The sequence below is a fragment of the Typopeltis vanoorti genome, chromosome 7 (genome assembly GCF_054136105.1).
Source record: "Typopeltis vanoorti isolate ZY-2024b chromosome 7, IOZ_Tvanoo_1.0, whole genome shotgun sequence".
Taxonomy (NCBI): Eukaryota; Metazoa; Arthropoda; class Arachnida; order Uropygi; family Thelyphonidae; genus Typopeltis; species Typopeltis vanoorti.
Genome location: NC_143555.1, coordinates 124,157,501 through 124,229,561, shown reverse-complemented (window position 1 = coordinate 124,229,561; position 72,061 = coordinate 124,157,501). Strand labels below are relative to the sequence as shown.

The window sequence follows — 72,061 nt, the reverse complement described above, 5'->3', positions numbered from 1 at the left end:
CGTTTTGACTTTTTGTAAGATTTTTGGTGTGTATTAAGAGGGGCGGCAAACTCAGGGACTGCCCCGGGTGACAACAGCTCTAGCTACGCCACTGTATATATATATATTGCTTTTTTTTTCCCTTTAAGTTTATAAAATATAGGCTGTCCTATCAAAATTCATAGGACAGGGGCAAGTATAAATAAAACATCTTTATTGACAGAAATTAGTAGACAGAAATGTGTTGCTTTTGCCTTTGTTATACTTAACCATGCCCTATTTCTATATGGAATGGAATGGAATGCAAAATCTCTTAGGTTCAGATTGAGAACTCTGTAAGCAGTTGCAATACTTGGATGCTTTGCAATTCTTGTCAAATTGTCAAACTATATGTTTACAATCACTGCTTTGGGAAAAACTGCTACAATACAGGATATGCATTTTTTTTTATATATATGAATTCCGCTTACAAAAGGTGTAAACCTATAATATATTATTAGCCATGGGTGTGATAAGAATTTAGACAGTTGTCTAGAAGATCATCATCATGGGCTTAATAGTCATGATTCTATACACATGATCAGTACACCTGATCCATTCCAAAAAAATGAATCTATAACATTACACTGCTACCTCCAAATTTCATAAGTGGGGCAATACACTCAGATAATGGCATTTGCTATGCTATATATATATGCATCAGACTAGACAATTCATCCAGCATGACTCTTCCGTTGCTGCACAGAACCAATTTTCATTGCTCTCCCACAATCCTGATTCTGTATGCCTCGGCCTATGCCAATTGACGATGTGTATTCATTATTAATTAAGCCTTGTGTGGAGCTGTAGCTCTTCCATGAAATTCATGATATGCAGCTCTTTAGGTATTGCAGAACTTATGGGATTGCTCATGGCTATTCACATGTCCAAACACGGATTCTCCTTGGATCTGTTGGTGCAATAAGGTCTAAAAGTGTTGGTTCCTATTGATCTATATGTAAACCCATGTATCTAGGGCTCATTATCACATGTGATTTTATACATGTATACATTATGCAGCATTTCTTGATGCATAATAGCACATAATTTTTTTTCTCATATGATATCCACCTGTCATTCTCCTCTAAAGCACTGTTAATTATATATTCAGCTTACAAAATCAGAATTATTTCTAAGCAAACCAGTGATCTTCTTTTCAGGTCACAAATGTCATCCTGGTTTGCTAAGTGAGTAGATCATCTCTAACCTTGCAAATAGTGAATTCAAATTACATGGTAGATGATTTTCATCATCATGCTTATGAGAGATCTAAAGCAGCTTGAAAAAGTTACATTTGGTTTCCAAAGCAAGGTTTTGAATTTTACATTCCTTAGTCCACTCATGGTACTAATATGCCACAGGTTAATGATCTGTTGTAGGTAGGTTTGATTTGGCGTATAATAAGAAGGAGAGGTGATATGATTGAGACTTTTAAACTGTTGAGAGGTGGTTACAGGGTTGACACTGGGGAGTTCTTTTGCTTGGTTGAACAGCAGGAAGGAGTGTTGACAAGAGGCCATCCCTGGAAGTTTCGAAAGGAAACTGTGAGAAAGAGGGCGAGGAGTGGTTTCTTTGCGTGGAGGGTGGTTGAACCGTGGAATGCATTGCCTGATGGAGTGGTGAGAGCGAGAACGGTCAATGAGTTTAAGGAGTGGTATGATAGACTTTGTGTTTCTTAAGAAGGACCTCCCACAATGAGTCATGACAGACTTTATGTTCTTAGGAAGGACCTCCCATGATGAGTCTTTTGACTCCATGGAGGCCTGAATAATAATAATAATAAATAAAAATTAAATTAAAAAAAAAAGCATATATTGCCTCCATATGACTTTTGGAAGCATTGTGTGTATGTGTGCTTGAGTGATACATTTATTATATAGATAATATAGATACTGATTTCCCAAGTAATAATCAGAAAGTCAACTAAGGACCAAAAGTTTTCATTCAGTCAAACGTTCATTGATTATTATGAATGTTGACTGCTATTTGATATAATTTCCCCATTTTCACTGTCAGTTAGTTACTATTAAAATTGATTATTAAGAGCAGAGACAACAATTAGCTCAGTATTCATCATTAGAAAAAAATGCAACTAGGTAGTCTTTATTGTATTATTATTTATTTTATTTTTGTAGATTAGTGGGAATTTGAGCTTATTTTAATTATTATTATTATTATTCTCGTAGATAGGCTTATACGTTGGTTATGCATTTCTAAATAACTTAGGGAATTGAAACAACGTAGATACGAATATAAATTAAATAATACTTTAATAGATATTTCCGATATTTCGGCAATGTCTCATTGCCATTTTCTAAAGGAACTTACAGAAAGGCAGGAGCACACAGGCCCTAACAATACAGTAACTGGAAATGAAGATATGAAGCTATCTTTCTCCTAGAAGTCCTGATGGTGCCCTCTGGTGGGCTAAGTAGGCATTCTTGGCCGTTGGGCTGAAGGTCTGCTGATGTATGCCTCCCAAATTTGGGGCAGTCGCATACAACCAAATTTGTTGAGGTTTGGAGAGTTTCTTAGGGCAGAGGCTGATTCCATAAATAATCTTTCAAATTTATATTTGCTCCGGTGTATTATTGGAGAGTTTCTTAGGGCAGAGGCTGATTCCATAAATAATCTTTCAAATTTATATTTGCTGTTATAATATATGTTATAATACACCGGAGCAAATATAAATTTGAAAGATTATTTATGGAATCAGCCTCTGCCCTAAGAAACTCTCCAAACCTCAACAAATTTGGTTGTATGCGACTGCCCCAAATTTGGGAGGCATACATCAGCAGACCTTCAGCCCAACGGCCAAGAATGCCTACTTAGCCCACCAGAGGGCACCATCAGGACTTCTAGGAGAAAGATAGCTTCATATCTTCATTTCCAGTTACTGTATTGTTAGGGCCTGTGTGCTCCTGCCTTTCTGTAAGTTCCTTTAGAAAATGGCAATGAGACATTGCCGAAATATCGGAAATATCTATTAAAGTATTATTTAATTTATATTCGTATCTACGTTGTTTCAATTCCCTAAGTTATTTAGAAATATTATTATTATTACTTGACATCTCCAGGGAGTACAAAGACTCATCGAGGGAGGGCATCTACTCTACAGCTCTCTATCTCCACCACCACCCACAAACTACACCAATGCCATCTACCGCCCACCACTACCACTAGTATTTTCACAGACAATCACAAACATCCAAGTCCACGACAAGATTCAAACCCGCAGCCTTTTGGCTGGAGAGCAGATACGCTAACCACTCACCCAACCAGGCCAGCAATATAATTATTCCAAAATAATTCCAGAACAAAACTAATAATATGAAACCATTAATGGTACACTAGTTAATAAAAGTATTAAATGTAGTGATAACTTGATTTAATGTGCATAACTGATTTAATTTTTATCATTTATGTATATTTATAAATTAGATGGAAGAAATGCTACTTTACATTTTCTGGAAATATAATGTAAAGTATATAAATATTTGACTGATTCTTTACAGGAATAACCTTGTACATAAGTGTACTTATTTTTTTATTGTAATTTTAAGGTATTTTTTATTCAGTTCTCATTGATATCAATTTTAATAAATAATGTGGCAAGTTTGAAATTTAATTTGATTTTTTAAACATTTATAGGATAATGGTTCAGTAATATTTATTGTTAAAATTAGTTTCTTAAAGTGAACTCATCTTGAAAAAACATATTAGATGATAAACTATTATTAATGTTAGTTGTTAAGGGGGGGAAAAACATTGTATACAGAAAACTGCTCTTTTTATGAAATGACTTTTAATAATAAAATCCTGTAGTTATTCAAATAAAAACATTTACCAGTTGTAGATATTTAAAAAAAAAAAAAAAAAGTTTTTCTCTGAATGACTACTTAAGTGTAACGTTTTTACCTAAACCATTGTTTCTCCTTGGGTATAATTTATAGCATAACTTACTTATTTATGCAAATAGTAATTATATTGCAGTTATTCTAAATATTGTCAATACAGCTATTATTATTATTATTATTATTCAGGCCTCCAAGGAGTCAAAAGACTCATCGAGGGAGGTCCTTTCTAAGACATAAAGTCTGTCAAGACTCATCGAGGGGAGGTCCCCCCCTGAGAAACACAAAGTTTATCATACCACTCCTTAAACCCACTGACCGTTCTCGCTCCCACCACTCCATCAGGCAATGCATTCCACGGCTCAACCACCCTCCACACAAAGAAACCACTCCTTACCCTCTTGCTCACAGTTTCCTTTCGTAACTTCCAGGGATGGCCTCTTGTCATCACTCCTTCCCGCTGATCAACCAAGCGAAAGAACTCCCCAGTGTCAACCCTGTAACCACCTCTCAAAAGTTTAAAAGTCTCAATCATATCACCTCTCCTTCTTCTATCCACCAAACTCTGCAGTCCACATTCTCTCAGCCGATCCTCATAACTATCCTTGTACAGTCCTGAAACCATCTTTGTCATCCGTCTTTGTATCCTTTCCACAGTTAATTTATCCCCTTCAAATCCTGGGGACCAAATCTGAGAACAATAGTCCAAGTGTGGTCTGATCAGAGACTTATACAACGGAATGATAACCCTCTTATCTCTGCAGGTCAGTGTCCTTCTCATAATAGCAGCAATCCTCTGTGTTACCTTCACCACCTTTGCAATATGTCCCCTAAACTTCAGGTTTCTATCAATCATCAACCCCAGATCTCTTGTCTCCCCTACTTCCTCCAGTATAACTCCTCCCATAGAGTATGCAGCATCCCATCGATGTTTCCCAAACCTCAAGACCTTACATTTTGCTGCATTAAACTGACACCCCCATTCATTTGCCCATCTATCTAGCTTATTTAAATCCTCTTGCAGGGCTACCACATCTGCACTATTACTAATAATCCTTCCAAAATCCTTCGCATCATCCGCAAACAACTGAATATCCCCCTGCAATCCACTGGCTATGTCATTGATATAAAGGTTAAACAATATAGGTCCTAGTACTGAGCCCTGTGGGACCCCACTTGTAACCCTCTGCCTCCTGGAAACTGCTCCACCATACACAACTCTCTGATACCTATCAGACAGCCAATCCTGAATCCAGTTGACCAATCTGACATCCAGACCCATGTGCTGCAACTTAAATATCAGCTTATCATGTGGCACCCTGTGAAATGCCTTCGCCAAGTCTAAGAAAATTGCAGTATATGCCTTTCCCTCATCTAATGCTCTTGTAACTTTATTATAAAAGGCTAGCATATTGCTAAAACAAGAGCGTCCTTTCACAAATCCATGTTGATTCTCACAGATAACATTACCCTCATCTGCCCAATGCTGTACACGGTCCCTCACTACTTTCTCCAAGATCTTAACAACTACTGATGACACACAGACTGGCCTATAATTAGACACTTCCAGTCTGTTACCACCCTTATGCAATGGCACTATCTTACCTTCCTTCCATTCCCTGGGCACCTTTGCCAAAGCCAGACTTTCATTGAAAAACCACGTTAAAGGTATTGTCAATTCCCTAGCACAGTCTCTCAAAACTCGTGGCGAAATACCATCCAGTCCCACAGCTTTACTGACATCCAGAGTACTCAGTATCTGAAACACACTCTCTTCCTGTACCTCCAGACCTCGTACCAGTCCTATCCCTCTAGCATTAAAACTGACTCCTCTAGGATGAAATACTCCAATAAAGTGTTCATTGAACAATTCCACTATGTCCTCTGCATCAGTCACTCTATTCCTATTTTTATCCCACAATATCATTCTTCCACAGTCATTTCTCCTCCTACTGGCCACATAGCTAAAAAATTCCCTAGGATTTTCTTTGGATCTTAGGGCCAATCTCCTCTCATATTCCAGTTTCGCTTTCCTTACCACACGAGTCACTCTTCTGGCCTGTGTCTTATATTCCTCATGCATCTCTTCACCTGCCTCCTTATATCTCTTCCATAGCCTCTTTTTCGCATGCAATTCCTGTTTAATATTGTTTGTCATCCACTTTACTCCAAATTGCGCCCTCTCTTCACTCGTGGTATACAACTTACCATTGCTGATAACAAATATTCTTTCACAATTTCCCACGCACTGGTGATATCCCGGCCTTCCAATTCCTCCCTCCATGAAACTTCCCGAAGTTGACGTCTAAGACTATTATAATCACCTGCCTTATAATTCCACATAAGTTCCCGTCTCTTTGATACTCCTGCATGTCTATTCATTTTCCAAGTCAAAACCATATGGTCACTCTCTCCAACTGGTGGGAGAGACGTCAACTCAGTTATTATCAACTCTTCTGATGCTATAACCAAATCCAAAATTTTTGAACCTCTTGTTCCCTCTGTTACATGTTGCCTAAGACATTTGTCCCTCAAGAATTCTAGAAATTCCATTCCCCTATTGTTACATGCATCTTCCTCTCTCCAATTTATACTACTGAAGTTAAAATCTCCCATAACAATCATTCTTCTTGCACTTGCCAAACTTAGCTGTCTAAACATCTCCTAGTCCTCATCCTCTGTGCTCCTGGGTCTGTAGCAACACCCCACTAAATATCCTGTCTTGCCTACCTCTACCTCACACCATACGCTCTCAAAATCATTTGTCTCACTTCCTTCCAAATTCTCCACTCTTAGAGGACATAGGTCATCACTTATCATAAGCAGCACCCCACCACCACGCTTTCCCCTCCTATCCTGGCGAAAAATGCTATACCCAGCGACTTCTGTTCCTGTTGTTATATCCCTTTCTGTCAACCACGTCTCAGTGATCACAATAATTTTTGGCCAGGCTGATGCTATCTGCGCCACCAATTCCTCTCCCTTATTCCGGATACTCCTGGCATTAGTATACAGCATATAAATGCCATTGTTTCTATACCCAGCATTATCCCTTCTAGACTCCACTGGGCTCAGTCTTACCTGACATTGTCTCCCTTCTCCCAAGTATCCATTCCCACAAGAGGCCACCCCTGCTATCATCCTCCCTGGGACACACTGACTCGTTCAGAACAGCAATCTCTCCAGATGCCTACGTCCTTCCTCATTCAAATGTAAACGGTCTCTCGCAAACAACTCCTCTCTTTCCTCAAACGCACTCCAAGCATCCACATATACCAGTTCTCTCTTGTCACACATTCTCGCTATTATGCCATTCAATATCACCGCTCTTCTGCTCAGCTCATCATTATCATACCTAAGCAACACGCACACTATTTTTCCTCTCTCTGTCTTCTTCCGTACAGTCTCAAGCAAAAATCTTATATCTCTCGCTGCCCGACTTACATTACCACTCAAGTCATTCGTTCCTACCATCACAATCATCTCATCCACCCTTTCACTTCTCTTAATTGCCATAGCCACCCTTTCTATTGTTCCTCCTGGAAAAATTCACAGCAATTGGAGGCGCCAGGCATCGATCCCGGTACCTCTCGCATGCTAAGCGAGCGCTCTACTATCTGAGCTACGCAATTATTTTTTAATAGTGTGCCATCTGCAAATAGTTTTCAGCTAATGCTGATTTAAAAACTTTTTAATCTGAAGTTCTTTAACTTCCTTATTTTCAAAAATTTTATACATATGAAAGTTTGTTTGTGCATGTGTGCACACATGCATGCAATACTAATGTGTTACAAATTCTGCAGTGTCTTGTGTGTGGGGACTGATATAAAAAAAATAGGCATATAACAGAGTAGCAATCCTGGCTGTATAGTTTTGAATATAAGTAATTGAAAATGGAGAGGATCTCAAAAGGATTCATTCTTGCCACTGTAATATGTATCTAATCAAAACTGGTTAGTTATCCCTTTGTCTTATCAAACTAAGGCAAACTAACTTTGCTCTAGCTTGATAAGACATAAGGATACATAACCTTATGCATAGGCAGAACAGAACAACACGATGTTTGCCTTTTGATAGAAAAGACCTGAGTTCAAATCTTAAGTAGGAATTTTCAAATGTAAGTGAATTACCTGAATAGTGTCGATTGTTTTTCTTCCAGAAACTTTTTTTTTTTTTTTTTTAAAATCATGCAAACAGACAAACCATCCTAAGAATACATGTAATAAACAGTTATGATATTGGAGTGAACTGACCCGCATTTGTGTGATCTGAGGATTTTTGAATCTGGATCTATGGATTTGCTAAAGTTAGGCCCTGGATTTAGGAGCTGAAAATTTAGGGCTTTATCGTGAATAACTAGAGTGCTTGGACTGGAAACTGGAAGCTAACATAAGAACTGTGCATATAGACTAGTTCCCATTCAGTCAACCAACTAAAACACATGGACCATTCTATCAGTGGTTCATTCCATTCTAAATGTCATTTCACATTAAATATTAACGAATCACATTTGTTAGCATTTCATTTGCAATTGGCACATGATTTCATGCTTAACACTGCAGTACATATAATTATAAGATATACATCTTTATTTCTTATTACACCAAGGAAATGAAAATTTCCTTAGATTGAAACTAAAGTTTCATGTGAAATGGTTGGCAAATATCATGGTGATCTGTAATTAGTATTCCAGTTACTTGACATATCTCCTGTTTAAAAAAAAAAAAAAACCTCTCACCATAGTATTTCAAGAACCTTATTAACAATAAATTTTGCACATAAAAACATGCTGAAGAAAAAGAATTAAAGTTTATGGGGGGGGGGGGGAAGCCTTTGCAGTTTATATTTCTGGAGAGTAACACCATCAAAAAAAACAAAAACAGAGTACAAGGTGGCAAGGTAAACATTTAATTTACAAATTTAAATTAATTATTCATGTTTAAAATTGAAACTTACATCTTTGTTAATTATAATAGTAGGATAAATAATGTTTACTTTTCAGATAACTGTTTTTTATATGGGAGAAATTCTAGAGTCATATAAGGAAACATTTAATGAATTTATTTAGAGAGGTGAAATGTTTTCCGTTTATTTCTATTCTTAAGCTTTGACAAGTATTTAGGTAATACTTCTACAGAATTATTACTTGGAAAAGTTCATCACCAGTTAAATGATTTTATAGATATACTGGATTATTCAAGTTTTACCAGAAATTTATTAAATTCAAAGAATTCCATAAGTTAGAAAGTGTGTATAATATATATATATATATATATATTCAGTTTTTAATAGTATAGATAAATCATTTTTAGCGACATTTTGAATCTCACTCTCTGAAACGATGGAATATTTAAGTGTAGATAATGTGTGGAATTAGTACTTATTGAAAGCCTTGTCTGATATCAGATTAGGTGTATGATGGGGAAAAATGACATTCACATTTTCTCTCTCTCTCTCTCTCTCCCATACAGTGAAAATTCTGTAGAAATGTGTATATTTTACTTTATTAGTAATAAGTAATAATGGTTTTAAAATTCTTTATTCTGTTAATATGCTTAATTAATTGGGACATATATAATCTTGTAAATATAAATTTTAGTCATGTACAGAATTTTTATTAATAAATACTGATAGACTATATTGTGATTTTAATAATATATAAACTTAATTTTTATATTATAAATTAGAAAAAAAAATTTCCTATCATGACTGAAATAATGTGTGTTAATCATGAGATAATAACATACATGCATGTATGTATAATTGTGGATCGTGATAAAAGTTTCCTTGTCCATTTGAGTCTTCCATATAAAATATAGATATATAAATCTTTAACTTAATCTATAGTTTGCAATGGAGCTTTTTTTTGAACAATTTTTTTGATAATTTTTTACTCGTTTTATTGCCTTTTTCATCACGCCTTGGAAAGAAACTTCCATTAAATAAATTTATTATTCAGAGTGGTGAAATTTATTCAGTTTATTCCTATTCTTAAGATTTTGAGTAGAATCGTATGGAAGTTTTGTTAGAAATAGGAGAAAGATAAGCATTATACTGCATTAATCATGAGTATAAATAATAATTGTATATAGATAAAGCACACCCACTTTAGCCTATGATGGTCACCTATGAATAAGCTTGAAAATCGTAAGAGGATTACAGAAATAAGTTATATAGCCTGATTCTGTGATAATTTAAATCACTCAAACATACTGAATTTTTCTCTTCTTTATAACAATATTTGTCAGTCATATACTTATGGAAAAAAAAGCGTGTACTAGAATCTATAGCAAATAGTAATCATTTGTTGAAATTGCAAAAAAAAAAAAAAAAAAAATTTTGACTTTTTCAATTTCTATAGTTAACAAGTGATTTCCAATTGCTATTTATGAACATTTAGGTTACAATATATTCTTATTATTCATATAACTAAATATAGTTATAATAAACAGATTAGGTACATTCTACCAGTTACCATGTGTAAGGCACATGGTAACTGGCTACATCTGTTGTCCATTATAGTTAATGCTAAGCAGAAGCAATTCATGCCAAAACAAAATTTTCTTAGCCTGGTAAACTAGTCAGTAATTAAGGACAGTTTTTGAAGGAAATTAACTGCACCATTCCAAAGTGCTAGTGATCTGTGCCAAAAAGCTTCAAGAACTTTATCTAATTTGCAATGAGTTGCCTTGATATACACAACTCTCAAGTAATGCATGTTTATGTAACTTGTTGCAAAAACAGCTTAAGCTTCTGTTTTTGGATCTTGACAATCTGTTATACCAAAAGCTACTTCCATACAAAATTTCAGGTTTCTAATCCCATTCAAGGGGTAAAAATTTTGATCTGTGGGGCAGTCTAACTTGTAATAATAAATAAATTGCAACATAGCAGTTGTTTGGTACACTGTACCTGCTGAAAAAAATTCTACAGATAACTGACTGTAAAGATATACAAGATTTGCACACAATCATGCTGAACTTGATTATCAAACTGAAGATATAATAGACAAGTGCCATAATTAAGAACAATGAATTGGTGGTGTGTATGTGTTTGTGTGTGTGTGTGTGGGGGGGAACAGCAAGAAATAAGTTTTAATGCTGCACAAATTCTAGTTATGTCCACAGTTATTCGTAGCTACATAAAGAACTGACCCAGTGATTTTTTTAAAAAAAAAACACGTTTTTTTCCTTCTGTTATAGAGTATGGACCAGATGTTGAAAATTTTTTCACTACACTTGGATAAAGGATGAAATCAAGAATGTAATTTCTTGGCATCTTTAATTTATAGTATGGAATAAATAAATGTATAATGCTCCCTGTTGAGAGTTTTTTCCCACTTGGTTAGACTATAATAAATTTAGTTTAATCCTATATCCAAGTGTAAGCAAACAAGTTTGCGCCTGAAGTATCTTCAGCACTGAAGCAACTCATGGTAAAGATGGACTAAGCTCACATCACTTGTCTTAGAATCTCCCATACTGCAAAGCATATCTTGCGGACATGTATAATGCAATGCATTAAGGGAAGGGCCACTACCAGACCGATTTCGACCTTTATTGAGGTCTCGTCAGTGGGAGCAAGAGGTGGTGATACTAAGGTGGAAGTAATGAAGTCACATTTACCTATATGAGTTGCCAAAAGGTGTCTCATTTTATTATTAAATTACTCTGGATTAGAGAAAGATTTTGGAATTTTTTTTCACTTGGTTAGACTATATGACTTCTCCATTATTTCCACCTTAGTATCACCACCTCTGGGTCTTGCTCCCATTGAAGAGACCTCAATAAAGGTTGAAGCCAGTCTGGGTAGTGGCCCTTCCCTTAATGCATAGCATTATACATGTTCACAAGGAGATGTGCTTTGCATTATGGGAGATAATGCAAATTATCTCCCATAATGCAAATACCAAGACAAGTGATGTGAGCTTAGTCCAACTTTACCACAAGTTGCCTCAGTCCTGAAGATACTTCGGGTGCAAACTTTGTTTGCTTACACTTGGATAAAGGATTAAACTAAATTTATTATATAACACTCCCTGTATAGCCATTTCATTATTTGATCTTCAGCACTAGCAGTCTGGATATCATGTTACTTACTGTAATACTTCATAACATATATGAATGCTGCAGTACTAATTGGGTAATTATTTTAGTTTGAAATTGAATAGAAGTTCATGTGAGTTATATTGTTCTAGTCATAAAGAACAATCAAATTAGTATCTTTGTAACCAGTGGTAAAGTCTCAAATCAATTTTATTTCATAATGACCAGCTAAACTATATGCCATCACACAGTCTGTCAAATATGAATTGTAAGCATAATATTTAAAGGAAAAAGAAATGTAGACATTGCACAGCTGTCTCAACTTGAAATTTTGCTTTGTTCACTTTTCTAATTGTGAACAGTCCTCATTAGTTTGATGAGAATAACACTGAATAAAACATTGTGTGTGTGTGGGGGGGACCTTCTTAGACATGCATGTAAAAAATGAAATAACATGTAACAGCTATAGTATTGTATTTTAATGAAATTTTTGTTTGAATTATATTCTATATTCTCCATGTTTTTTTCCTTGTCATTAGATGATCTTAAATTTATTACTGGACTCAAAATAATTTTTTTCTTGTAATTTTTTTATACATCCTTAACACACAAAATAAATCACTAATGTTGACTATTCCCATTTTTTTAATTATTTATATTTATTTTCTGCTTAGTATACTGCAATATATGATTTCTTCTTTAGCATAAACTTTGAAGTGTCACTACCAAAACAATGCACCGTTGTCATAACTAGTAATTTAGCGCGGTAGGTTAGGTTGTGTATTGTCAGTATTGCACTACAATTGTTCTCTTCTTTTTTTAGATGCGTATTTATGTTTAATGAATCCATATGATGCTTACTTTCTTTTCATGCATGTAGAAAATTACAATTTGAAATCAGATTGCTTTCAAATTATCTGAATATTATAAGTTTATAAATCTACAGAGAAACATTTTCCTGTTAAGGACAATATATAAAGTAAGGTTTATATTTTATGTATTAAACTGTTAGAATATCATTTGAGTAAAAAAGTTAAGAGCGACTATCAGCAGACAACTATTTTCATGCTAAGTTGGAAATAAGATTTCAGTTTCAACCATTAGTGCATTGATTTAGTAGATTATTGTTGTCAGGTGTTTCCTTCTGAGCAGAAAAAATAGTACCATCTGATCATGAAAGATTATAGCACTTGAAAACGCATAAAAAAAAAAGCTCATTGCTAAGGTTCATGGTGTTTGTAATTTAATTTGAACTTTCTTAATCATTGTAATATTAATCCCTTATTCTACAAAAAAAATAAATAAATAATAATTCACTGACAGTCAGCTGGAATGGCAGATAATTTGCAAATATGAAATGTTGACTCTGTATAGAGTCTTACACTACATGCTCATTACCATAAATACAAAAAAAAAAAAATAATAATTAAAAAAAAAAGCTTTTTGGGTGACAATCAGTGATGATTGTATCATCAAAATTATTAATTACCTGCAGAGGAACATGTTATTGGTCAACATTGGTCAGTAAGCGCACTGCCACATTACTGAATAGAGAGAGGTCATTAAAATATCAACACATGTTGTAAGAGAAGTCAACTGCTGCAAATCATTCTTAACTTCCACTTGTTTATGAAATTTAAATGCCACAACATATCAATAATGATTTATTTTTATATAATAGAGTTGGTCTTCATGTATGGAAAGTCTATTCCTCTTGTTGTACAAACTTTGTACAAATTTTTAAATCCTGTACCATGTAATATTTTCTAACTTTTTAAGAAGAGTTCCTTTTTTTGTGAACTGTACTTAAGAGTATTTGGATTTGTATAGGATAAGGAAGTATGTTACTAATTTTTATACAAATGAACTTTTCAAGAATTACCCAAGCACAGCTTTCAAATGATGACATTGATTTATATGAAATATTATCGAGAAAGATTTCATCACATTTCTTTTTTTCAAATGTTATTAGCTTTGTGCAGATCTTACTACAGCAAACACTATTATAATGAAATCAGTAAGTGTAAAAAAAAAAAAAAAACTCCAATGACGCTTATGGTGTTTTACCATAAGTGTCAATGCTGTACAAAGAAACTTTTGAAAACTATAGCAAATCTTTGCTATAATAACAAGCTGTTTCTACGGTCCCTGTGAGTTTTGCAGTAGTAAGAGTTAACTGGTTTTTTTTATTTTTTTTGCATAATTATTAGTATATATATATATTTAATTGAATTAATTAAAATTGTGGGATATATAGGTTTTGGTTATATTTTTCAAAACTTAATTACTGTTGTCACTTTTGCATTGTCATAAAGTTGCTTATGAATACAAGAATAAGAAATTTTTATTTTTATTTTTTTTAAGCTTAAAAAAAGTGCAGCTGAAATACAGATTGTCACATAAGTATGTGAAAATAATTATATCATTTACTAAATTTTAGTAATTTTTATATTGAATAAATATCAAATGCACTTTTCCAGTCTTCAGCTAACTTTTTTCCTTTTTTTGGTGGGTGTGTCCTTGCTGATGATATAGTTTAATTTGTTGTGTTAATATATGAATATTTTAATTTTGAAGTCATATTATTCATAATGTGACTTTTAAATTACAATTTAAGAATATGAAATTTAACTCTTTTTTTTTTCTTCAGTTCTTCCTTTCAGCAGTTTTTCTAAGTAGTTAGTGAAGCAAAAAAAATTTATGGCAATGCTTCAGAAATTCTTAAGTGACAGTAATGCTTGATTATTATTGTAAAATATTATGATTAAGATAATAAAATGATCCTATACTGTATAAACAGAGCATTTCAATCATGCTCTTGTGAAATGTATAGATCTCTTTATTATTATCCAGGCATCTCCATGGAGTCCTGAGACTTATTGCAAGAGGCTCAGACTAACCATTATTTTTCATTATCATTATTTACATTAACCATTATTTACTTGAACTTCTTGTAGCAACCCTTCTGCTCTTCAACCATGCTCTCCAATCAAAGAATATAGCACTTACATAATTTTGTTTTAATGTATATCTCACCCACAAACTGTTGTTAGTACCTCACACACATGTAATGAGCGAGGCTAAGGCTATCAATGCAACTTTAGTGAACAGGTTGGTGTTCTGACACTAGGCACTGGAATTCACTTTCCACCTAATGACATTATAAACATCCACACCATCAATTTAATCCTTTTATTTCCAACATCTGGACACAGTAGTTCAGATTCCGATGTGGTGGTATCAAGGCCTTATGAAGAACAGTTTCTTTATTCCTACTTGTCAGTGTGATTTCAGCATCTCAGTGATGTCTTACACTTTTTGCCTTTCTGCAGTGATTTGCTCAGAACTTCAATTCCCTGCCACTATTGCTTCCAGATCATCAGCCTCATAAATCTGTTGTAGTGGTGCAGTCTCCTCGGTGTAATAGATAACTTGCAACCTCCCCGGAGTCTAAATATGCATAATCTTGCAATTAGCAGCCATGACCTAGCAAAGGTTTCCAGGTCATCTCCCTTATGGGAAATGGCACTTCTTCAATCTATTAATCTTTCCTAGGTCTATTTTTTTTTTAACTCTAGGAATTTATTGGTCATTTGCTACCTTAGTAAATCTCTCCTGTTAATTAGTTGATTTTTTCCCCTGTTAAACTGTATGGTATTGTTCCATTTTTACATAGGCAAAATTACCTACTAATAAGGATTTAATTTTACATAAGTCATCCATCTTTTATTTTGTATATTTATGTTTCTATTTTAAAAAAGGATAAATCTACTCAGAGAACTACTTTTCATGATAACACAAGTTAAAGCCATAACAATTAGTCCTCCAACTCCATGGAGGCCTACACTAAAATAATATTTTTTCACTTGAAGGATAAAAAATTGACAACTATAGCATTACTGTCTGCAAAGAGAGTGAAGTCAATTCTAGAATGCAATAAGATAATGAAATATTATGAAAATATTTATGTTCACTTGTCACTGCTAAAATACATCTTATTTTTCTGTCAGATCTAATTTATTTTTATATGAATGATGTTTGTGACTATTGCTATTGTTTATCAGAACTGAAAAATGTTCTGATCAGTTTTCTGTACTGATAAGTATGCTCTGAGGTAATGTTAGTAAACTTTCATCAAGTTCTTTTTTTTTTTTCCTCTGAATAATTGGCCAATTTATGAAATTAATTTTTGGATTGTAAGATGGAATTTGACTTACTAAGAGATATTAAACAACTTAAAACCATCAGTGGAAGCATATTTCATATGCTTCCACTGATGGTTTATATCTAAAATTATATCTTACAACTGATCAGTTGTAAGATATAATTTTAGCACTAAATTTAATGAGAACTCATTTTGGCTATTATTATATCACAAGATTTTTTATCTAGTCAAAAATGATATATATATATATATATAAATTAACTGATTGTAAGTGTGGTGTCTCAATTTGTACATCCTTATACCATGTAGGCAGTAAGCTGATATCTTTCAAAAAGTTAGTTTAAAGCAAGTGAAGATAATACATAATTATAGTTAAAAAATCTTATAGGAGGTCTATTTTCTTAGAAGTCATTGTGTAGTTACTGTATGTGTATTTGAAATCTGTGTTATTTAAATGTATGCATGTGACTGACTTGTGATGTGTAAAAGAAAATCTTAAATTTTATACAAAAAAAAAAGGTTTGTGACTTGTTCAGAATGTGTTTATTGACTGGAGTAATTTTTAGGAATACTATAATATCTCTTTCAAGAAAGGATATTTGAAATTATGCAATTATATAATATATTGTAAATATGTATTTCATTCAAAACTTGGATGTTAGAAAATTAAATTTTGTTTTTCATTTATTTTTTTGGCCATATAATGACTTTATATTTTTGATAATATTATTGCTGGTTTTTAAAGTGACAAAATTCAAAATTTCAACTCAAAAACATTTCTAACTCATTAAAATATTCTTTTCTTTATGCAGTTTATTAAATTTAAGATTTATTAAATCTGATGGTGCTTTTGTTATTACTATGGTTGATTATGCATTTGCTCATTAATGTGCACATTTGTGTTCTACTCCCTTACAGTCATCATTTTTACATTTAAGTAATAAATTCTACTCTTATAAAATGGTTTACTTATATTATTCATTTGTCTACTTTTTCTATAATAAAAAATATTTCACACAGTAAAATAATTTAGCATATTTCTGCTTACAGAATAAAAAACCTTTTCTTCTCATCTTTTAGGATATGCTCTTTACTTTGTACAAAGGATCTTCAGTTTTTCTGTAGGTTCTGTATCCCTTCTGGATTCATTTTTTTTTTTTTTTTAAAAGATCCATATCTTAATTTCTAGTGTCATTTGATTTCAGAAGCATTTAGTTTTTTAATTTCATTTTTCTTTTAATATGCATTCTATTTTCTTCTGCTTAGTATTTAGTGATAATCAGTTTCTGCCCCCATTTAGGTAATAAAGCTTGACCATAGTTTGGTAGCCAAGGTATATATCTATTGAATGACAACAGAACTTGCAAAATTCTACTCCAAGCATTATACATTTTGACAAAGCATTTATTATGTGTATAATGCATAAAATGACTTAAAATTAGCCAAATTTATTAGAACATTCAGCATGCTTACAAAATAGGTGCTAATTCCATTGAGCTATATACAAATATTTAAAATTAATAAATAGAAATTGAGATTTATTACCTTTATTTGACTAGCTTATTTTGGCCTCAGATCATTTGTAAATGATATTTGTTTAATTCATGCAGCTATACCTTGCTTCTATTGGTGTGGTTTCTGTGCCAAAAGCATATTTTTGGGGTGAATCACACACACACACACACACACTTCAGTTGCTGACCTATTTAATTGGTTGTATGTGTATTGTTCATTGAAGTTCAGAACTAATCTGTCAGAATGGAAATTTTCCAGCTGGTCAACTAGTCAAAGATCAAAATCAATCTTTTTTTTTATGCTTTTTTTGTCCTCCAGAAAGTGCAGGATAATATTTTAATGTGTGCCAAAATGATATGTGGAGATTTAGCCACATTTGCCATGAGGTGAACATGTTAAGGTAACACATTACAAATCTAGCTCTAGCTCAAGCTCCAGATGTACTTAAGAAATTTTGAAGACTAATTACATTTAAAATTTTCTTACTTTTATTTTATTTATTTTTTTTTTCACTGATGCATAGAAGTCTACTTCCATGAAAAATTTCAACTTTATAGTCCATGAGAAGTAGGTACTTTATAAACATACTATAAAAGTACTGTATGCTGTCCTGGTTGGTCAAGTGGTCAGCAAATCCACTCTCAAACCAACATACTACAGATTCAAATCATGTTATGGGCATGGATGTAATTGTTTTTAGATGTGATACTACTGTCCTACTTATTGGAGGTGTGAAGTGACTCAAAACAGTTCTGTTTGTTCTCTTTCTCAGTAAGGTGTTTGGAGTGTGTAAAAAAATAAAATACAGAAAGATTAAGAAAAATAGAAAAAAAAATCCTTAGCATTTAGCAACTGCATATCACTATATGTAAAAGTTTTATAAACATCTTAAAAATGCCAAATATATATGCATGTAGTTCTTAAAGCTGGATAAAGTATCATACTTTTAAACTGAGAAAAGCCAAATAATTATTGACTCTTGTTATGCACTACTTAAATTAGCACTGTGTTGAGAAAATGAGACATCTTATGGCAAAGGTGACTAAACCTTGCATCATAATTAAAAATATAAAAAAATTATATGGCTTCCCACTCATGAAAGGTTTATTTGTAAACCTATAATACCTTTGTAACATGGATGGGCTAAGGATTTTTTTTTTTTATTATATACAGTATATGTATTTTTATTTTTTTTTTTATCTAGTCCAGAGACCAAACATGGAACTATTTCATGCCACTTCAGGTCTCTAGTAAGTAGGACAGTGGTGGTCTCTCACCAGGTGATGATATTCAACTCCCACATGGATGTTTGTGATTGATTATCTTCATTATTCACAAGCATCCATGCCCATGGTGGAAAGCCTAATGGTTGGAGAGCAGTTACACTAACCACTCGGCCAACCACCTTCTCAAAAATTTCCTTTTTCAGATTTTATCAGCTCATTGAGCATAGACCCCTTCAATCTGCTTTCTTACTTAATGAAACAATTGAAACATGGTACTTGCACTATGTTGTAAATCAACAAAGTACTCTATACATAAAGCTGACTAAACATTTCCAGAATTTGTGCACACAAAACATTAAGAATGATAAAAATGAAAATGCTGCACCATCCTAGTTAAGTTTGCAGTTGTTTATAACCAAATAAATATGAGAATTTTGTTATCCGGTCTTCTTCCCCAAGTAGTATTCAGATAACATATGACTTACTACACTAAAAAAAAATTTTTCAGTAAAGTATTATGTCTAGAGCAGACATTTAATAGTTTGCAGTATGCATATTGGTAGCACGTTGTACTTAAGTAAATTCATATTTACTAACTGCTGAAACTTGAAATAAAATAAGATTTGATCTCAGATATTAATCATAAACTATTATTGTTAATTGTCCACAAGAATTTCTAGGATAAATGTAACTGACAATTAATCTTTAATGTGAATAATAATTTAAGGATGGAGGTATAAAGAGAGCTCACAGCCTTCACAAATATAACGCATAATATTTAATTTTTTGTTAAACACATTACTTGTTAAATCAGTAATCAACATCTAGCCATGAACATCCACACACACACACCACAGCTATGTTAGACTTGCCTGTCCATAGGAGAGGAATTATAACATCTTTGAAAATATCTAATTCTGTGCATTCTGTACAGAATTTGAAACCCAGCTGTTGTTTTTCCCCCCTCTTTCAACTGGAGGACATGTTGCTCTTTTGACTTTATTGCAGCGATGCCCAAAGCAGATGCATTTCTCAGGTTAGGTATACTGTGATCACCACTGTGCCAATATTGTATGTACAGTATACAGTATAATTATTATTTTATTTTTTGCAGTATATTGTATAACATGAACCACGATGATTTAAGAGCTTTCTCTTTTTGTTGTTGATGTGAGTTACCATTTATCCAGCGTGTATGTTTCAGTTAAGGATAGAGACATTATATTAATAAAGAACTAAATTATTTATTAACAATACAGAAGAAAAAACTGAGGCATTTTCAAGGATAAAGATAACAGTCAAGTAATTTGAAGAACACAGAATATTGAGCAAACATTCAAATATTTTGACTGGATCCTCTGGGCATCAGAGGTGGCCAGTATTTTTTTTTTTTTTTTAACACAGAATTACAGTCAGAATATTTGAATGCTTGCTTGATATTCTGTGTTCTTATTCAAATTACAGTATACCCAGTACTTTATTTACTGTATCCTTAAAAATGCCTCAGTTACTGTTAGGTGAAATATTGGAATTAAAATATAGCTCTTTATTAACACAGATAACCAACACATAAGTATAGATAAGTGCATTAATAGAAACTTAGGTAATCTTTTCCATTTCATCATAAATTTCTATATAACCACAGAAACTTGTTTTCAAAATGTTGATTCTTTCAAAAACTATATATTCATGCACATTAAATATGAATTGCTGTATGATACACCTAACATTTCAGTTTAATCATTTCCATACAATAAGTTTTAAAAGAGGTAAACCATGAGTAGACATATCGGTACACAATAAATAACGGAAAAAACTCACGTAGAAAGATTATTTATTAGTATAAGTTTCTATTAATTCCAGCTACTTAGGTGGCGCTTTTTGGAATTGTCAGTTAGTGTTTAATTTTGAGCTTAATGTACTGAGGATGCCTGTGACACACAGGCGAAAATTATACTAATAAATAACCTTTCTACGTGAGTTTTTTCCGTTATTTATTGTGTACCGACATTTCCATACAAGCTAATTTTATTATCTCAAAATCTTAATGGCTTGCTGTATTTACTATGTATTTGATATAGATTTTACCCTTTTATATCCCTCACTTATGATTTGTACAATAAAGAAATAGCTAGATGCATTTTCTACTTAACAGTATTTAATTTAAGGAAAATCAGATCATTGTGTATTTCTTTTTACTCTTATCCCCTCTCATACTAAAAACTTCCTCTGAATCTATAAAAATTCCTTCTGGAGCTACCACTAAGTCCATACCCTAGCTTCTCTTTTACAATATATATAGTGTTTGGGCAGGCTACTATATAAAATTTGCTTTGGTTTCTTAAACCAAAGCAAATTTTATAGAGTATCTTTTGGAATCAAAAGGAACTATACACAATAGAATATATATTAAACATTTTTTTCTTTCCTGCATTAGATGCAAGTGAAAATAATATATAACATAATAACAAACAAATATTTATTATAATTATTTTCTGGGGTATCTCTGAACTCCGTTCACTGATGAAGCACTCATTACCAACTTTGAACTTATTTACCACTCTCCAAGCAAAGTCTAGTTTTTATGCCGTTGCTAACTACACTAAACATAATGTCCAGGGGTGACCCCTTGTTCTTCCCCTTTCCTGTCAGAAAAATAAGAAATTTCTTTTCCTTCAGTCCCTTTTAATAGCTTATATATTTCTATTGTATCCCTCGCTTTTCTGTATTTCAACTAGACTATGATCCACAAATCTTTAATCTGTCCTCATATGAAGCATTCCATACACCTGTCACTATCTTGGTAACTTGCCTCTGGATCCTCTCCACCACTTCCTTATTAAGAATTATGCTGTAAAATGAACAGGTTATTTTTTTTTCCCTACATGTGCTGCACTCTTACAGTTAGATCTTACTCTAACATTTACCCAATTTAATTTTGTCCATATTTCTATTTGGAGCATAATTCCATATGTGCACAGCACCATTTTATTGTATGTTTTATTTTATAAACTGCCTTAAGTCTTTTTACTCTATATGAAATTGCACAGCTTGCCTTCAGATATATTGGCTAACAGCTGGGTATCGCATTATCTATTCTACACTGTACTCTTTGGAAAGCAGTAAATTTCTGTTTCCTAAATGAATAGGATAGAATGGATGCAATGTAGTATATAGATAATTTAAATATTTGCTTGACCAAAAGCTTCACTGCAGAAATGCATTTATTTTTATTATACAATTCAATAATATTAGAACATAATGTGCTTAAAAATATATGAATATTAAAATATTTTACTTCTGATCAGATAGCCCAACTTACACAACAAATGTGAATGATTATGAATTCATGAGACGCTTTTTAAAAAGTGTACTCAGTGACAAAGGTGGTGCTTTTTTTTTTTTTTTTTTTATACAGATACACTGTATGCTCTTCATCCATTTTATCAAACTTACTTAGCAGTTATACATGACTGCAATTGGTTCTGCTGAATTTCGCTATGATTTTATAGTTTAGTTTACTTACAAGAAATGACTGTTTTTGTTTTGGTTTTATGTACTTTAATTTTATTTTTAGTAAATATTATTTAACATTTGGTTTTGAATTATAAGCTCAAAGAACCAGTTATCATTGAATGATCACTTGCTTAATTAACAATGCATCTTTCATAAATGCTTTTAAGATGGTACTGAAAAAAAAAATTTTTTTCTGGTCTGAGCAGTGTGCAGTCAAAACTAATTTTTCCCAAATGAGTTTTAAATTATTTTTTTCTTTTAAATTTCATCCTCTTTTAATATAAAACCAGAGTATCATTAAAGTCTTTATGAACAATGCTTGATTTGTTCATAATGTTATTTGCCATGTTTCATGCTTTTGTCCAAAAAGGGACCATAGAGGAATTTATAAAACTTAGTTGCATTTATTGTAATTAAAAAGTTTTGCCATTTTATTTATGTTATTTCTGTAAGAAATATCTGAATATGAGAAACTGTACATTAAAACAGTATTTCAAATGACACACTGATGAATGGGATGTGTCAGAGTCAAGAAGGAAAATAAATATTTGAACAGAATTTTTTGATAATTTCACATAATTGGTGATAAATGCTAGAAATTAATAACTCATAGCTGGAATTTTGGGGATAGATACGTATGCATAATCATCTGATTTCTAAAATTTTACCACTGTTTGATCTAAATTGGTATTATTTTCACATGTCATTAACATATCTTTCATAGGACTGTAAAATGCTGTGAGAATTTTGAAATATGTACACAGTTTTTAACTGAAAAAAAATAATGAAAATAAATAGGCATTTGTTTGCTTATGAATAACAGCAAGACTTTAATAAGATTTTGATCTATTCTAAGATCGTATGTATGTGTTTATGTTGTGTTTGTACATAATTAGCAGCAAGTGACAGACAGTTGGAACTGCTGCTTTGAGTCTCTGTAATAAAATATTTTTTTGTTGTTGTCACTGCTTTGTTATTCCTTATAGTTTAGAAGAGGAAAAAAATTGAATATTAGGCACAATCCATCATGAAAATATTTTATGTTATTAAAAAACTCTTGTATTAGTTTAATATTTACATAATTATAGATTATACAAATTGTACTGATTTCATGAATACTTATAAAAAATCACATCCCAATATTCTTCTTTCTCCTTGCTTTAATCTCATAAACTAATAATAAATTATTCCTAACATAAATCTTTGCTTAAGATTTTTATTTAATTTATTCACATCAGTTACTTGTCAGAGCTAGATAACTAGGAGAAGACCCTCTTTATAAGACTTTGATGTGGACTACTGTGCTTTGATCACTTAGGATTCTTACCAAGACAGCTAAGACCAAAATGATCAAGATCATGTCAGTTCTGCAGAATGCTTCCCTTAAGAAAAAATTTATGGGTTACAAAAATTAGTTGAGAGGCAGAAGAGAGGGGTTATGACAGAACCATATAAGTTGCTCAAGAGAAGATTCAGGGAAAAATTTTCAGTATGGATAGAGGGAATGAACATTAGCATGCACGTCAGAGATATATTTTTTGTTGGGAGAGTGTTAAGAAGCAGAATGAGTTGCTGGTGATGGTTGTGAGTGTACAGTCAGTAAATGAGTTTAAGTATGGATGATAAGCCTTAGGCCTTTATAAATGTATGTGGTGGATGATAATATCCTATGAGGAAAGAGTAATATCATCCACCACATACATTTATAAAGGCCTAAGGCTCCTCATTCATACTTAAACTCATTTACTGATCACACATTGCATCTAAAGCCTTAGATGCAATGTGTGATCTCCACCTTTTCATGTGGCAATTTAAATATCTATTTGAATATTGAATGAATCATGTTCTGAGAATTTGTTGAGCAAAACTACTGGTTATACTGACTAAAATTTTACAATATATATCTTAAAATTTTGTACTTGTCTTGGTACAATATATGATGGCTAATCAAAAGTATCCAGGACAGTATGTTTTGTAGTGAAAACTACAAAGGGTATCAAACTGCCACCAGTATAGGATGTTTAGCAATATCTTCTAATGCCACCCACCATAAAGAAGTGGACACTTGATTCATTTGTAAGCAAGCTGTTCTAACATGTATGCATACCCCCCACCTTTGCCCTACTGTGAAATGGATGTATTGATTGAAGGATTAATATAAGTACATAAACTGCTGTTGAAGCCTTAACAGAACCATAAAAAACTATGAAATGTTACATGCATTTGAAGAAATAGTTAAATGAAGCCAAGGTATTATGATTTAAAAAATTGTTGGTCAAGTCAGTGTTGCTCATAGGCATTCTGTAAAGTGATTAGTGACACTTTTTTAATTAAAAACATTTTGTTTAGAAAGTTATTTTATTGACTATTCAATTTTGTCCAGTCTGCAATTACTTGCCAGCTAGCAAAATCTACTCAGGCAAGTATGTGGGTATTTGTTGAGCCCTGCTTGTAAGTGCTTTAATCTCCATTTAAAAAAAAAAAAAAATGTTGTGGATACTTTTGATTCACTCTTGTATTTAAATGTTATATCAAAATAGGTTACCCACTGCCTGATTAAAGTCTTTTTTTTTTTCTTTCATAAATAAAACTTCTTTATAAATAAATGAATGACACTACAAGATGGTATTATCAGTGGGATTGGAACTAGAAGTGTGATGATGTAGGCAAATTTCAAAAATGAAAAGTAGACTTATTAATGACTAGTTGTTCCATTGGAGGTTCCAATAATTAAGAATTCAAGTCAATAGAATCAGCAACTGAGGAAAAGAAAGTGATTCAAGTTAAAAAACCTAACAGTAGCAGTAGGGAAAGAAAGGAACCCCAGAGTTACAGAAATGTGAGAAAATCTGAAGGAAATGGACACAGGTGGTAAGCTTCCTGGATTTCTGTTCTCGAAGTGAAAGAAATCCAGGGGACAGAAAATATGGGTCTTTACTAACACCATGAGTGTATAGCAGATAATAGGAAATGATCATCATGTAGATGAACAATATAAAATGTATGGCAAAAGAGAAGTGTGAAAAAATTTTGAAAATATTAAGAAGAAAGAACAAAACATACTTGAACAAAATTATATATATGTGGTGCCTGTCTAACCCTGTGAAGATGTTTTCTTCCAAAGCACTAGACTGCCAGAAGAAAGACATTTCCTATAATCAATTACTGAAACTAACTTTTCTAGGCCCTTTTTTCCAGCTGGTTTTCAAGTTAGTTGATCCTAGATCTAAACAAGTATGATTCCTTCTCCTGAAAACTAAGGTTTTAATCCTATAACAAAAAAAAAAAAAAAAAAAAATACTAACTAACCCCCCCCCCCCCCAATGCTTCTGGAATCACTAACAGTCATGGGCTCAGCTATGAAGTGGAGGCTAAAGGTGGAAAGTAACTTCTGAAAGTGATTAGAAGCCAGAGCTAAAAGAGTTCTGCTTTTAACATTGGTTATTCTTCTTTGGGGAATAAGATTTTTAGAAGATAAGTCCAATTATCTTGTTAGCATCAAGTTACTTAGTTCCTCTTCACTATTCAGTTCTCATCCATGCTTTGTACATATCATACTTGCAAGAATGAAATACTCTAATAGCTCATTAAACACTTCAACCGTTCAACTGTTCACATTATGCTTTCTCATTCCTCAAATGTCCCTTTCCTATTCTGTTCTGTGCATTCCTCATATAACTAACTGTCATCTCCCACCCACAGTAATATAGGTTTATAGTATGTCAATATAGTACTGTGGGCAGGTTAAGGTTCTTATTATTTATATGTATAGTCATTCTTCCTCTTACTTGTCACATAACAAAAAATCTCTGCGATTTCTTTTGCCTGCTTGGCTAATTTCTTATCGTGATCTGATTTTCGCTTCCTCCTTACCATGCTAGTCATCTTTCTTGCCTGACCTTTGTATTGTTTGTGAGTTAGCCGGTTGCCTTTCTCCTTATATATCCTCCGCAACATTTTCTTTGTTTTCAGTTCATTGATATTACTCATTCATATAATTTCTATCTGATTTACCCTCTTCACCTTGGGTATATAATGTGATATTGCTTGCTCCAGGTACCCTTTGACTATCCCCCATGCATTGTCAACATCTTTCCCTTGCAGATCTTTATGTTATGGTACTGCTTCAAGTTGCCTCCTAAGTGTATCATAATAACATGCCTTATAGTTCCACATACTCCTTAACTGGGCTTTCCATAAGTTTTGCTACCTCCCAAGACCGCTTTCCTCAATTGGAGGCAATGTAGCCACCTTAGTTATGGACAGATCTTCTGACCCTATAACAAGATCCAACACACTCATGTCCCAAGTAGCCTCTGTCGCATTCTGTTTTAAGTAATTATAATTATTTCTCAGTAAGTGTATAAATTCTATAGGAGGAAAGATCACCCTATTCAATATTTTTGCTTGAGAGACTAGGTTCTGCATCGGTTGGTCATTTTCACTGATTTGCTTCATGGGTGCTTTCACACATACTTGTCTGCATCTACCCTAATTGTTTCAGTTTTCCTGACTTTGCACTTCCACACTATCAATGAACAAAGCTCTCTCTCTCTCTCTCTCTCGGCATCTAACTCCGAATCCATTTAAGTGCAGTCCATCAGCATTGTATAAATCTTTACATCCATCAAACCCAGGCCATAGGTCTATAAACTCTACATCATTCCTTCTGCACACTTATGTATTCATTCATTATCTACTATTGCCCTCCTTCTCAGTTTGTGCCTGTATCATAGTTGGCAACAGACTCACAAACTTCACCTTCTTGCTCTTCTTCCAATGACTTTCACATCCTCCCTCATACTATACTTCTCTTAGGTCACTGGTTTTCCAGCTGAAACAATTCTTTCACTTAATACTATTAATTTCTGCATCAGGGAAACAAGATTTTGTAGCCCTTTCATGAAGTAGTCCACTTAACATAAAATTGCAGTAAAAATTATCTGCTTATGCTCTTTCTCTAGTTTATTCTTATAATTTTCTTTTTGGCTTTGGACCTTTTGCTTTTTTTACTGTTCTCAGTTTGACTAATCTCTTGCTGTTCTGCAACCTTTCAATCACACATTGTCCTGTGAAGGACTACATGCAAATGAGCTATTCTTTATTCCGGTTTTCTCCATTTCCCTGAACTTCTGCCACCACAATTTTCACATACATTATCTTGCTGCTACTTTCAATCACTTCATTTATACTCTTTCACATTTCTTTCATCATTGTTTAAACCCAGAACTCCATTCACTCCAATACTTTCAGTTTCATGGCTTTCAGTACTAACTTTCGCTACTTCATTCTCTCGCTTCCAACAAGTCTTCCATTTGTAGCTCATAAAACAGCTACAACACATTCTCTCTCCACTGCCACTTTCATACCACAATCTATTTTCTCTTGATAATGAATAGATTTCATAAAATCCCCCATATCAACTCCCTGTACAAAGATGTCTTGGCGACTGTTGTTCTCATTTGCATTAGCATCATGAATAAGTTTATTGTACACAGTATAAATATATCAAAAATAAATGCACACAATCATACACAAAAATGCTTACTACAAATCCCTACTTATCTAAAGATCATTAAATCAATATTAAAACAGTTACTTAGCTGTGAGCTCACAATCATGCATTTCATCCAGCATGCATCACCAAAAGTAATGGCAGTGATGGGAACCCACAGCCAAATGAAAATGGTGCCTAAAACCAGCATCTTAGACCACTCAGCCATACTACCTATTAAGAAATTGAAAACTCATTTTGGCAGAACTTCTCATTTCTGTGGTCAACTAGAAATTCATAAAGAAGTGGTTAGCAAAGTTTCTGGTATGGCTCTTAGGCACTCCTTTCCATTCCCATTCATTTGTAAAAAAAAAAAAAAATTAAGATTTCTTGGCAAAAATAAACATCCTTATAACCTACAGATATCAGTTTCAGCATTCAGTCCTTGTTTACTAATAAGGCAAAACCTTTCAATTGTTTTCCACATGTATTCCCTCCAGATATAGTCATGTAATTCAATTTTGTTAAGCATTCAGGCTACTTTATCTGAAGAAACAAAAGTACATCCTCTTCTGTCTACTTACATAAACAAAGACTACGCATCTCAACAAAACAGCATCATCAAAATGCTTTTCACACTGTCTGCTCTAAACTTCATAACCTTAAACTAGAAAATGACAATATTCAAAGAATTATGCAGCAGAATGACTTCATTCCAAAAGGTCTAACATATCATTATACACAAGCCTGTTCCTAAAAAAAAAGACTCTCCCTGTATGCAGAGTCCCATACATTTCTGGAATCTCTAAACCAATTTCAAAGATCCTAAAATATATAACTTGGTACCTACTTTCTTTCTTGTCAGTAAACTCTCCCCCATATTATTTTTCACCAAGAATAAACAGTCTAATCTTCTTCTCTAAGTTGCTGTTTACTAAATTCTTCTTTGTGATTGACTCATTTTGGACAAACAAATATTTGATGTAAAAAATAACAGAGAAAATGCCAAGATATAGGTGGATATTTGAGTGATGAAGGCAACATAGAAATGTCAGCATTTGATCATTCTGGAGATCTAAAAACAAGAAAATTCTTCATAGGAAATTTAATGAACTCTTAATTTGTACTTGATATTCATAGTGCACTTTAGGATTTAAAAAAAAAATCTTTGAGAATTAAGCATTGTAATTTTTGATAAAATTTTGTTGATATAGAGGAAAGGACCTTGTACAGATTTATAAAAAATCCCCCCCTTTAAAAGAGTATCAAGTCCGAGATGATCTGAAAAGTGATTATGTATAGTTAATAACATTACTTGTGGCAAGATACAATTTATGTATCTTGTCACAAGTGAGAGGGCATCACTGGAAGCCGAGAATGAATTCTGCTAAGGAAGGGGCAGGGGACTAGATTTTTCTCTTAGGGCAGTGTGTGATTGGAATGGATTGCCTTTGGATGTGGTATGTGCAAGCAGTGTGAATGAATTCAAGAATAAGTAGGTGTGTTATGTGTGGCCTTCCTCAATCAGTCCCTGACTCCCTGGAGGTCGCTCTTAATAATAACAATGATGCATTTCTGTTACAGTTGGTACTGTACGTTGAAATCAAATGACATTCAACATAATTAGTGGTGGTGAGAATGATCCACAAATTGGAATTTTCATAAGTACATGGCTATGTAATCATATAAGTAGGCGAATAATATTTACCTTTCCCCTACACTATATAATGTCTCATCTATCTTAGATGAATAAGCCAATCTCAGGTCTCTAGAGGTATTGAGGATTAATCTGTTGGAGGCAGATTTTTTTTTTCTTGAAAAAAACCAGCTATGAACACACATTTGGCACATGTACTGATTCCACATTGTCTTAGTTACCTCAGCAATGAAGTAAACAATTAAAGCAATTTTGCAAAGGTTGTATATCTAATAAATCTATGGGCACTATATACACATTTATGCACCGACTTCAAACATCTATTTTTCCAAACACGTATATTTTGAACCTCAGATATTTTGGAATTATGGCAAATTCAACTTCCCAGAAAACAGTTCATCCTGGCTCTCACTGCAAGCAAGTACAGGTATCCCTTGCTTAACGCAACAATCCCTTGATATACGTGGCAAGAGTTTTGATTAACGTGCCTTTAACCCTGCAGGGCTCGCAGCCGATCTGACAGATACATGCAAAACGTTTAATATATAAACATTTTTACACAATTCAGTGAATAGCTTGGAGGTTATGAGTAGTGCATTCATATGTTACGAGTGATATTCCACACTGTTTTTTTTGCTGTCAGTTTAGTTTAACACGTTATGTAAAGGTTTGTGATATTTAACAGTAAATTGTATCTGAGAGATACCGCAACCTCCGATGTCAGTATAGAGTGGTTTAATTGTTGTTTTTATTCTTTGTTCAATTTCTAGATTGTAACTGAAAAATAAATAAACTATCATGTATTATACTGAAATAGAGAGCCAAAGGCTTATTTATCATATATGTCCTCTAGGAGATGTGCTTTTCATTATGGAAAATAGTAAGGAAAGTGATCTGGAGCTTACTCCACCTTTACTAACAGTTGCCTATAAGGTTGCTTATGATTGCAGCCACCGAAACTTTTAGTTTCTATACATTCGGCATGAAACTCTTGTAGTTTCTATATTCAGCTATGAAATAATGTTGGATTCAATATCCACTTAATTTGTACCATCATGTATTATATTTGCAGTGTTTTTTCTTTCTTTGCTTGTTTGCCAAGGTCTGGAGAATCATTTTGCTTGTTATCTAGAATTTATGTGCCGATAAGAAAAAAACTAAAACTGTTCAAATGACTCTTGATAACTTCTTTTGATAAAAAAATTGCAGTAAATAATGTAGGTACAAGTATTTATTAAACATTTACTTTGCATTCATTTTTTATCTTTCCTAAAATAGTACCATATAAAACGAATAAATAATACAGTAATCTATCATGGACGAATCGTAATTTTTACCATTGATTATTAGATTTGATTAACGCGATTTTGATATACGTGTAACATAGAGGGATACCTGTATATTGATTAGAAAATTGTTTTTCAGTTGTAAAGCTAATACCTACTCTGTAAGTTGTACTTAACCACCTCTAGAGACTAGATCTCCTATCTGTTGATAGTGAACTGCAAAACTGTAGTTCAACTACAAGTACTTGAATAGTTGGCCATTTGGTTACAGTACTAACCAGGTACTCTCCAACTTTTTCTATATATAATCCCTAAGTGCACATGCTGACTCATATGCTAAGAACTTTTATTTCTTCTTCTCTTAGACTGCCTCTTCTAAGTTTTCTTCCCATCTTTAAAGTTTATGTTTGTTAATATATTGGGTCTACTTTACATTCTAAAAGATCCTTGACTGATTAATTTTTTTTTTTTTTTTATAAATTTTTATATTTCATTTCAGTGTGATACTAATTTTTATCCTCATTAAAACTAAACTGATTTTCCTACTTCAAATCCCCTGTATTTGTATCATGAACTACTATGAAAATATAACTATCACCAATGATATGACTTTTCTTATGTTCTCTACATGAATTTATGTCCATCTTTATGTTGGAAGATGGTATTAGTAATGACTTCATGTCTAAAGCATGAATCAAGTATTTACCTTATGACCTCTTTTCTTCAAATTTCCCCAAAACATTTCTATCTATTTAGATCTTCAACAAACAGTCTTTGCCTTAAATATCAGCTTCCCTCTTTAATAAGATTTTAAAAATTCCTGTACTCCTCTCCTACTAGAACCTTTTGCAAGAATATAGGGACAAAATAAGTCTGTCCAATTTCCCATTTTAAAATTTAACTTTGCTATACCCGAAACTGCCTGCCATTCAATAAGTTCATTTTTGTGTTTAGTAGCGAACATTATACCTGTTTCTTCCTTCGCTGATCACTAGCACCTGCCTAACATCTTAGTTATTATATTATTTAAAAGTATCTCACCTGTTTTTGCCTTCATTTCAGTAAAAGTAATTATGTTAATATGGTATTTTCTTCTTCTAACCATTTCTTTTCCATTTATGACGTATGTCCTTATGTTTGTAACTTCGATTCCAATAAGCATGAATGTTCCATTAACAGAATTTTCACTGTTGGCCCTAGTTTCCTAACAAAAAAAAAAATGTGAAAGAACGAAATATAAAAGGTGAAAAACTTACAAGACTACGAAAAAAATGGAAATGAATAGGCAAGTGCTCACATTTCATTTCAACTTTTTCACGCAAGGTGTTCAAAGACCTCCAGCCACAGAAGCCTATGCCAGAACACTACCTACTGAAATCCACAGCCTAGGATTTTATGAAAAGTCTGGTGCATATAAGCCAGGCATCCCCCTCAAACAATGTTCAAGTTCAACCTGGATAATGCAGAGCTCCTCAAGATTGGATAACAGATAGATAATCAGATGTCCACTTGGATGAATGGGTCAAAATACTTGCTCTCAATTAACATAATTTAGTAGAGATTCTACTCAGGTGAAGACATCTGTAATTGTGGGCAAACCACACTTTAGGTTTGTAAAACATTCTTGAAAAAAAAATATTTTTCCAATTTTTTTCATGATAATGTTCAACTCAGATAGTACAGTTTTCGCCATGATTAGCTAAATCATTGGAAAGTTGTGATATTTAGAGTGAGAATTAAGATACATAAAGAAATCAGGTTCAATGACCTAGTGGTTTTTGTCATGTGTTAAATGCCTGGGAAAGAGGCCTCACTTCACATTCCATCTAATGAACTCCAATAACTTAAGACGCTTTTCTAAGCAGCATCAAGTAACTTAATCTAATCTCAGTTGTGAAGATAGAAGTTTTCTTTTGAAAGGGGATAACTGCCCATGTACACACACACACACACCTGACAGACTGTGAGCAAGAATGACCCACCGTCTCACATTATGATCAGGTTCAACATTAAATGAATTTTGTAATATGTCCTAATAATCAATTTCAAGCAATACAGAATAATAAAATACAGACAACTTTAAATACTTTTGGTAGTGATTTACATTATAATGATAAACAAGGTTTGCATATCTATTTGCTTTTATAGAGCAGGTCAAGCTTATATTAAAAACAGTATGGATATCCTAAGTAAATGGCATAAGTATTTAAGAAAATAATGCTTTTGAGCCTATATCCATTCTTGAGATAGTTTTATTATTGATCCTGTTTTATAAAATTCACCATAATTTTGGTATAAAATCCAAGAGTTTTGTTAATGTGGCCTAATATCTAAGAAATGAACTGACCTGAAAGTCAAAAAGTTACATGCTTTTACTATAAAAGCATACTGAAGCTGCATTTCTATTACCAAGCTGGCTTGAAATTAAGAAAGTTAATTTATAATAATCAAAATAGATGCAGTTAGAAGGTAGCATGTAAAGGTTACGATGATATATAAAAAAAAAAGTGCAGCATTGAAAGGTCAGGTATAAGATGTTAAACACTTTATGCTGACAAACTCAAATCAGGAGACAAGAATTTTTTAATCAAAATTTAATGGTTTGCTCACATGGAGGGAATCTTAATTTTTACAGAAAATACACCTCAGATTTTTAACAGGAATTTAAATAAGTTTCTGCATACAAAAAAAATAATAATAATAATTACTAGTAGCCTATAACGGGGGAAAATAAAATCTTTGATGTCTAAGTCAAGCAAATACAATGAAAAATATTGACGTTATTAATGTTAATTTAATTAAACAATTGGAGGTGTATGTGGCAGGCTTAGTGATAAAATATATAATCTTCTGAAACAATATTAATCTAACTCATCTTTCTCAATAGCTTCTTGATAAAGGGTCCCCAAAATGAAATAACAGTATGAACACATTCACATTATAAAACATTGTCACTCAGGAATTGATTCATTTTATGCTCTTTCATATAAAATTCTTAGATATTACTATATATTTTTGAATATTCTGCATTTTTATACATTAGCTAATAGTTATACAGGATTTAAAGTAGTCTTCCCACCTTGAAAATATTTATATTTGTTCATTTCAATCTACAATCACGTGCTTTTTTTGTTTTAGCTTTGGTCATTTTAATTATCAAGTTTGTTATAAACAGTTGTTAAACCTTGCAAGGAGAGGAGAAAAAAAAAAAAGGAAAAAATGCCTGAGTATTGTGTCAGATTTAAATCACAACATGAAGACCAAAATCAGTCACTGACAACTTTCCTCTTATAATCACAATTTTAATAATTATAAAAATTTAAATCATTCACTCCTTCGCTATTGAAATCCATGTCAAACTCATCAAAAGTGAATTAAGTCTCTGTTGTCTGATGTCCATGGTTACTAAAAAGTTTATTATTACTGTTTTAGGCATGATATTTGGCTGCAAATAATAAATTTGTAATAGTTATTTTGGTAATAATAACAGGAATCACTACTCAGACTGGTTTTGACCTTTACTGAGGTTTCATCAATGGGAGCCAGACCTAGAAAGATACCAAGATTAGACTTCTGTATTAATCCGACCTTGGTAACTTCATGGATCCTCTCCCACAGATAAAACCACAATAAGGTTGAAACTAATCTATGTAGTGACCTTTCCCATAAATCATAGCAACACATCTGAAAGGAAGTGATTTGCATTATGAGATAAGGCAATTGATAAAGTCAACAACCTATATACAAGTGGTCTAGTCATGAAGATACCCACATGGTTTAATCCTTTATCCAAGCTGATTTGCAATATCAACTTGGATAAAGGATTAAACAAGAATATAATTTGTCAATTTATAATATAAAGGACTTAACTATACTCATTACCTTACAGTATCACAGGCTCGTAAACTTTTCCTTTTCAACACACAAAAAGCAAATAAAACAAATTAAAATGTAACAATCCAATAATCTTATTGACTTTTAAAACTTAAGTTTCTAAAAAAAGATTATAAATAATTCAAAATTAGGATGCGAAACTGATAGGTAAGGAAACTAGTGGTATTGTTTATCATTTGCAACATCAGTTGGTATTTAAAAGCTAAAATGACAAAAATTTGTAAATGTTTTACATTTCATCGTATATTTTCTGCATTACATAGTTTTCTCCACACTCAAGTTCTTCTAGATAGCAATACTTAAAACCAAACTATTAGGAGAATGGTAAATTACATTTGTGGGATTTATAACAAATTAAAATTCTACATGTCTCACTATTTACTAATAGCATTGTTAGGAAGATAAATGTACTCGAGAATACATTATGAACTCTAATGGTAGTTTTAAAACTACCAACGTTAATAAGCAATAATAAACATTAGCACCCAAAATAAGGCTATAAACCTTACAGTACTTGAATGAGGTAAGGTTCCTTTCTATTTTTTTTTTACATAATTCTGCTATAGAGACCAAACATGCAACTTTTATAAGCTGCTTCAATAATCAGGGCAGTTATATGACATCAGGCAATGAAAATTTCCTCCCTACAGTGAGATTCAAACAAACTGTGTCTGTTGGCAAACAGGAATGCTACCCACTCAGGCATTTGCTTTAATATAGAAGCAAGTACCTTTGTAAAAAAAAAAAAAAAAAAACTTACAGGTTATCTTATTCAAAATGTGCTATGCACAAATTTACTGCAGCAGCAGTAAATTTGTGCATTAATAGCCTTGTGGCAATGTTTCTGGTTTCATAATGCTAGATTCCCTCCAAAAGAGACTGGTTTAATTAATTTTAGTTGCAAACTTAAAAAAAAAAAAAACACGAATTCCTTTTAGCCAATTTCCTGAGTTTGTTGATCTTTGGTGCAAATAAGTAATAAAACAATATTTTCATCCCAGAACCTCGGAATTTTGATCCCAAAACTCAGAAAAATCCACAGCAGAATTCACTATTTCAGACAATATGATTTAGGGTATCATGAGATGATAGCTGTTATCTAAGGTACTCTCACCTCACTGTGTCCAAAGTCATCAGACACCTGTCTCTACCCTTAACTGTCAGGGTAGAGGTTTCAGTGCTCTCATTGAAACCTCTACTACTGTCAGTTATCAGTGAGTAGAGGTTACCTACCAATTTCTAAAAGTTGGTTGAGCTAAAGCTTTACATGCCAAAATGAAAATTAAACCAATAATAAAATAAGCATTACAGAATGTAATTTATTACTTGTAAACATTATTTTGCATATTTAGTCTTAAATGCTGAGCGAAGCTCATTTTTAAGTTTAGCAGAATGAAAGACTATGAATGGGATTTGCTTCCATAGTGCTATAATAGACTATTATAGGATTTGATACTAATTCAACTAGAACTTTTTCCAGCCCTTTCTTCAGCCAGTTCCATATGTGTTAGGGTTTCTTAGTAGAGAATAGCAATATTTGTCTCCTAAACTCTCCCCCCCCCCCCTGCAACAACAAACAAAAAAATCTTGATAGCTTAAGCTATTCACATTTCTGGCTAAATAGTTTAAATACTGATTTAACTAATAAAATCCTTTCACTTTTGTCAAAGACATATGGTGTGGGGAAGTAAATCTTTCCCAACAGACATTTTCTCTCACTAATTACTGAAAAGTAATAAGAGCTGATAAATTCAAAAATTTTCTCATCTCTCTCTCCCTACACAATAATATGGTATTATAAGAGCTAGTTAGGAGAACCATTAACTTCTGTTCTAACAAAGCTTCTCTCACAACTAAATTAACTATATTCAGCATGCAATAGCTATAGTTCAACCAGAATTAACCTCTAGCCCATAATTCTCTTCTTACATATGATAATACCAATCCTATTATCATTCTTGATATATATATATATATATATATATATATATATATATATGAGAGACAACTTATAAAAAATAGCCAGAACTTTAAAGAAATAATCTTCACACTGCTTTTAAACTCCTATCAAGCTGACCACTCTTGCTTGCTATTCTAAAGACTGACTTTCTCCCACTCTCAGTTCCAGGCATATATAGAACTCCATGTTTTTGAAGTTCTTTTATTACAAATAAACTGGAAGATCAGTGAATGCCCATCTGGAAGAACAAATGAAAAAAGTGTGCGCGCGAAGGGGGGGGGGGAGTACTATGCTTTATCCCAGTAAGCAAAAACCTGACTTTTTGGAATCAATCAGCAGAACTTAAAACAACTCAACCTCAAACTACTCACTTTCAATTTTTTCTTGTATCATGTGCAAGAAGTTTGTTCTTATATGACAGCAAAATTGAATAAAAGAAATGGCTACACCATGACACTGGCAAATTTTACAAAAAGGCATGGAAAACTTACATAAGTTAGAGAAAATGGGAATGGATATAAGACTGGTGGCATGGATTGGGGGGGGGGGGGAGACTGACAAACACGAGACAGTAGTAGATGGTGGAATGGAATCAAGATAAATGAGAGTGACTAGTGGAGTACCTCAGGGCTCTGTACTAAAGCCACTATTTAATTTGTATATTAGTGATATATATAGAATGATTTAAGGGGGAGTTATTCGGTTGTTTGCTGATGATGCAAAACTGGGAAGGACAACAGTTGACATCCTGCAGGATCATTTAAATAAATTAGCAGTGTGGTCAAAGGACAAACAATAGTTGTCAATTCAATGTTGCAAAATGTAAGGTAATGAACTTCAAGGTGAAAAGATTACATACTTGGCATCATATTGATCATACTGATTACAGGATATTGACAAGGATAGGATGATGGAGGATAGAGATTTGAAGTTCAGGATATATTCCAAAAGTTAAAAAAATAGCTCAAAGGATTACTTGGATGTTGAAGAACACATTGACAAGTAAAGATAAAGGAGATTGCCAGACTAGTTGGCCGTGTGGTTAGCGTATCTGCTCTCCAGCCAAGAGGCTGCAGGTTTCTGCCAAGGACATAGATGTTTGCGATTGTCCTACTAACCAATTACCAGATGTACTGCTATGATCTGTGTCCTGGCACAGTATGACCATTGATTTCTTTGCACCATAAAAAATCAAAATAAATAATAATAAAATAAAAAGGTTATTATCCTTGTTTATAAGGCTATGATTCAGCCTCGTCTCGACTACTGTGCACAGTTTTGTCACCTGGATTTCTTGGAGATCAGGAAGTGGTGGAGAAGACTCAGAGACGGGTGACAAAACTAGTGTCAAGTGTGTGGAATGCTCCCTATGAGGATAGACTGTAGGTGAGTGGGTTGCAGAGTTTAGTTAACAGATGGAGGAGAGGGAGACATGACAAATTTAAGTTACTTAAATTATTCTATAAGATTGACACAATTACCATAACATTAATTAGCCATACATGTAACAGTTGAGCCAGAAAAAAAAAACGAACACATCAAGCAGAAGATGAGATCTGTTCTGTTTCTTCCCAAGTCGCCTAGAGTACAAGAGACTCTATAAGTTTTATTTTTTCAGATTATCAAACACATGAAGTAATATCAAAACATTAATTGGACCATTTAATTTGTGAAACCATTCTCATCACTTCTGCTTGCTATATTTGAGCAATGTCAAACCAGGTCAGGTTTAGTTTCATAACATAATATAATTCAAAAGGAAACAAATGAAAAAATTATGCACCATGGTTCAAGGAGTTCTTAAATTTGTCTCAGATTCCAATAAAAATGATATATCTTACAACTAATCCTACAGAGGAAGCAAGTAGGTGGCCTAAACATGTGAACCATAGGATGCTCTGATATTCAGAAGGTTATAAAATGGTTTGCTTGTAAGTGGAGATAGCCCCCCTCCCCACTTTTAAATCTAGCAATTTGATAAGGATATAACAACTGCTAAAATCCAATAAGATACATGTTAATGAACTGGAAAAAAAGATGTTACACTAGAAATTTCACTATGCTGAAACTCTGGTCTCTCCTTCAGTTTTTTTTTTTTTTAATGAATAACATAGCACCAACTACTTTGGAAGATCTGTTTCCATGTGTTGAGGCTTAAGTGTTTGGAGGACATCATGTTGGAAGTTTAATAGAATATTTACAGCACTAGGAAAGGATTAAAAATCCTTTCCTAGTGCTGTAAATATTCTTTGTCTCAGTCACAAATACAAGTCAAATACAACACAATACTAAGTGAAACGCATGGGTGACTAAAGTCCAATCTAGGTGGTGCACCCTCTATGGGTATTTGTAGGTGGCCTAAGATGTAAAGTGGGATATCTGATATTAATGTTTTCCAAATTTTGGGAAGTTTTACGTGACTGTATTTATTTAAATTCAGTTGATTTCTGAGTGCCTCCACACATTCTAAAAACAGACTTTCTTTTTTGAATTTACTTTGGTGCAGCATGGTGGTTTTTTCCAGGAGATCCTGTGGGTTGTATCCAAAACATGGTCTGCAAGGCCAGATGGGTCATAGTTCTGATTGCAGATGTGCGATTTGTGTTCTAAACAGATGGTTGCTGATCTACCCGTCTGTCTGAAGTAAGCCAGCTTGCAGGAATAGAGTACTTTATATACTCTAGTCACTGAGAGAGGAGGAAGCTCTTCTTTGGTAGAACAGATAAGGGTGGCAAGTTTCCGTAAACTTGCTACCGTTATCACTGGGCATTCACACTGATGTCCAAGAGATCCAACTGAGCTCTAATTCCTGTAACAAAATTTGGCATGAAAATAGCAATAAAAAGAAAATATGAAATCAACTGCATCTTGTAAGTTATACTTAACAAGGAATTGAAGTGCTATCATAATCCTTTATTCAAGTGTAAGTAAACAAAAGTCCCCCAAATGAAGTATCTTCACTACCAGGCTACTTGTTAACTAGTTGATTTCACATGAAACTCACTGTCTCATAATGCACAGCACACTCCTTTTAAAACAAGTATATTGCCATGCATTATGGAAAGGATAACCACCTATTACTGAGAATAATTGATGCAAAATCAACTGCCTCTAAATACATGTAAACTAGCTGAAGATACATGTGCATATTTATTGGTTTAGATGTGGGTAAAGGATTAAAAAAAAAAAAAAAAAATTCAATTTATTCTTAAGTTACTTTCTAACCAAACAAAAAAACTGCTATGGATAAAAGTTATGCATTTTAATATGGTGACATACACCATTTTGTTACTTGTATATGGAAAATAACTTCTGCATTGATTTAGATCCCAATATCTCCACAGCTCTAGCTCCCACTAATGAGACTTCAAAGGTCAAAACTGGCTTAGGTAGTGGCACTTGCATAATGCATGGCAATATATACCTAAATGTGTGTATATACAATGCATTATGGGATGAGAATTTGATGTTAAGCCAACCTATATATACAAGTAACCTAATCATTAAGATGCTTCACATGCAAAACTTTTGTCTGTGTACATTTGAGTAAAGGATTAAAACAAAAATATACATTGGCAAGTATAACTTACTTTCCTTGAACAAGTGAAAGCACTTGCTATGTACTACATTCTCAGTGAAGAACTTGTAGAACAAATAAACTATTTAGGCCCTATTTTTTAGTGGAGATGGCATCTTAGCAAAAATGGGAGGGAGGGTGGTAAAAGGAGTGAACAGATGCATCAATGACATAATATGAAAAAAAAAAAATTGAAGATATTAAGGAACTTGACATTGTTTGCATTCAAAAATATGAAAAGAGCTAATCTAAGGTTTTGGTTGCTTAAATAGAATGGGGAAAGGATACTAGTAAATGACCTAGAGGAAGAAGATTGAGATCGATGTGAATTGATGCAGTTAAGTGCTTTAGAAGACCAACATAAGTGACAATGTTGAACTCCTAAAAAATAAGAGTGGCTTGGAGGGAAAACACTGTTAATAGAAAATAATGTAAAGATTTAGATTACTAAACAGGCAATGAATACACATACAAATCAGACAAACACATTGATTTCATAGCTCTAGGATAATTCCAAACATCCCAATCCATGGAAATCCAAGTACTTTGTTTGAGACTGCTCTTACACAATTCATCCAACTTCATTCCAAAACAGGTCAACAGCAAATTTCATGAAACTCAATATGGCTTAATATTATAAGCATTAAGTTCATGATATGTTGCAAAGATATATTTTGCAGCTAAACAACTCAAAATGAATGTTTAACTTTGCATGTGCACACATAGAAAGAAACCTTAGCTTTGTTCCATGCATTGATTTTTCTCAATGTATGAAACAAAGTAGAGTTCTCAGTAAAAACCTTTCTATTTCAGATGTGGCTTCAATAATTGTTGGAATACATTTGAGTTGTATTTACTAATGTGAATTTCATCAAAATGAGTATTTCAAACTATATGAATGGAACGAACCTAAGTGTCTGCACATGTTAAAAACTAAATTCAGATGATTTTCAAAATAAAGTGTAAAAATGAGCATTATGTATCATTTCATGCTTTTTTTTAAAATATATCATAAGTTCTGTTGGCCTTTTGTGTGTGTATATATTTTAGGAAATAGCCATAATAAACTTGAACTAAATATGTTATGCAGCTACTGCTGAGAAAATAGAAGATTAACATTTTTTAAAATATTTTTTTATTATGTTACCATTTCTAAATATAATCCCACCAGCATTACATAATTTCTTCTATAGTTTGACTGGAAATGCTTATTTCAATACAAAATCAGCCAGTCAGTGTGCCCATACCATTTTGATGTTCATGCTTTAAAAATTGATTTTACTTTAAAATTAACCCAAGTGAAAATCTCTTCTTAAAGCTTATAAAAATCTAATACTCTATAACAAAATAGATTAAATATCTTGAGTTACAACTAGCAAGCCAGCTGCTAGCCAATTTCTAGAAGCATAAAAGCAGCTGTTTAACAGTTCTTCAAAAAGGCAGGAAAAATAATCCTATAATTTCCAGTATATTTTAACTGCAAAATACCTATATTATCATCAGAAACTAGCTTAACTATAAACTTTTATAAAAATTTTGCACAACAAAATGAACTTTCTTATAAAATTTACAATCACAATACATCTAAATTACAAAGTACACCCAAAAATGATTAATGGGTTCTCAATATTAGATGATCAAAGAGTAGAAAATTAGACTAAGTGTGTGAAACATCAAAATGTAAACTTCTCAAACAGTTCATGTCTAGAATTTTAAAATTCTGAGTCAATTTTAAAATTTTGTTCTATTACAAGTGAATCAAAATTTTAAAATTCACTTGTAATACATGATTTACAAAAAATTAGTTTCAACAGCACAGAATAACTATATAATATTAAGTTACATCAAACCACAAAGGAGAGATCAGTATACAAGGTCACAACCTGTAAAATTCAAAGTGTTCAAGAAATATCAGTATACAACCATAACAAAACTGGTAGTAGCATAAACTTTGTTAACTTGTAAATTTTAGGGGAAAAAAAAAAAAAATTCAAGTTCAGTTTAAATGCAGCTTCCCTACTTGAGAAGGAAAAATACCTTTAAAGTTTGTATAATCTGAAAGTTCAAGTCATGAATTGCACAAGTCTTCTATGGAGATAGAGTTCTGAACAAGATAGTTTAGAAATAGATTTGATTAAAACCTATTTTTGTACATTGACAACAAATAATAGCAGAACAGTCCTACTGTTGCCAATACCAGTAATGAAATAATTCAGATGATTATTTGAGTTAAACAATTTAAACCAAACAAATGACAAAAGTTCCTTCTTTCCTGAAATGTTATGATGCTTTATTTTAAAACTTAAATCACTATTCTTTTAACTTTCCCTTCAAGGGCAACAAATAAATATGAAACTAATGCCACTAGAATATCTCACAAAAAACATGACCCTCTATTATGGGGACTTCTTTTCCCCATTCACTATCAATATATGCTTTAAATGAAATGAAATGAAAAATTAAGAAAACAAAAATATGCAGTCATCCAGAGTTACCAAAATATGAATTAACTTTATGCATTTTGTGAGAACTAAATCATACATTGATAGTGAATGGGAAAAGAAGTCCCCACAAAAATTTGTCAAAATTCCACATATGAAAGTCAAAAGTCATCTTTCAGAATCTTTTATTGTGGAAGTTAAAAAAAAAGGACTGCAGGTGAACAATATTTGAAATAGCCTAACTAATTACGAAAAGAATGAAATGATACTGACTGATAAATATAAGAATCTAGTTTATGTTTTATTAGTATTAAATGTAATACTATTCCTTATTACTCAATCTTCCCTGATAAAGAAAGTGCAATTTTATCTCTGGATTTTTAATTTTCTCTCTAGTAAATATCATTTCACATCTAAGCTAAAAAATGTTTCTTTCAAACATTGGAAACCTAAAAATTACTTTGTTAACAAGGTTTTGCTACAGACAAGTACACAATGAAAAATTTCACAGACTAGGACAAATTCAGTTTCAAAATGCACCAAACTGTCTTTAAATACAAGATACCATATAATAAATATTAAATATTTGGTCCTTTTCTGTGGCATTTGCCACATTTATGTACATACTTACATATATAGGCCAAAAATTAACTACCTTCTTGTAAAGACAATGGAAAAAAGAATCTGGAAGACCTATACAATTGTAAAGTTTGCTTTTAAAAAAAAAAAAAAAGGAGCATGCAAAGTAAAACTTAAATATACCTTTGTAGACTGGGATATATATACAGAATTCAGAAATTACACTTCAGCAAAAAATACACTAAAAACATCAACTGGGATTTTTCTTACTAAAAAACAGGTATGAAAATTTACAGCTCATCATGCTTAGGTCCACTGAATTCTTCATGAGAAATATAGCCATTCTTATCTTTATCTTCATGTTGGAAAATGTCTTCTACTAACTTGTCTTGATCAGGGATATCTGTCACACCTGAAGCTTCAACTTCTGGCATCTGCTTTTTCAAATAGTCACTAACCTGAAATAAAGAAAATCATTTTAATTAGCTTTATCTTCCATGCAGAATTGTACTGGCAACATATGTTATAGAACTATCATAGTTCTAAGAAAGGTTAGCAGTGTGAACAGATGTAATCAATGGCAGTATCATTAAAAAATGAGGATATTAGGGAACAAAACTTGCCACTAATAGCATTCAGAGATGTGTTAGCATTGCTAATCTGAGGTGGCATGGTCACCTAAACAGAATGGGAGAGGAAAGGTTAGCAAAATTAGGGTTCTTTGTCGGGTTGGCAGGAAAAAGACCCAGAAGAAGACCAAAGATGCAGATGGATTGATAACAATAAAAAGTGCATCAGAAGACAGGATCTGATAATGTTGGCATTTTGAGGTAACACATTAATTTGGAGAAAAGTTCACATAGTACTATCATAATATCCTGTACACCCTCCCCTTCCCCAAGGGAAATATAATGAATTTATTATGTAAAAAATGTTCTAATTCACAGAAAGGTCAAACTAAAATGTTTTTTTCATTTAATGTTTAAAATTATTTCATTATGTAAAATCAACTGAGTTCACCGCAAATGATAATTTATAATTAGTTTACTCATAAGAAAAACAAATCTGTATTAAAAATAAATTTTTTGATAAGGTCATTTATCCAGCTGAAGTACTTAAAAAAAAAAAAATACAGCATCATATCAGTTGTAAGCTAAGTGAAATAAGTGCTACTGCAATAACTACAGATTACTGTTTTACACAGTTAGTTGCATTGGTATTATTCACCAACAAATCATAAAATGCAGATGCTGCCAGTAAGATCATCAGGGAATACCAATAGCCACACCATAACTTGGAAGAGAGAGAGAACTACTATGACTCAGTGGAGAGTTCATACTATAACTTTTCTGAGATAAGAATAGCCCATTTTCCATCTAAAATGTACTGCAAAACTTTAATGGAAAACATTTCTTTATTATGCAATACATTTGAGAAAAGATGTTCAGTTAATAAGGTTTTTTTTTATGCAATCTTAAATCTCTTCTATAAACCAAATATAGTAATTATTTAAATCTATCCAATAATCACAGAATAGTATTTAAACTGAGCAATAAAAATCATCTTCCTCCTAAAGATATTCAGAAAAGCCCACACTCTAGTGAGATTCAAACTAACAGGCTGAAGGTAGAGATGCATTTCACTCAACCAACCAGAGCATGTTTAAAACTGCTGGTTCTTATAAGAGCAGGTAGAAATCCAAAATACTCTATGTTTATGCTTGCATCAAACTTAATTTTAAGTAAACTATCAGTTTGAAATTTAGTTCTTGATCACTTTTGACACTTCAAGTTTTACCTCCTTTACCTGTTAATATTTATTATCAATTTTTTTCTAGTTTTATAAATTTATTTTATATTGTTCTAAACAATGCTTCAATAACCAAAAGATAAAAATAACATCTCAAAACTTCTTGCTTGCAACATGCAAAACAAAACATTGTATAAATAACAGCTTTATAAAGTAATGCTATATAATACAATACATAAGATTGAATTCAATTCATTTTTATTATTTTTTAATTGTGTTGGATGTCTTTTTTCAATAATACGTAATTTTATAGAATTACATATATATTCTATAAAATGTAGGTAATAATACTATAATTTATGACATTTCATTCATTCAGATTTAAATTAATATACTTACAATTTGCACAATATTCACTTCATATAACAATCACAGTAATGGTTTGCAATTATCATTTGCAGTTATACAAGAACAGATAATATGATTATGTTGTTGTGTCGTGCTTTTTTTAAATTTACAAAGTGTTACATATAGACTATTTACATTTATACAATTCACATGTATTTTCTGTATAGCATACAATAAAAATACACTTTTAAGCAAATACGCTGAAGTGCCATTGAATTAGGGATAGTAAACACTATACAAATTCTGTATTGCATAGTGTTTACTATGCTGCAACTCCTGCATTTGCAGGTATGTGTGGCTGAAACTGTTGGCTTCCAAGTAATTCATCGTGAGAAGTGCAATAGGAAACATGGGATTCAGATGTATTTGACAGAGTGGATTGTAGGTGCCAGATGAATGGGTAACTCAACGAACTCGGAATTTCTTGTACAACAGTTTCAAGAGTGTTTTGTAAAAAAAAAAACAAAAACCTAGATAAACTGCAAAGGGCAACCAGCCTTGAATGAATGGGTTTCTCCATCTAATTCACATTGTACAACCTATGGGGCCAGACATTATCTCAAATCACCTTCCATCTGAATAACAGCTCCAGCCAGAAAGAAAGTTAGTGCAAGGACCATGCAACATTCACTTCACTGTCTAGGCTTTGGGAGCAGCTGACCTATGAGTCCCTCTTCTAACGGCATGACACCAGGCTGAATGCCTTGCCTGAGGCTAAAGAACGTTGTAACTGGATGACTGAAAATTAGTGACATGTAGCCTAGAGTGATGAATCACGATTTAAACTTCATAGTACTGATGAGAGACTGAGGATATGGCACTAACCCCTGTGAAGTCATGAATCCTGCATGTTAAGTTGGAACTTCGCGAGCTGGTGGTGATTCAGTGACTTCAGTTAGACATCTTTGGGACCTCTGGTACATGTACCAATGACTCTCAATACATCTTAGTACATGGAACTCATGGCCAACCATTTACACCCGTTTATGCCATTGTGCATACCAATGGAGATGGCATCTACCAGTAAGACAACTACTCATCTCACAGGTCCAGGCAGGCTACTGCTTGGTTCCAGTAGCATTCTTTTGACTTTGAAAAAAGTCAGTGGCCATCTAGAAGCCCTGATTTAAATCCCATTGAAAATCTTTGGAATACAGTCAAGCAGAACGTCCAGGCATTCACCACCAAACTTAAGTGAATTGTGGACAGCTCTGGAGGATGCATGGGCCACCATACCTGTGAAACATTTTCGCAAGCTTGTGGAGGTCTTACCTTGTCATGTAGTGGCCATTATCAGGCCCAGAGGGGATTCAACACATTACTAGGTAGCTATCCCTAATTCAATGGCACTTCAATGTATATAAGTTATGAATAATAAAAAATATTTTATGATTATTATTACATTATATATTCAGATATTACACAGCAGTATTATTACAGTACATTCAGTAATTTTAATATAAATTAATTACATTTCAAGCAATAAATGTCTTTATTGTAAATAAAGTTTATAAAAAAAACTAAGAACTTTTGTCTAAATAATTATGTATTTCTGAGTGAGTGTGTGTCTAAATTATGCAAAGGATAAAGTGAAGGAAAGGAATTTATATATTTATAGTTAGTTGGGTGCTAATAGTGGCATAAGGATGATGAGGCAGAGTAATTCCACTAACTTTGAAGCTAGAATAAGCTTTCTACAGTGTGACTGAAGATTAACATTACAAAAAATAATTAATTAAAAAACCCAGCTAATGCCTTTTTTTTTTAATTCCCATATATAGGGAGTAGGCGAGGCCGTTTAGCCCTATCTAACTTTTGGAGACTGAGTGGGCAGTTCAATCTCCACTGGCATCCAATCAGAGATAGCTGGCCCAAGGCTATCACTAATTAACAGGCACGCAGTGAAGAGAGACGGCTCAACAAGTGCCGCCATCTCGTGGTCCCTAACACTCATATTTAATGTCTGAAATAATGTGGATTCTACGGTCGATTTTCTTGAGTTTACAGGACGAAAAACCAGAGTTTCCAGGAGAAAAAACCCGCTTGCCCGTGCCAGAGATAGACTAACTCGAGAACTGGTCGAAAAAAAAAGGCTTAGAAAAATTTCTTCTAGTCGCCGACTAGCTTCAAAACCAAAAAGTCTTCCTTCGTGCGGTTAAGCGGCATGTTGTGCAAATGCCACATCCACTGAGCTACATAGGCAAAAACAACAACAATAATAATAAATAAAATTTTTTGGGGGCGTTTGTTGTTGGTTACTGTTTTATCTTGGTGTTTCTCAAATGGTGTAATACAGTACACTGGTGTGTCACAAGAGAGCCAGAGGTGTGCTGCCAAAATTTTGCTAGTAAAAAATATTTTAGCTGTTTTCAATGCAGAAAACGGCTTCATCGTTTTTTGCATCAGAAAGACATCTGGACATTTTCAAAAATGTTTGCCGATTACTTTCTTGACACTACTATTGAATGACATTGGTTAAGGAATCTGTTCAGCCAGTCCACTGTAACAGGTGCCACTGAATTGGACCTAACTGCCCAAAAACACATGACTGAGCCAAGTATCACACATTATTGCTGATGTTCAATGAACTAGACAAACAAATTTTTGCAAAAGAATATCCAGACATTTCTAGACGTACTGTTTCAATTATGTTGCCTTTTATTCCACTTACTTGTGGAAGCCAGGTTTTTCTAGCCTCGTTCAAATTAAGATGAAATTCCAATCCCAAATTCAGTCAGTGGAATGTGAATTAGTCAGTGTATCTTCCAATATTCCTTCATGAATGTATGATTTTTTATAATTCCTTCTATATTAAACTGGCAGAATCCATTAACTTGAAGGTATATCTTATTTCCTCTTTTCCTTCTATCCACCCAACTCCGTAATCCACATTCCCTTAAACACTCTACATAACCAACACTCCAGAGTCCCAATATCACTTTAGTCATTCACCTTTGGATCCTCTCTAGTGCTTCTGCATCACAATGAAAACTAAGTGACCAAATTTGAGCACAATACTGTATGCCCACAGATGCAAGACCTTTCGACACTTTTGTGCATGTCAGAAGGAGAATCCATTCCGATAATAGGGTAATCAATCCATCTTGTGTGATGAGTTGTTTATTATTACACATCAGAAAATTAACTTTTCTTTTAAGAACATTGTTGTTTTTAAAATAATTATTTTGTTTTGTATAATAGTTGGAAATTTTTACGTATAAAGCAGTGATTTCACGTGTTGGTGACCAATTCGTACATCCTTTATTTCTTTCTCCCCTTCATGAACCTATTCTTGGCAATCTGCCAGACCGAGCTCTATGAACTGTGAATGTACAATAGTCCATATGTGGTCTGACCAATGCCTTATATAGAGGCACCAACTCTTTATCCCTACATGTCAATGTACATGCTGATGTCCATTGGCATGCACACAGACATGAACATACACAGTCAGGAAAGGAATGCAATATAGAGATTCTGTTTGAAATATTACAATGTAGGTTTTCATGTGTGCATACAGCATGCAAGAGAGAAGAAAGGGAAAGGAGTAAGAAAAACTGACTTGTTGCCAATTCCTAATTATGCTTAGATACAAATATTTTGATATAAATAATCATCAATTTCCTGACATGTACCATCAAGAAGTGTTCAGGTTACTATGAAAACACTAGATGAATAGGTATACATTATTAATAATAATCTCTTATGAACAATTTTCCTCCAAATAAGTCTCACTTGTAGATGAGAGCTATTAGAACTCTACTCCAATCAACTGGAATTTAACTTTCTGATGAGGCCCTCCGAATTATGTGATTACATATAATTCGGAGGAATTAAGTGACACAAAACCACCACAAAATTTTTATTCCTCCATACAAATTCTCCATATTTCAGGTTGAATATAATCTAATCCAGCTGTCTTTCTGCATTTCAAGTTTTTGATGGCTTCTTCAAGTATTGATAAGTACTCCTCTTGAAAATGTTCTAGTATGGTTCTATCACTGTTTGTTTTGTTTAACAGTCTTTTGAAACAATTACTCCAGACATCTAAGATATCCTTATCTTCAGTTTTCATGTCACCTTTATAATCTAATTCCTTTTACAGTACTCTTTCTGCCATTTCCAAATTTTTTCAATAGCCTCCAGAACAGTTTGCCACATCCCTGATATTTTCTAAATTTCTACCAGTCTTCTCATGACTTTTATTTAGCTATTTTTGCACATAGGTTAGTCTTACATTTTTCTCTGTATTGTTTTAGGGCATCTGCCAACTTATTTGCAAGGAACTTTTGATATGCTTTCTTCTTTTCCAAAACCGCTTCTTTTAACTTCTTGTGTCCACCATGGGGTTCCTATTTTTCTGTCCTTACAGACTACAGGTATCCCTCGATTAACGTGGTTAATTAATTCCTCAATGTCACCGTGTATATCAAAATCGCATTAATAAAATCTAATAATCAATGGTAAAAAGTACAATTCGTCCCTAATCGATTACTGTACTAATAGTTTGTTTTATATGGTACTCTTTTAGGAAAGATAAAAAATGAATGCAAAATAAATGTTTAATAAATATTTGTACCTACATTAGTTACTGCAAATTTTTTTTTATCAAAAGAAGTTATAAAGGGTCGTTTGAACAGTTTTAGTTATTTTCTTATTGGCATAAATTCTACGATAACAAGCAAAATGACTCTCCAGACCTCAGCAAATAAGCACTCTTCGATTAACATCTGGATCCATATCCGTTACTTGCTGCTCAAGCGATTCTAAACTGTGAAATATTCCATCTAGTTCTTTGACTGCTATTTCCTTTGGAAGCTCATCTTCACATTCCATTTGTTCATTGTCTTCATATGTGCATCGTTCAATTTTAAGAAGATCATTGTCACTGAAATCTTTTGAATTTGAATCCAATAATTCTTTAACATCTTCTGCATTAACACCATCAAAACCGAGGTCTACACCAATTGCAACGATTTCTTTGACCACATTGTTCACAGGATTTTGAAAACAACCTAAGTCATTAGCGCATTCTGGCAGAAGGTTTTTCCAAACAGATTTCATGTAACTAGAAGATACTTGCTCCATGAGTCATGAATGTTCTCAATTGCGTGTTTAATGTTAAATGTTTTCCAAAATTTGTGGAGCGTAATCACATTTTCTCCCATTGTTGTTTCTACTGCCTTTGAGAATGTCTTTAAGAAAATAGGCTTTGAAAGTTGCAGTGACGCCCATGTCCATGATGTAGCAATGATATCGTATTTGGTGGGAAAAATAAAACTTTCACATTCTCACACAGATCATTAAGAGAATTTGGATGACCAGGTGCATTGTCTAAAAGCAAAAGAGCTTTGAAAGACTAAGTTATTTCTCTTGCAATAAGTTTCAATTGCTGGGCAAAAATAAGACTTTTAAACCAATCTTCGAATAGACTTTGGTTAACCCAAGCCTTCTGATTCGCCTGCCAAATTACAGGTAAAGAGTTCTTGTTACATCCTTTTAAAGCCCTTGGGTTCTGAGTTCGATAGACAAGCAGCAGCTTCAATTTAAAATCTCCATTAGCATTCCCTCCAAACAAAACAGTTAAGCGATCTTTTGATACTTTATAGCCTGGTTGCGCTGCTTCTTTTTTTGATATAAAAGTTCTAGATGGCATTTTTTTCCAATAGAGTCCAGTTTCATCTACATTGAAAATCTGGCGGTAATCTTAATCATTTTTTCGATATCTGCAGTTCAGCAGGAAATGTGGATGCAGCATCTTCACCTGTTATTTTCACATTCTTTAGTCCATCCCTAGATTTAAAATTTTCAAGCCAGCCTTTGCTAGCTGCGAATTTTGAATTGTCTTCTTTATATTTAGTCTCTTTAAGCCTGTTTTCAAGACTTAGAGCTTTGGCCGTGATATTATAGGCACTAATTGGAATTCTGTTTTGATTGCAGTCTTCCAGCCAAATAATCAACAGATCTTCCATTTCAACTATCATAGCACTCCAGTTACGTGTGCATTGCATACTTGCAGATGTAGATGCCACTTTACCTTGCTCATCAGCTTTGGATAAAATAATCCGTATTATAGACTAGTTAAAACCAAATTCGCGTCCAATCTTACTTTTACTTTCACCACGTTTAAATCTTTTAATTATATCAAGTTTTATATCTAAGGTATATAACCTTCCTCTTTTTTTCACTTAATGACCCGGTTGTGGGATTGCTCTTATTCTTCGACATGATCAATGGACTGTAAAATTTACAAAGAAAGTAATTTGCAAATACGTACAACAGAACAACTGAAGCTTGTAATGCATCCACTCTTAATGCTAGCAGCGAAGTTACTGGCTGGCACTCAGCCTCGTGACATGATTTTCTCAGGATTTTCCCAGCCTCGTGGTGCGATTTTTTTATTTTTATTTTTTAGAATGTCTTTTTAAGAAAATAGGCTTTGAAAGTTGCAATGACTCCCATGTCCAAAATGTTGGATTTGGTGGGAAAAATAAAACTTTCACATTCTCACACAGATCATTAAGAGAATTTGGATGACCACAAGGCTAGCAGCCTCGTGGCGTGAGCATGATTTTGCATGGTAAATTTAAAGGCGCATTAATCAAAACTCTTGCCGCGTATATCAAGGGATTGCCACAATTAATTTCTTCATGATAATCAAATCCGCGTTAAGCAAGGGATATCTGTACTTCACCACATACCTCCCTAGCTAAATTAATCAATGTATTCTTCTGAGTCTGTCACTGAGTTTCCAAGGTTTGGTTCTTGTTTTCAAACAGTTTTAAATTTTCTTCAATAATGTTTGTATAGAAGTCTACAGTTTATTTGTAGAAGATGCTCAACTTTCATATCTTTTAAAACAACTTTCTTTTCTTACATATTGTTGTTTTCTATGTAATATCCATTTTTATCCTGCTTAGTCATAGTTACTTCTAATTCTTCTGTACACCTCTTGCATCTTGAACTAGCATGAAGATATCACTATCAACAATGAAGTAATCAATGAGGCTTCCTTGTTTTTGCATCTTCTCTCCATGTTAATTTGTGCACATCTTTATGTTGGAACACTGTTAGTAATGGCTAGTCCATGTCCAGAAATGAAATCTAGCAAATACCATTATTAGTTTTGCCCTTTTTGTTGCCGAAATTTTCCCAAAAGTTATATCCCTGTTGTAATTAATTTACTGCTCAACTATTTAGATGTCCAACAAGAAGCACTTTTTTCATTTTCTTGATGTCAGTTGCCTGTTATAATGATGCAAAAAATACTTTTTCTTCCTAAGAAGAATCTTCCATCATCATCATCAAATTCCTGCTATGTACCCTCAAGGGGTGTACAGGATATGACAGTACCACATGAAAAAATTACACCATTACTAACTTCCTATCTACAATTTTCCTCCAAATCATACATTAATTTCCTCCAAATCTGTTACTTGTCAAGACTCCAACATTATCAGATCTTATATTTCTATCGTCTAAGGCACTTTGTACCGTATCAATCCAGCTATATCTTGGTCTTCCTCTCAGTTGTTTTCCTGCCAACCTGGCAGAGAACACTTGTTTTGCTAATCTTTCCTCTCCCATTCTATTTAAGTGACCATACCACCTGAGATTAGCTCTGCTAATGCATTCCTGGATGCTGACAATGTCAAGTTCTTTCCTAATATCCTCATTTTTAATATGCTATTGCCATTGATGCCATCTGTTCACACCTCTAATCTTTCTCAGGACTTTCATATCTGAAGTCTCTAGTCTTTGGTCAAGTGTTTTACTTCTGACCCAGCTCTCAGATCCATAAGTTAAAACTGGTTTGAACACTGTCTTGTATACAGCTAATTTAGTGGTCCGACTAATTTCTCTCTTATTCCATATGAATTTATTCAATTGACTTCCCACCATACCAGCTTTGCTAGTTCTGTTGTCTATTTCTATATTTAATTTACCATCTTCAGTAAAAATTGTGCCTAAGTAGCTGAAATGTTTTACTTGTTCCACAGGTTCTCCATTCACAACACGGTTGACATTTTCAATGATTCTGCCTATTTTCATTGTCTTTGTCTTTTTATTGCTGACCTTCATACCATATCTATTACAACAGCTATTCAATTTAGTCAGAGAATCTTGCAGACTTGTAGCGGATTTATTTAGAAGTATAACATCATCCGCATAAAGCAAAGAGCTGACATTAACATCTCCAATTTTGATATCAGGTTTAATACCACTTTCCTTCATAATGTGATCCATATAGATAATGAATAACAGAGGCGATAATGTACATCCTTGTCTCACACCAGATTTAACATTAAACCATTTCCTGTACTTCCTTCAATTCTAACTGCTGACTTACAACTCAAATAAAGACTAAGTATTGCTTGATATAATGCCCCATTGACACCATATAACTGCAGCGTATTGAATAGCTTCTCTCTTGGCACCTTGTCATATGCCTTTTCCAAATCGACAAAACTTAAATACAGATCTTTGTTATGTTCCCATGCTTTCTCGACTATTTGTCGTAAAGTGAAGATCTGATCCTGACAGCCTCTATTTGGCCTGAATCCAGCTTGTTCTTCACCAAGCTTTTCTTCCACAATTCTTCTCAACCGTTTCTCAAGTATACTGGCATAGATCTTGCCAGGAACACTCAGTAGGGAAATACCTCTGCAATTCTCACATTCAGTTTTATTTCCCTTTTTATATATGGGTACAATGAGAGATCTACTCCAATCATCGGGAATTCGTCCCTCTGTCCAGCCTTTCTGAACTATGCAGTGCAGCCACTGTAAGACTTTTATACCACCATACTTCAGCATTTCTGGTCGAATATTATCTACTTCTGCTGCCTTTCCACATTTCAAGCCTTTGATGGCTTTTTCTACTTCAAGTATGGATATGTATTCCTGACTGCATGCCTGGTCAGTGTTTTTTTTTTTTATCACTGTGCTGTCATCACTGCTTGTTTCATTTAGCAGTTTTTCAAAGTAATTACTCCATACTTCAAGGATATCTTTTTCTCCTGTTTTCATGTCACGTTTATCATCTCTAACTCCTTTTACAGCACTCTTTCCTCCATTTCTAAGCTTCTTCAACAACCTCCAGAATATTTTGCCACCTCCTTGATATTTATTTTCTATATTCTTGCCAAAGTCCTCCCATGACTTTTGTTTAGCTAGTTTTACACACTGTTTAGCTGTTTTACATTTGTCTCTGTATTCTGTAAGAGTAAAAGCTGACTTATTTGCCAGGAACTTTTGATATGCTTTCTTCTTTTCCTTCACTGCCTCTTTAACTTCCTGTGTCCACCAAGGAGTTCTGATTTTTTTATCCTTACAGACAACCTCACCACATGCCTCTCTGGCAGAATCAATGTTTTCTTCAGAGTTTGCCACTGAATCTCCAAGGTTTGATTCCTGTTCTCAAACTCTTTCATTTTCTTTTCAATAATATTTCTGTATTTTAGTGTACAGTTCACATCTGAGAGTTGCTCAACTTTTATTCGCTTTAAAACTTTCTTACATGTTATTCTTTTCAATATGAAATTCAATTTTATCCTGCTCCAGACTAAATAGTGATCACTTCCAATTTCAAATCCTCTGTACACTCTGGTGTCCTGCACCAGGGAGAAGACATCACTATCAACAATAACATAGTCAATGAGACTTTTCTTATTCCTAGCCTCTTCTCTCCATGTGAATTTGTGCACATTTTTATGTTGGAACATGGTGTTAGTAATAACCAGTCCATGTCCTGAGCAGAAATCCAACAGATATTTGCCATTATTATTAGCGTTGCTCTTTTCTCTAAATTTTCCCAAAATATTTTTGTATGTCTCGCAATCATTTCCTACTCTGCTATTTAGATCCCCAACAAGGACCAACTTTTCCTTTTTCATTGTGTCAGTTGGTTTTTCTAGAGCATCAAAAAATTCCTCCACTTCTACCTTAGTAGAACCTTCTGTGGGACCATAGGCACAAATAAGTCTCATTGTCCAGTTCCCCATTCTCATATTTGCCCACATCACTCTACTTGAGACTGACTGCCATTCAAGAAGATTAGCCTTGTATTTTGTGTTGAATACTATGGCTACTCCTTTTCCTTGATTGTCATTGCCTGAATATAACATTTTGTATTTATTGCTTAGAAAGATCTCATCACTTTTGGTCTTTTTTGTTTCAGTCACCGCTATTATGTCGATCTGGTACTTATCTAATTCCTCAGCTAGCTTCATTTCTTTGCCAATCAGGCTTCTTACTTGATAGTACCGATCTTTAACTCTGGTGATGTTGAGTTGGGGTTTGTTTTCAGATTTGTTCCAGTAGCTGACTTTTCGCTGTTCGCCCTGGTTCCCTGGCGAAAACAACAGGGGCCTTGTTTAACCGGGCGACGATCCAGCCGGCATGAAATTTTGTCATGTTGTACCATCATTTTTTATTTTGGTTTAACCAATAAGAATACAATTTGGTCGGCTAAATCCCAAATTGCCAGCCCATCCTCGTTCGTTCAGTATCAAAGTAGATACCCAACAGGGTGCACCACGAGAAGGTGAGGATTGGACATTAGGTCAGAAGCCCTGGTCGGTTCTCCGCATTCCTTTAAAGGCTATGTGGAGGTCTTCTCTCAGTTATACAGCTTTAACCCTTAAGCACCCCTTCTTCTTCTTCCTAACGTGTTAAGATGGAGCATGTTCCAGTAGCTGACTTTTCACTGTTTGCCCTGGTTCCATGACAAAAACAGCAGGGACCTTGCTTAAACAGACAAAGCCCCAACATGCCATGAAATCTCATGTCGTATTATCATATGCATTTGTGATTTAAGCAAATATAGTATAATTTGACCAGTTAATTCCAAATTGCTAGCCCATCCATATTCATTCAGTACCTAGTATCTAATGGGGTGCACCACATGAAGGTGAGGATTGGACGTTAGGTCAGAAGTCCCAGTCAGTTCCCTGCATTACTAAAAGGCAATGTGGAGGTTTCTTCCCGGTTATCTAGCTTTGACCCTTATGAAACCCCCCCCCTCCTATTCCATAGGAATTTATTCAATTTGCTCCAAACCATACCAGCTTTGCTTATTTGTTGTTTGTCTATTTCCAGATTTAATTTGCCATCCTCACTAAAAACTGTGCCTAAAAGGCTGAAATATTTTACTTGTTCTATAGACTCTCCATTCAGAATGCAGCTGATGATGAACAAGAGTAGAGATAATGTAAAATCAGGGTAAGACAAGGAGGCATATTAACCATCTTCTTGTATTTCCTTCAATTCTAACTGCTGATTTACAATGTTCCATTTACCCTATATAATTGTGTTTTGAAAAGCTTTTCTCTGGGTACCTTATCATATGCCTTTTCCAGATTTACTCAAGTACCATGTCACATTTTGACCTGAATCCATGGTCTTCAATCCCAAATTTTTGCTTCCACAGTTTTTCTGTACCTCTTTTCAAATATGCTTGCCTAAATCTTATCTGAAACACTTAGTAAAGAAATTCTTATATAATTACCATGTTCAACTTAATTCCCTTATTATGAATGGAAAATAAATGACCTCAATTCCAATCATCTGAAATTTAACCTTTTAACTAGGCCTTCTGAATTACATAGTGCAACTACTACACTTTTATACCTCTATATTTAAGCATGTTGGTCAGATATCATCTACTCCAACTGCCTTTCCATCAAGTATTTGATGGAAAGGCAGTTGTAGAAGCCATCAAATTTCAAGTATTTGATGGCTTTTTCTACCTTAAATAATGATATATACTCCTGTTTGCATTCTTCTTGAAAATTTTCTGCTACTGTTCTAACACTGCTTGTTTAGCAGTCTTTCAAAAGTAATAACTCCAGATATCTAGAGTATCCTTATCTTCAGTTTTCATGTCACCTTTATCATCTTTGATTCCTTTTACAGTACTTTTTCCTCCATGTCTAAGCTTTTTCAATATCCTCTGAACACTTTGCCACCTTCCTGATCTTCTATGCTTTTACCAAAGATTTTCCATGACTTTGGTTCAGCTACTCTTATACATAGCTTAACTTTTACATTTTTCTCTATTATTCTTTTAGGGCATCTGCTGCCTTATTTACTAAAAATTTTTAGTATGCTTTCTTCTTTTCCTGGACTACTTCTTTAACTTCTTGTGTCCACTATGGGGGTTCTTATTTTTCTATCCTTACAACTTTGCCACATACCTCCATAGCTGAATCGATATTTTCTTCAGAATTTGCCACCGAGACACTCCAAAGCTTGGTTCATTCTTTCTTTAATAGTGTTTGTATAACTGAGTCTACAGTTTACCTGTAAAAGCTGCTCAACTCTAATTCTTTTTAGATATGTTTTTTTCAATGTGATATTCAGTTTTATCCTACTTACAACTAAACAATGGTCACTTCCAATTTCAAATCCTCTGTACACTCTTGTATTCTGAGCCAGCATATAAGATATAAACTATCAACAACAGTCAATGAGGCTTTTTTTTTTTTTTGTCTCTCTTCTTCTTGTGTCTTCTTTCCAGATGAACTGGTGCAGATCTTTATGTTGGAAGATGATGTTAGTAACGACTCTTGTACATATCCTGAGCAGAAATCCAGCAAATGCTATTGTTATTAGCCTTGTCCTTTTCTCCAAATATTCCCAGAACATTTCTGTATGCTTGGTGGGATTTGCTTTCCACTATGCTATTTAGATCTCCAACAAGTACCTTTTTTACCATTTTCTTTACATCGGTCGCATGTGCTAATGTCTCAGAAAACTTCTCCACTTTTTTCTTAGAATCTTCTTTGTGGAATCATAGGCCAAATTAAGTTTCATTGTCCATATCTCATTTTGAAGTTTGCCCACATAACTACTTGGGGGGGAAAAAAAAAATGTATTGTCTAATTATCCTATTTTTAACTTAAATGTTAAAAATCGATATTAGTGAAAAAACACTAATATCAATTTAAATTGTTATTTTGCTTACCTCCTCTCTTGATAGTTGATTGTCATCATTAAAATCAATTTCCTTAAAGACATTGACTGGTGCTGGACCTTCTTCAATTCCAAGGCACTCAACCTGAAAAATAAGTGTTGCTTTGGGTGGAATTCTATCACCTGAAAAGAAATTAAATGGAAACTGAAGTGCTGCAGAAGATTGAAATGCAAGTAGTCATCTCAGATATTTTACACATAGAAAAATTAGGAAGAAAGCTGTTAATAAAAAAACTAGTTATGAAATATTAATTTGTTGGACCATCATATCTGGCACACCTCTTGAAGATATCAGAAAAAACATATGTAGCTCTACTGAGCTACATATGCTTTTTGGCTAATGGTAGCATGCTCTGGTTGTAAAGACTCTGGTTGGGTTCAAGTAATTAAAAAAAGTCAAAAAGCATCTCACACTGAGGCAGCAAATTCCCTTACAAAAATCCAAGTTTTTTAACCTATAAAAAAAAGCCAGATGCTCACAAAAATAATTAATACACATAATACGTATGCAATAGAAATATCAGCTTTATGATTTTACTGTCAAAATTAACCATAATAATTTTAAGTGGGAAACCAATTTTCACTTCTGTCAAAAGCAAATGCTAGTCTTTTCTAACCAATTTTGTGATAGTGGGCAATATGACTTGCAAGATAATCTAAACTCTATCACCAATTTGTTAAAAAAAAAAAAAAAAGTTATTTGACATTACTATAAAAATAACTTGTGATCTAATTAATCTAAAGAGAGCCACTTTGTAAAGCATGCCACATTTCAATAGAAATTCACTTTATTGTGTCACCTGTATTCACTACAAAAATAAATCCTAGAACTGTACAAAATTGTTTGGTTCTTTTTATAATTTCTCCTATTTATTTTTTTCTATATACACTGTTTCTTAAATAATAAAACTGTTCATAATGAGCGTGTATTAAATAACTATTTGGGAACATTGATCAAGTGTAAACGGATAAGCATTTTAATACCGACTTTTCACCAAACTTAAGCTGTTGGCATCGTCAGGGTACAAGCATTGAGATTAAACATATCACAAAATAGATCTTAACTGTAAATTCTAAATTATAGTTACAGTAATTATAGTAGTTACAGTAGTTACAGTAAATTATAGTAAAATTATAGTTACAAACTAAAATAGCATTATGTCCGCGCGGTTAGCCTGGTGGCTTTGCGCTTCGCAACCATATGCCTGGGGAAGGAGTGTCCTAGGTTTGATTCCCATTGACGACGTGAGGAGCTTAAGGATCTTCCTCAGCCATAGCCAAGTTAGCCGGTTTTGGGCGTGGGCAGCAGGGTTTTTTCCGCCAGTTTATCTGGGGTTTTTCATCCCGCAAGCAGGCAAACCGGCCCCGTGAACACACAGGTTACAGTCATAAATACTTACGGCAAGGAAGGCAACGGGAAACCACCTTGCTCATAATCATCTCTCCCTAGAATGGTAGCTTATAGCTACCCTCCCGCGGCCGTATGGCAGATGGGAACCAGAAGAACGTGAATAATACATGTGTTGCATGTACATGCTTTACTAGCTGTTGCTAAGGAACGTTCTATAGTTAGCATTAAAGTTCATTTCTTGTGTGTTCAGAGATCTAATTAGGGCTTTCCATATCTCTGCAAGTATTAAACCTTGTTTCCTGTTAAGGTTATCTGTAGTGCGTGCGACTATGGCTGCTTCTTTAAACATTCAAGAGTGGTAGTCTTCTTCTATGTAAGGGGTACAACTTTTGTCCCACTCAATGATATGATTTGTTGTGGAAAAATGTGACGACAGGACTGATATGTCTTGTCCGTTATTTTTAACATAACCAACGTGTTCCTTCTGCCTAATCTCGAGGCTTCTCGAAGTCTGGCTGAACTTGAACTTTAATGCTAACTACAGAACGTTCCTTCAACAACTAGTAAATTATGTACACGCGATACGTATTATTCATGTTCAATGCTATTTTAGTTTGTAAATATAATTTTTAGAATTTACAGTTAAGATCTATTTTGTGATATGTTTTAACCTTAGTGCTTGTACCCTGACGATGCCAACAGCTTAAGTTTGGCGAAACTAGTCTGTATTAAAATATTTATCTGTTTACATTTGATCAATGTTCCCAAATAGTTATTTACATTAATAAAACTGTTCCTTATTTAAATTTACCATGGTCAATATAAATGAAAAGTAAAATTAACTTAATGTGCATTTATTTTGTTATTAAATTTTAAATTTTGTCACAAGAGTTAAAACATTTTGCTTTGTGATTTTAGATGCTATCATTATCTTAGGAGATAAAAGTGAAAAGAACTTTCCATTGATTCTACCATTATTTTGCTTTAGCTAAATTTGACAGGGATCCTTATTTAAACTAAGCCAAAAGACAAATAGCTAAAATGAAAATTCATATAGGCTGAATTTTTTTGTTATTACGAAGTTGGAATACTTCATAGTAACAAAAAAAAAAAAAAAATTTGCAAAGGAGATTCCATACAATAATATATAGTACCAGTAGAGAAAAACAAAACAAGGGTTTGAGAACCAATATGAGTCTTCCATTTGCTTTTGCTTGGAGGTTCTACTCTTAAAATTAACTAATGTGAATTAGTCAATTCACATTTGAAAATTTTTTTCCATTAAATAGATTTCACTACAATGCTGTTGAGCATGACAATATGTTTTCTGTGAGCAGTATTTAAGAAGCATATACTGCTTTTTTCTTCTTTTTTTTTTTCAAAATACCTATTTTGATTGTTGATGACAATGGAAAAAAAATTACAAAATTTATCCAACTATAAATGGAATCTTTCATAAGTGATATGTGTGTCAAAACTCAGCTAAGGATACGCCACAACTAGAGTGATTTAAATACAATAATTAACAGATGAAAATATCCAAATCAAATCAATGTTTATTACATTTTTCTTAATACCATTAGTCTTCTACTAGGATTTATCAATAAAATTCATTAGCTTTTCAAGGTAGCCATCCATGAATAATTTAGTCCTATGAGAACTTTATAATTCAGTTTAAAGTTAGGAGATGATACATTTCAAAAAAAGATACCAATCAGAAATAAGTAGGATTATACTTACCAGCTCCATTTTCTCCATAACCAAGGTGAGGAGGAATAGTGAGCCGACGCTTTTCGCCGATGCACATATCTAATAAACCTTGATCCCAACCCTTAATTACTTGACCAATTCCTAACTGAAACTGAAATGGCTCTTTTCTTTCATAACTAAAAATAATTCATAAGATATTAGGATACAATAATATTCAAATTTAAGAATGCATTATTTACTACTGATTCATCTTAAGTTGTTCACTTATACAAGTAAAAGGCAATCCAAACATTTTCAGAATTTTGAAAATGTAACTTTACGAAGTTTGAAAAACCAAATAATAAAACAAGATTTATTATTCACTCATCAAAATAAGCCATTTTCATTAAATTATCTTTTAGCCACACACACAGCATTCATATGATATAGGCTTGTGACCTTTCATGTATGGATTTCATAAAAAACAAATAAAAAATGCATAAAGGCCTGGTACTACATGGAGATAACCAGACACCAACCCAGCTTCTTCCTAAGCATGTCATAATCGCCTGCCCTGTAGTTTCAGAATTATCCCTTTTTGATAGAATATTCCTCACATTTTACAATCTCCCAAGTTAAGACTGCATGGTCACTTTCACCAATTGGAAGCAATGGTGTCACCTTGGTTATGAATAGCTCTTCTGATCATTTTGACCAGGTCCAATACTCTCACACCCTAGTCTCCTCCATCACATGCTGCCCTAAGTAATTATCTTTTGGCAAGTGTATAAATTCTATTTGCTTCCTGACATGTGATCTTTGTACTAAGTTACTCATTGTACTAATTTGGCAATGCATGTCTTCCAGATCATCTGTGGAACTCCCTGGCCTATAGCAACAACCAACTGTATATTTTGTCTTACTGGCCTTAATCTCACACCTGATTCCTTCAGATAAACAGTCACTCTCCTTCCTGTCTCCTATTCCTTTTGGTTGCAATTCATCTGCTGTCATCAGCAATCCCCCCACATCCTATCTTCTCTGAAAATACTAAACCATTCACAGTACATCATCTGCTGTTAGCCAAGTCTTACTAATGCCCATAACATTTGGCAAGGTTGCACTAACCAATGCCAAAAACCTACCTCTTGTTCCTGATACTTCTGGCATTAATAACATTTTACACTTACTAACATTGAACTGATAGCCATTTTCATTTGCCCAAATTTCCAGCCTATTCAAATCATTCTGAAAGGGCTAGATATCAATAGCATCTCCGATTCTCCTTGAAAATTTTCTGCCTATTCAAATCATTCTGAAAGGGCTAGATATCAATAGCATCTCTGATTCTTCTTGAAAATTTTCTGCCTATCTTTGCATCATCAGCAAACAACTGAATGTCTCCTGTTAGATCTTTCCAAATGTCATGAATGTATATATTGAACAACAATGGTCCAAGGATTGATCCCTGGGGGTACACCACTGGTTACCTTAAATCTGGCATATTCACACCCACTGTATACCACTTTGATATCTGTCAACCATCCACTGATCCAAGTCAAGAGTTTATATTACAATTCCATATTCTCCAGTTGTTTATGCAACAGCCTTTCATATGGTATCTTATCAAATGCCTTAGCAAAATCCAGCATTATCATAGTGAATCCATTCCCATTATCCAACTTGCCCATAACATTGTTATAAAATATGAGCAAATTGCTAAAACATGACCTTCCCTTAGTAAACCCATGCTGCTCCTTGCAAAGTATAGCTTGTTTGTCTACCCATTTCTGTATGCAAGTTCTTACCAACCTCTCTAAAATCTTCACTACCACACCAGAGATACTGATAGGTCAGTAGTTAGACATCAGTTTTTGTACCACCCTTGTACAGTGGAACTATCATACATTCCTTCCATTCCTGTGGTATCCTGAGCTGAGACTGAAGTTATACAAACATGTGAAAGGCCTAGCCAATTCAGTTGAACATTACTTTAGCAAACATGCTGATATTCCATCTGTCCCTATTGACAAATTCTTATCCAAGTTATGCAACAGCTCTTCAACCTCATTTTCATGCACATCTAACTCTTCATCCAATGTAGCACAGTGCATCATGTTACATACACCTGGTTGATATATCTTAGCAAAGTGAGTGCTCATTAATTGAACAATCTCGTTAGCTTCTACAACTGGAGTGCCATCTGCATTCAGTAAAGGCAAACATTCTTTATGCCCAGAACTCTGTATTCAACGTGTCAGTCAATGAATGGTGGTTGTTAGATATCATCCTTTGTAGTACCCGTACGATTATATTCGGTGTGGTGGCTCACCCACTAAGGGTAGCACTTGCAGTTCACTCCATGTGCTTCCATCTCAGTATGGTATCACTGACTGTTGACCTGGGATAGCCCAATTTGTTGAACAAATAAGCCTGCAATATGGCATCCGATCATGATGCCTCTTTCAAACTATCAGTTCCCTTCTCACAGCCATTTCATCCATATCACTCTTCCTTGGTTCACTAACCCAAGTTGAAGTTGTTCACACATTTCTTCATCACTACCCCCACATTCTCTGGCCTTATAGCAACATCCAACTAAATATCTCTTCCTGTCAACCTCTGCTGCCACTATTTCCCTCTTTCATGTCTATTTTATGTGGACATAATTCCCCTGCTATCATCAGCAGCATTCCTCCTCCCTTCCTGTCCTTTCTATTCTTGCAAAAAATACTGTACCCTTCCATTTCTATTCCCATCAGGATATCATCTTCATTCAACCATGTTTCACTTATTCCAACAATTTAGAGGAGAATAAACTCAAGAAATGAAACCATTTCATCTCCTTCATTTGATACTCCTGGCATTTGTAAAAAAACAGCAGTTCACTTTCAGATCTATAACCAGTCATACCCAAGCCACCTGCCCAATCACCTTTATTACTGCTTACCATATGTCTGCTCAGTCACAACTACACCTCACTCACTTCCCAATCTAAAATCTGCTCTCACTCTATGCCATGTCTCCCTATTTCCCTGTTCCTCTTATATTCCCATTTTCTCTTCATCTCTCACACTACTACTACTACTGTTTCCATTGCAAGCAATTATGTCTCTTCTTTCACTTTATCTCTGACTTCTGATCTCTTGCCACCAGATATGTCATCATGTTAAAGCGCATAACTTTACATTTACTAACACTGAATTTGTTTGACCACATTTCCAGCCTACTGAAATCACCCTGTAAATGCCATATGTCTTGATATCCTGCCATTCTGATAGCCCTGCCTACCTTTGCGTCATCAGCAAACAACTGAAGATTTGTCAAACCATTCCTAATATCATTAATATATAAATTAAACAATGGATCAAGGACTAATTCCTGGGGCACACCACTGGTTATCTTAAATCTGGCAGATTCACTCCCTGTCCCCCCATATACCACTTTCTGATGGAATACCTACTTATCCAAGCAAACAGTTCATATTCTAATCCCATATTCTCCATTAAAGATACCAAGTAAATAATTTCTTAGTGTCTTTGATGTATAATAGAGAACGTATAATATCACATAACCAAGGTAAGAAACTTTCAACCCATATTCTCCAGTTTATGAAACTGGCCTTTCATGTAGTATTTTATCACATGCCCTAACAAAGTCCAACAGTATCATAGTGTATCCATTTCCTTCATCCAACTCAGCCCTGACATAAAATATGAAAAAAACTACTCAGACAATGATCCCCCTTTAGTAAACCCATACTGTTCCTTGCAATGCATAGCTTGTTTGTCCACCCATTTCTATATGTAAATTCTTAGCTACTTCTCTAAAATCTTCACAATCACTGCAGAGATATTGAGAGGTCAATCAATAGTTAAACAACATTCTTTGTACAATGAAATTATTATACATTCCTTCCATTCCTCTGGGATCTTTCCCAAGCTAAACCTCAAATTATACAAAACATGTCACGGGCCTAGTCAGTTTAGACGAACATTCCTTTAGCGTACATGCTGATATCCCATCTCTCTCTCTCACAGTTACCAAATTCTTTCCAGAATGATACACGCACACACAAACCAGGGTACTAGATCTTCACAAAGTGAGCACTAATAAATAATGAATAGCACCTGCATTTAGAAAATTTATTTTATGAATCAATCATTCATGCTTCAAAATTTTAAAATTTTGTCATGTTTAAAAAACATGACAAAATTTTTTCTTTACATACTCCAACTTAGCTTTCTATATAATATGCAACCTTTCTGGCTTATACTTTATAATATTTCATAACTCTTCTTACTCTTATTCTCATAATATTCCTTCCATATCATCATCTTCTTATCGATCTCTTGCTTAATAAGATTGCACATATAAAAAAACTCTTTGTATCTCACAAAGATACAAGGAAGAGGTCCAGAAAATTCTGATAAACACCTAGAACAAAAATGATATTAAAGCAACTGATATAACCACAAGAAAGAACATATATGAGGATATAAGAAAATAAGTTACCTTCATAACAATGCTAGCATGTTCTTTCTTGTGGTTATTATTATACTGATATCTCCATGGAGTCAGGAGACTTATCGCAAGAGACCCAAACTATTCACACAATATCTATCATACCTCTTCTTTAACTCATTTACAGACGAAGCACTCAACTGAATCAGGCAACGCATTCCATTCATTTACCACTCTCCAAGCGAAAAATCTAGTCCTCACATCCGTGTTAACCACACTCTTAATTTCCAGGGATGACCTCTTGTTCTTCCACAACTATCCTAATGCTGAAATATTTCCCTGCAATCTTATGGTTATATCAGATACTTTAATATCATTTTGTTCTACGTGTTTATCAGAACTTTCCAGATCTTCCCCCCCCCCTTGTACATGGTGGTACAAGTTGTACCACCAAATACAAGACCAGGTAAGCTCACCTGGGTATTACTGAAAACACAAACATTCCTTCCATTCTTATAAGATTTGATCTCGAGTCATTCAGGAACAAGATTAAGAATATGAAGTCGCTCACTGCAGTAATATAATCAATCAAATCATGAACCATTATGTATTACTTTTAAGTACCACAACTGAATGGTACTATAAATCTACACTTGTGATCAGAGCTGGCAAATTACTTAAGATGCATCTGTTTCTGAAAAGTACTACACTTTATATATATATATTTAAAATTTTTTTTAAATATATATATATATATATATATATATATATATATATATATATATATAATTCAATTTTGCTTTTGAACTATGCTGGATATCCTTCCTCCCACTCTCTCAGCTCTTTTAAATAATATCCACCGACGCAGAATTAGATTATTTTACTTCAAACTGGGAACTAATGTGCTGTTATTTTACCTCTTGTAAGATGTATGTATATTACACACACGAGCGCGGTCGATGATGTTTTAGTAATCAGTTGATCATACTAATTCTCGTTCTTTCTATTTACTATTAAGCATTAAATTCTGCATTATATTTAGAAATATAATGCAGCTTAAAAACTATTACTAAATTTAACCCTCAATTAAAATATCCCATTTTAGTTTTGCGGGAATGTATTCATCGGTTTAGAACAGCCATCAGACTAAACTTTACCTAGAATCGAATTCTGTACCATCATCTAACGTTCCTTTGTAGTGCATAGATAGAAGATCTCCACGTCTTGTTTTTCTTTCGCATTTTTCGGGTTTAAATAAAACTTCGATTTCTAATTCTTCACTTTCTTGCGTTCTTACTAGATGAAGAGGACCTAAAACTGCTAACACTTTAACAACAACTATTATCGTATACAAAAACTGCCTCATTTTTATTTCTATAAAAATAGCCTTCACCCTGATCGCATAAGCAAGTATTTAAATTATGTCAAGGTAAATGACCTTGTTGTGTTAGCCACGTGGTCGTACACCGGGCTTTTTATGATTGGTTGAGGATATATGATATTCGGTTACCTTGATTATTTTCTATAGAGGGCAAGAAAACCAATTAAGGAACTTCCGGTTTTATGAGTATCAGGTGTAAATAATATACTTGATTTATATGCTTAATACTAAATTTATTATCTTAATAAACAAACGTAGACAGATATATTTTGTGAATTCTAACATAGTTTTTTTTTTCGTTTTTTATGGCGCAAAGACATCATGGGTCATACTGCGCCAGGACACAGGCCACCATAGTAAGTGCATATGGTAATTGGTTAGTAGGACAATCACAAACATCCATGCCCTTTGTGGGATTCGAACCCACAGCCTCTTGGCTGGAGAGGGGATACGCTAACCACTCGGCCGGCTCTAACATAATTGCTAGCGAGTAGATGGTAATACGAATATGTAGTAGAATCATCATCAATTTACTAATACGTACTCTCAATGGTGGGATGGAGGAGATCAGGATAATAATAATAATTATTATTATTATTAGACACCTCCATGGAGTCCAAAGACTCATCGAGGGAGAGTGTGCCAACAGCATCAAACGACATATGACAGCATTACATGGTTAAGTTTACATCATTAATAATCACCTATCAACAATGTTCCCCAGAATTAGTTTATTACTTGTCAGTACTCCAATGCAGTAGAGCTCAAGTATTTTGAATAAAATTTATTTTTTTTTTTTTTTGCCAGAAACTTTGCTTTCCAATGGAAAAGCATTTCCTGCCCTCGAATAATATCGAGCCCCAAATGAACCACCAACTACTCAGTTGTGGTCCCACAAATAATATCAAACAAAAGCCAGCAAAGATTGGTCGATTGGTAGAGCTTCTACTACTAATGGCTCAGTTAAGTAAGTCTGAACGCGGTTAGTAGTTGGAAGGGGCCAATCGTTCGATGCTGGTGGCACACTCTCCCTCGATGAGTCTTTGGACTCCCTGGAGGTGTCAAATAATAATAATAATAATAAAATCAGACAAAGCATAAAATAATATTTAATTTAATTTGAACACCAGGTTTCGTACCTACTAATGTATTTTATATCCAAAAGAAAGAAGGCGGCTCTCCTTTAGTCCTAATTAACTTTTCTAAGACTGATAAACAGTCTGTCTATATCAACTTTTAGTGTGGGGTGGGGGGTGAGCAAGTATGAGCAAGTACACAGATACCAGTGAGTCAGTTGAGTGTAAGAATGTGCATAAAATGCCTAAGGTTAGTAACACTGGTAACAAACAAGAATGGGATAGTCAATATAAATAGTAAGGACAGTGATGGCCCTAAAGGGCTATTGCATCTCATGTATACGAACGCCAGAAGCATTCGGAACCAAGGGAATGAGTTTTGGGCATTGGTTAGATCATCCTGGCCAAATGCTATTGGCATTAGTGAGACATTCCTGACAGAAGATGATACAGTTAGTGTTAGATAGAATGTGTTCATGGGAGGATAGAAAAGAATTGGAGAAGGAGTATTATTGCTGATGACAGATGAACTGCAACCAAAAAGAGTTGGAGTCCAATTGCAAGCCATTGAAAATAGCACATCTGAGACCATCTGATGTGAGATAATGACGAACAGAACAAAATATAGAATTGGTTGCTTCTGTAGACAAGGAGATGTAAAGGGTGATGTGGACAGTATGTATCGACAAATAAGCTCAATGAGTGGAAGGCATGTAATTATTATGGGAGAATTCAAGTATGGGAACATAGATTGGAAGGGGAGAAGGACACATGGGAAGAAGGAAGTGCAGTTACTCAAGTATAATTACCTGCGTAGCATGTGATGGAATGTACAAGGGGTTTGAAAGTGCTTGATCTAGTAATGATATCAGAGTTTTCATATTCCTCTAAACCAATTTTAAATTGGTTTAGAGGAATATGAAAACATTGCCACCAACTGGTCAGAGTGATCATATGATCTTGACTCAGGAGGTGACTAAATGTATGAAATTTTCAGTAAGTAGGGTTTGTGTGGGATTACATAGCCGATAAGTATGAAGAACTTAGGAAATTGCTTGGGTCAGCACCATGGCATGTGAAACGGCAACGACTGGAAGCTGATAGTGTATGGGAAGTAGGAAAGGAGTCTTTGAGGGAAGCAATAGCATTCTGTATGCTTAGAATCAGGAAATAAACCAAGTGGGAGCTCAGTGCATGAATATCTTCATTTAGCTGGAGCTAAAAAAGAAAAAAAAATTGTATAGAGAATTTAGTAGCAAGTAAAAGGAAGAAAGGTCACAGCAGAATGATTTTAATGAATGCCGATGGGGGAGGTAACTGAATCAGGCGAAATAATACAATTACTACGTGAACACTTTGCAAGAGTATATCGTCCAGGTGGAGGTACTGCAGCAGCAAGAGAAATAAATGCTTATATGGAAACTGATAAATGAACTGGAGGTGCAAAGTGGATTATGTGAATATGTGAATACAGCTATGGGAATATATGGTATACCAGTTGCAGTCTTACGCGAAAGTGGTAGAGACTGGTGGTGCTCTTGACCATGTTGTTTGACCTAAGTATCAGCTCTGGATTAGCCTCAGGGGTTGAAAGAGTAGGAAAGTAGTTCCACTGCATAAAGGAGGCTCCAAGACTTATGTGGTAAATTATTGACCATTATCATATCAGGAATCGTATTCAGGGTACTAGAAATGTTAGTTAATAGCAAAATACGGGAATGGATAGACAGAAACCGAGTACTATATAGAGGGAAAAACATGACTTTGTGAAGGATAGGTCGTTCCTCAGTAATTTACTCACGTTTTTTTAATAAAGCGACAGCCGAGATGGATAAAGGTAATGTGTTTACAATGATACTGTTGGATTTTGCAAAAGCTTTCGACAGGATAGTGTACGGACTTCTAATTAATAAATTGCAGCACGTGGGGATGGATATAAACTTGATGAAGTGCACAAGAGAGTGGTTGATGGATAGATATCAGAAAAGTTTATTCTTTAGGCATCATTTACTTCAGGAGTAGAGTACAGTAGAAGGATTGTGATTAGTGCTATACCACAGGATTCTGTTCTTGGGTTGCTGCTATTTAATTTGTTCATTAGTGATATGGGAAAGGATCTGAGAAGAACTACTCAGATGCTGCCAATGATACAAAATTGGATAGAGCAAAGTTAATAAACATTATGTTAATATTTTGCCGGATGATTTGGACAGACTAGAACACTGAGTATAATAGATATTAGTTTAATGTGGCAAAGTGTAAGGTTATGTACAGGGTAACCATAAAATAACTTTCCCTCTTTTTTGGTCTCATTTCGTTTATTGGCTAAAACCAATAAAAGGAATGAGACCAAATTTTATATTGAGACTTTTGAAGGCATGCGGAGATGATTTCCGCGAAAAAAATATTTAGTACCAAAAATCGCCGATAGGGAAAATTTTGGCGCTGGCGGAGCCGAAAGCAAGCGCATAATTATATTAAAGGCAGATAAAATGGAATAATAACATTTCGACGGTGTAAGCGACAGCCGTGTCACTCATTTCAGCTGGATATGTGGCGCGTTACAATGATAATAAGAATAATATAATTAAACTAAAACAACAACTTGCAAGAGACACAGAAATTAATGTAGTGATTGAACTCACAGGAAATAATGTTTTATTCATCAGAATCAGGGTCCCCTGGACCACATAGAAATTCCAGAAAGGCTGCTACCGCATTGCACTGTTTAAGGTAAAACAACTTAACAAGTAAAGCATGCTGAGACAAGGTATGACGTATATTGAGCACAATTCGTCAATCATTACAATAACTGCCTGAACGCTTCCAATCCCTTTTTAAGTGGAATTGGTGGCGCTGCTGTCACGTACACACAGTAAAATTTGCATGACCATTTTTACCTGCGTTTACTGCAAATATCTGACTGCTTTCGGCTCCACCAGCGCCAAAATTCCTCTCCCCATACTCTTCAAATTCATGATCTTCAAAAGTCTCAATATAAAATGTGGTCTCATTCCGTGTATTAGTTTTAGCTGCAGATACCTCCAAAGAGGGAAAGTTAATTTATGTCCACCCTGTATTTTGGAGTGAAAAGATTACCAGCTGTGTACGACATCGATGGATCTGTACTCCAGAACATTGATGAAGCCAGGGATGTGGGGTATTATTGAATAAAAAATTAAAGTTTAGAGGGTAATGTTGCAAAAGTGGCTAAAGAAGCTCATTGGATTACTTGGTTACTGAAGAATACCCTGATGAGCAGAGATATCAGGTTATTATATATCTATAGAGCCTTCGTAAGCCCCCCCCCTCCATCTTGACTACTGCGCACAGATGTCACATGAGCATCTTGTGGATGAGGAGAAGGGAGATACAATCCACAGGTGACTGACCAAGATGGTAGCAGGACTTTGGAATGAACAGTATGAGGATATGCACATTTGTGATTTAGAGAAACTGGTTGACAAGGGCAATATGATTGAGACATAAAAATTACTAAAAGGTTTTTACAAGATGAAATTTTTTCAGAAGAGGTGATTGCTATCCATTAAAGGATGACCAAAACGTTAAGCAATGCTGAAATCCATGTTCTAGAGCCGAAACATGGAAATACTTCTTCAGTTATCTTTTGACCATCAGCAGATGATCTTACATCTGGTAATGTTCTGACAATACCCGGCCTTCAAAAAATATAATAATAATAATAATAATAATAATTTTTAAATTTTTTTTATCCTTCATT

General features: G+C 33.8%; 1 protein-coding gene across 1 annotated transcript; it reads right to left on the bottom strand.

The window, feature by feature from the left end:
* Positions 1-41,319: 41,319 nt before the first annotated feature.
* Positions 41,320-67,300, bottom strand: Fkbp14 (peptidyl-prolyl cis-trans isomerase Fkb14). The gene is made up of 4 exons (XM_090396107.1): positions 67,020-67,300; positions 61,450-61,595; positions 58,351-58,481; positions 41,320-43,685 (listed from the first exon to the last, which is right to left on the bottom strand). Exons 1-4 carry the CDS (start codon positions 67,226-67,228, stop codon positions 43,518-43,520), a joined length of 654 nt encoding a protein of 217 aa, XP_090252233.1. The 5' UTR covers positions 67,229-67,300; the 3' UTR covers positions 41,320-43,517.
* Positions 67,301-72,061: the final 4,761 nt, after the last annotated feature.

Coding starts and splice junctions, on each gene's coding strand:
- Fkbp14 (XM_090396107.1), bottom strand. CDS start 67,228: ATGAGGCAGTTTTTGTATACGATAATAGTTGTTGTTAAAGTGTTAGCA. Junction 58,482..61,449: donor TTATGGAGAAAATGGAGCTG/GTAAGTATAATC, acceptor ATTTCTTTTCAG/GTGATAGAATTCCACCCAAA. Junction 43,686..58,350: donor ATCAACTATCAAGAGAGGAG/GTAAGCAAAATA, acceptor TCTTTATTTCAG/GTTAGTGACTATTTGAAAAA.